The sequence below is a fragment of the Micrasema longulum genome, unplaced genomic scaffold (assembly GCF_059751315.1).
Source record: "Micrasema longulum isolate JH-2025_06_02 unplaced genomic scaffold, ASM5975131v1 h1tg000060l, whole genome shotgun sequence".
Lineage (NCBI taxonomy): Eukaryota > Metazoa > Arthropoda > Insecta > Trichoptera > Brachycentridae > Micrasema > Micrasema longulum.
Window position 1 is genome coordinate 133,529 of NW_028277267.1, and position 72,089 is coordinate 205,617.

Below are 72,089 nucleotides of genomic sequence, written 5' to 3' on the forward strand. Positions count from 1 at the left end.
TTTACGAAGTAATTGAAGACTTGGTTCCAAAAACAATAAGTAAAAACAAAAAGTACCCAACTTGGTACACCCCTTCTCTTATAAATGTAATTAAGGAAAAGAGTAAGATGCACAAAAAATGGAAACAAACAAACTGTATTATGGATTATCAAGAGTTTAAACTTCTTAGGTCTAGACAAAAGAGAATTCAAGGTATTTGCTTTCGAAACTTTTTATTAAAAACAGAGAATGACATAAATAGAGACAGTAAATGTTTTTGGGGATACATTAAAAAAAAAAAAAAGATAACGCTATTCCAAAAGTAATGACTTATGCTGGTGAAACTATTGAAAATTGTTATGACGTATGTGAATCATTCTCTAAATACTTTAATTCTGTTTTTGATAGAGAAACAAGCGTACACAGTTCATTTAATTTAGATTATACTCAACGCAATGTAATTACCGATGATAATCTAAGTAGCATTTGCATTAACAAAGACATTGTTTTAAAATACATTCGAATGCTAGATGCAAACAAAGGCCCTGGTAGTGACCGGATACCTCCAGTATTCATAATTAATTGCGCTCATGAATTGTCTCTTCCTCTTGCTCTTATTTTTAAAAAATCACTATCGGAAGGATTATTTCCTAGCAAATGGAAGGAAGCAAATATTGTACCGATTCATAAAAGTGGGGATAAAAATTGCATTGAAAATTATCGCCCAATTTCCATACTTCCAGTATTTAGTAAAATGTTCGAAAAAATTGTTTATGATCAGGTCTATACTCATTTGTCACGTAACTTTCCCGAACAGCAGCACGGCTTTCTTAGAAAACGATCAACAACAACTAATCTAGCAGTATTCACTCAATACATTTTCTCTCAATTTGAAAATAAAACTCAAGTAGATGCTATATACACTGACTATGCGAAAGCCTTTGATAAAGTAAACCATCTTACCCTTCTATTAAAGATCAAACATCTGGGTATTCACGGAGATCTTTTGCGATGGTTTACTTCTTATTTGACAAATCGCTGTCAATCTGTTGTAATCGGTGGCTTCTGTTCAAACTTTTCTTCTATACCATCAGGAGTGCCCCAAGGTTCACACCTCGGGCCACTCCTTTTCAATGTCTATATTTATGATATCAGTCAATGTTTCAAATTCGCACAATTCAGTCTTTTTGCCGATGATATGAAAGTATATTTACCTATTAATAATGATCAAGACAGTATAAATCTTCAAGAAGACCTTAATAGATTAAACACATATTGCATTAAAAACAGATTGTCTATTAACATTAAAAAGTGTCAGCAAATTTCTTTTTACCGCACTCGTTCTAAAAAAATTAATTATTCGTATAAAATCAACGAGTTAATTATAAATTCTTCTACGGAAGTCCGTGACCTTGGTGTTGTACTTGATAGTAAACTTACATTTAACAAACATATAGAAAATACTGTAGAAAAAGCTTACAAAATGTTAGGGTTTGTCATACGATCAACCAAACCTTTCACAAGAACTGACGCACTAAGAAAACTTTTTTTTTTCATATGTACGTAGTGTCCTCGAGTTTGGTTCGCCGATTTGGAATCCTCAATATAATACGTACAAAAATCGTATTGAACATATTCAAAATTATTTTCTTAGACAATTAGATTTCAGAAATAATGTTTCATTCTCAAGTAGGACTGAGTCAGCTAATTTTCACAAGGTTCAAAATCTCGCAACTCGGCGTACCATGTTGGATATGTGCTTTCTATACAAAATTGTTAATAACGTAATTGATAGCCCAGAAATTGTTAGAGGCATTTCATATCGAGTCCCTGTCCGTAGAACTCGTCAATCTGTACTCTTCGACATTCCTAAGTCAATGACTAATTATTTAAGAAATAGCACTCTACGAAGAATACAGATTACCTATAATGACAGTTTTAGTGACATCGACATACTACATTGTAAATACCATATTTTTATCAGATCAGTTAAAGACATTTTAAATTTATCTCCTGCTTGACTTTTAACTTTTAATTTGATTCTTGATTTTGTCTTTCAATTTTAACTTTTTAATTTTAATTCTTAATTTTAACTTTCAATTTAAACTTTTAACTTAATTTTAATTTAAACTTTTCATTTTAATTTTAACTTTTACTTTTAATTTTAATAATTTGATTTCAACTCTTAATTTATACTTACCTACATCTACTACCTGCATCGAATAATTTTATTGTTACTTGTGATTTTTTTTTTACAATTAAATTGAAATGTTCATGGAAGCAGAGGGAGAGGGAGGAAGGTAGAGTAGCTTTACAATGTCTTCTCCTTTAAATGAACTTTTTATGGAATATTTTTATTTTGACTTTTTAGAATTAAATTATTTTTCCCCTCTCCTCCTGCATTCATTAGTGTGAAATCTGTAATTGGTCTTACTTTTTAAAATTGTTCTTTTGTACCTTGTTGTTTATATAAAGACTGTATGATTTCATTAATAAATAAATAAATAAATAAATAATATAGAAATAATAGAAATTCACAAAAATTGAAATTCTCAGAACAATTTCATTAATAATCACTTATTTAATCACCCCTTGCCTTAATTGACTATGTTCCCTTTGCGACCTCTCTCACTCTACTTACCCACTTAGACCCGCGTCTGTTAAAAATCGACTTATACATGATTTAATTAAATGAAAACACATATTTATTAACCAGTGTTTTAATCCATAGCTTAATACATATGCATTGAACCTATATTATTATATTGTTACTATCAAAAATCGCAGCTAAATTCAGACGTACGCAGAAGCATCCTGTGTACATTTTATTACCATATAATTAGCAACTAACAAAGCAATAGTTGTCTATGTCAGGCTCATAAGCATGAGAGAGACAGAGATTATTTTTTATAATACGTATACCGTGCGATTTCATACCATGAGCTTATTCACAGATACTGCACAATGCGTTTGTGTAAGTATCGCGAACGCGCCAGCTTTGAAAAATCCACCAGTAGGTTCACTAAGCGCAGAGTTTCTCAATCGTTCATCGGTTAAGCAGTAAATATTCGTAATTCTGATGCTTTGGGTGCTAGTCGAAGGTTATTTAAATATTGCTGTAAAAACCATTAATCTTAAAAACATGTTATATTACTCAGATGAGCTATTTTTAAAAACATATTTACAACATAATTAAATATGATACTCCCAAACTCCCAAGGGGTTTTAAGAACAACTCATTCAAGAACAAGCATTTTATGATAATATTTATTTTCATACTTTTTTACGCTTTAACGTTTATGAATTTAATGAAAATATAATTACAAACTTATTTTTAAAAATCAAAAGTATAACGTTCGGCTTTTATAATGCAAAAGAAAATTTCAAGATAGATTTGACTAGTTTTAACGATTACTCGAATTGGAATACCTGGTTGGTGCACTAGAAGTAAAGAATTATTTTTTGTAACAATCGACGAACTGACTTCAAAATGCACTCACCTTTACCCAGGATACACATGTAGACATTAAAATCAATTTGAACAAATATTCGATATTTTCAATACCATTTCTGTTAATGAATTAAAATTTAATCTCACTCGTTATTTTTTAGAAAAGTAATTAATTTATTGAAAATATATTAAGTATTAAATGTTTCCTTGAATAAGTGGTTTTTTATCTTTATTTTAACGCGTTAGACGTAATACAATTTGCACATTGGTGGATTTATTGCAAAATAGCAACTTTTTGCAAAAAATATTTTTTAAAACAATATTATTTACTCAAGGACATGACGAAAAATATTTTTCTAAATTTCCACGTCGCGTTTTTTATTATGATTTTGGTAAACTCAAAATTCTAGCGACAATTAATTAAACGAATGAAGAAGACTCATTACTTGATTTGTATCGTTATCGAAATGCCGGAATCGATATCAGAATCGTTATCTAACATGTTAATATAATTAATAAAAACAAGGTTTCCGTAGTTTTGAAAAGGCACCAACGCCAAAAAGTCATAACAAGAAAAAAAAAGTTTATTGAATGTTATTAATGAATTGCATTCAATAAACTTTTACCCCCTACAAAGTGGATTATGGCGTTGATCGCTCTTATTAATTTTTTGTACAGTTATGATGTATTTTTTTAGCGGTTTTTAAAATCTGATAATATTCATCCGACGTTAGATAAAATATTTTTTTAAAACTGTAACTGGGCGCATGTACGATTATGCATAGTACCTATTTATTTGAATACGATTTTTTTTATAATTTAACATCGTGTTCAGGGAACCAATTGGCCGCAGGTTGAGGGAACATATTTCGAACGCTTATGTTTACTCCAGTTATTTACCTCAATGGTAATAAAATAAAATTAAAACTAATGAATAATTTAAAAATGGGCAACTTAAAATCTGAACTCCAAAAACTATGACTAAGTGATGAAAATAACAAATCATAAAAATTGAAAGAAAAAAATGAGTATCGAAGTTAAACATAATAAAGGTACGCATATTTAATTTAAAAGATTTGTGAAAGAACAGTAAAGCATCTTTACAAAAGTAATAAAATATAAGATCAAGTCCCTATTCACACATACCACGCCAGTCCACCCGGCCCGGTAATTTCACTGCGTTCACCCTACAAAAGGTGACACATTTTGTATGCGTTTGTAGGATGTACCCGGTAAAATTACTAGGTCGGGTGGATTGGCGTGGCATGTGTGAAAGAGCCTAAGGGTGTTAGAAGCATACTTAGAAATCTCACTTAAAAACAGAAAATTAGTTATGGATGCCAAAATAAAGTACCTATACATAAAAATCTACCTACCTAAGTAATAGCGTAATTCAAACCCGTCTCTAAATCTTGCAAAAACAGATTTTAATTATACTACTTGACACCGCAAACTTAGCATTTTTAATTGATGTGAAGCAAATTTAGAAATCATAATTTTTTTTTAAAAGTTTTTTCCGAATATCTCAGTAACTCCTTCAATCGCTAAAGCTAGGGTTTCCTAGGACAGCGGTGCTTGCCGAGAGAGTGGTTTCCAAGGCAAACGGTGCTCATAACATTTATGAATACCGTTTTCCTATGAAACCACTCTCTCGGCACCGTTACGACGGCTGTCCACCGCATCACCGTTCACTACGGCCGTTAAGATACGGGCACCGCTTTTCTAGGAAACCCTAGCATAATACCGTAAATTAATTTGTTTTCGAATATACCATACATGTTATTATGTACCTACACAAAGGTATTATGTTATATGCGTTATCGTAAAGAAATAGAATTTCACATAAATTCGTAATGAATTTTTGGTTCATTGGTTATTGTTGCAATGTCAGTAGTACCTATTTCCTATGTACATCAGAACAAGTATCTTAAACCAATCTAGATAGGAGATATGTTTGTTATATTACTTGTATTCGTGATCCGCTCCCACACGGCCATAAAACTATAGGTATATTTTTATTCAACATGTACAAAATCACAGATTATTTCGTTTTTAATATTTTTATTCAGAACGTTTTGTTTAAGGTGGGTATGTTACTGATAAAAACTATCTAATTACACCTTTGAACTTGTTTATCAGCAAATGCGTAAGTGTTTAGCATAATATAACACAAACGTAACATTACGTAAAACAGATGTTACTAAAGATGTCTTTTTGCTAGTTTATAAAATACGCTGGCACACGAAACCGCGTGCTTTATATTTAGTTTATAAGTGAATTAATTAATTGAATGTTTCAAATTGATTAAGTCTATAAGTGAATAAATTAATTGAGAATAATGGCAAAGTGTAAATTAACATACTTTATTATTAATATTTACAGCATTTACTTTGTGGTCAAACATTTCACTAAATGTTAAATAATATTTGTTTATAACCACTCACTGACGTTTCGACACGTACCAGTTTCTTCGTCAGGACACAGATTAAACTAACACGTAAAACCCACAATACACCTTTGTCATAGTTGTTGCACAAACATATAAAACCAACACTACATGCATTTTAATAATCAACCCTTACATGCAATGATTAAGTTATAAAAATATTTTATGCTGTAGGAGAAATAGTTAAAAAAATAGGGGGGAGATGAAGAGTGATTATATTTTGGTTACATAAAACTTTTAGGTATATTTTTTAACGGAGATACCTTTAAAAAATTTTCTTATCATCTGATTTATGTTTTTTATTTTATTATTACAGCGCGATTAAAGAAAAACATTCGTTTTAGAATGGTAGAATCGTATAATTTCCTAATTTTGCGTTTGTTTTACCAGACTAAAGCCCTTAGTGTGCACATAAATATATTATAGTCTTCATTTATTATTAAACTATGCACTTACATTTTGTAAATTAAAAAAAAAATGCAATGTAACCCGCAGACAAGCTTGGGATTTGCGAGAACAAAAATACAATTAAATATCTTACTTATTTGTTGAAATAAATAAAACTTTAAAAAAATAAAAAAATGTGAGGGACGTAAGTTTTATAGGTATAGGGTGGCCATTACAATCTTACATCGTATAATGAGCTGTATTGAAAGGTGGTTTGATAATTGATCAAAGGAATATTCTTTTTTAAAGCTTTCCTAATGTGAAATATTTCCATATTATTTACTCATAAACCTTTGTTTGTGTTTGTGTATGTAAAATTAAAACTCCAGTATATTTATTAAAGTCATGATTAAAATTGATTGAGTGATTTGCGAATTCGGATAAATTGTTCTTGTGAAGATACCGCAATAAGTAAGATACGGTCAGAAGAAATATTCCTATTTTATTTATAACTAACATTGAAGTTCGAGAACGAACGCAGCAGCCTTCTATCACGAGCGTCTTAAAGATACGACGGTGGACCTGACTTGAACACGAGCTGTGCATGCCTCATTTTTTTCCCTTTCCACACCTAATAGTGCATAGGGCACTGCATTAATTCAATAATTGCAGCGTATCTTGATCATTTTTGTTACATGAAGGTAAGATGATCAATCTTACGCTTCAGGTACCAGGCCAGGGACTATGAAACATTCTAGTGTAAAAACACTCTTTTAAATCAAAATTTCATATCAATCAGGTCAGGAATCGAACCCGAGACCTCTTGCATAGTAAGCAAACGCGCTGACCATTACACCATTACAAGTTGCTTCTGGAAGGCCGTCGATGATGATCTTTAGACTTTATTCGGTGAAACTAAGGAACACTGGATTGAGAGTGCTGGCTGGCGATAGGGTCTTCTGAAGGCAACTGGTGATGTCCACATGCTCCACTTAAGAGCGGATGTGGAAAATCAGAAGAAAAAGACACCTTATATATTCTTTAACACGAATATCAATAATGTGCTTGTTAAAATGCATGTCGAATTGGTTTTATATTTTTGTGAAACAACTATGGTAAAGGTGTATAGTGGGTTTTGCATGTTGGTTTAATTGGCGTCCTGGCGAAGAGACCGGTAAGTCTCGAAATCGGTAGACATAAAAAAGTCGGTAAGTGGTTAAATACAAATATTTAATAACATTTAGTAACATACTTCAACTTTCGGGCGCTTGGAGAACCCATAAGAATGATCCTTACATATGCTAAAATCCCTTATGAAGACTTCCGAATTGATTTTGTGGCCGATTGGCCAACATACAAAACCAGTAAGTGGTAAATTAACAATGTGTTTTTATGTGACCAAATCTTTTTAAACGAGTGTTAAATTAAATTATCCCAATTCATTTTAAATATTAGGTGTAAACATAAGTTGCGTCAGTTTTTTTTATAAATATAAAAATGAGCATCAAAATTATAACAATATGGTAAATCAACAATATTTAGAGTAAGTCAAAATGTTTTTAGACAGACTGGATTTCCTCCCCGGGGAGTTGTTTGGATCTGAAAACAATTTGAGAAGGTAAAGTGGAGGTCTAAGCATTTACAGGGCTTATGACCTGTCATTGACTGAAACCTTCAGAAAATTCAGCTCTTTTTCTTAAGGAAACGCTGCTCTAATTCTTATATGTTCTATAGACCATTTTTTCTTTTATTTACATTATTTTTTTTAAATTTTTTTTTTATTTTATTTATTTCTAATACAAACAGATGTACAGGTTATTTTTTTTTTTTTAAACTGTATAAAATGTATACATAGTAGGGCCTGCCATTCAATTATATGTATTCACTAAATAATAAAGCGACGACGGCTTAAATTTTAAACTATAAAAATAATAAATATACCATATATTAACATAAGATAAATATGGACAGAACAAGGGAAAGTTGAAGTGGAAAGGAAAATAAGAAAATTGATAAGGAGTGGTAAAGGATGATTGAAGGAAAGTAAAGTGGAAAATGGCATTTGATTTACTGATTTAATGAATTATGAATGAATAGCATGAATCAAACCTATTAATTATCTTCTGTACATATTGTATGGAGTGTTAAATATATCAAGACTATTACAATTTTTGTTAAATGTTTCACATATACGAGGGATCGTAGAGTGTTTCCGATGATTAGTTTTGATTTTACAAATATGGAAAATGTTAGAGAGTCTAGTTGGCCTGGAGGGAACACGGTAAGCAAGAAAATGATCGGTTCCGGGGAATCGAATTGATTAATTTATCGAATTTACTTTGCAAGTTTCAAAAAAGGGATTTTTTTTGTATTTAATGCAAGTGGTGATTGGCACTCAAAAAATGCTGAAAATACTACTGAATAACGGTAAAATAATCACTTTTTAGCTACATGAACGCGTAATAAGATACTGAACCTATTGGCATTTATAACTCAATTTTCTAAAAATGGTCTATTGAACATACAAGAACTAGGGCAGCGAAAAGTCAGCAGATAGAAGAGATGAAGAAATGTGGATGGTTAAACATAAACGGAATGATGAATGTTACATAGTGGGTAAAATGGCCACTTAAACCTGCCAGTGACAGGTTATCAGCCCTGTGAATGCCTAGACTTCCATAATTCCTTTTAAAAATTTTTTCGCTCTCTGTTACAACAAATTGAGATCAAAATAGTAAAAGTCAAATTTTCTGCTCTACAGGATATTGTGTTCGCTTTTACGCTACACATAATATTTTATTTGATTACAAGCCTTTAAAGTGGATGGACTAAAGGTGACAAAGTTGCTCGTGATATACGCATGGCGTAAAGTGAAGATGCTCTGAATATTTTTTATTAATTTATTTATACATGTTTATACATACAATTTTATGTTCACTTTGCCCAGCTAACAAGGGTACATACCCCATTCCAAGCTAGGCAATATTATTTTAATACATGATAATAGTTTACAAGTTAATAAAAAGCATAGACCAATAAAATATGAACTTGCTCGTATACACATTTTGATACATATACACATACACACCTATACATATATACTAATTGACTTATCTGTTGTAAAAAAGTGAAGGAGAACACATTATTGACTAATTGGGTGTAATTGTTTTTTGTGTCTTTTTGTTCCCTTTATTAAGAAAAAAATGGACACAACTTTTGTTAACATCCTATACATTTATTTTTCTTCCTTTTCACATTTAATATTTAATCTTTATTTATTTTAAACGTGTATACTTTAATGTTTTTTTTATTTTCTACTGTATTTACCCTAGTACGCCACGATTCATGTCCGTTTTTAGCTTTGATCCAAACCATTTGAATTTTTGTAGAAAATCGTCATGAACCTTGACGTCACAACTATCGATGCCAACAAACATGTCGCGTTTTTCTAGTGACCTTTTATTTTTATTTTTTGAAGTTATACATGAAAAAAATTCTCCTCATATTGATTTTGAAAATACAATTAATTACCCTTAATCCATTTCATATATTTTTATCGGTATTCGTAGAACGTGATATTTCCCTATTGTTTAGGAAAGATCTTTTTGGTACTTATCAACATATTTTTTTGCTACTTATACCTAGATAGTAATCAATCTTTCTTTTAAACTTTTGATTTTATGTACGTATTTTTATTTGTGTTTTTTTCCTTTTTTTTAACAATTAATTACTATTGTATTATTTTTGTTTATTTATCAATTATATAAATACCAATTATTGAAAATACAAATGTACAAGAAACTGAACAAAAAGAACATTAAACTATGTAGCAATGACAAATAAGGGCAATGAAATAATGGTATACAGTTTATTAAAAAACACGATCAACTATAAGACTTTGAGCTAACTCATGCCAATCCATCTTCATCCTACACTATTATATACTTTACACATTTTTTGCATTTGTATCCGTCCGTTTTCTTTAGATTTTACAAATATTGTACTTATGTTTGTGCATCCGTCGACAAATTGCATTAAAAGCGGTATATAGGGATTTAAATACCTTTGTATTTTTTTTGTTAAAAAACTCTGCAAATATGTTTTTTACAATATTAAAAATATTATTGTTAAGAAATTTTAAAAATACGGAAAGATTAGTTAAATCAAAATATTGTAATCATCTTTAAGTATATAATGTTAAACTAAAATACATGACTTAAAGTTATATAATATTTGTATATAACCACTTACCGACTTTTCCATGTCTACCAGTTTCGAGACGTACCAGTATCCTGATCAGGACACTAACATGCGAAACCTATACACCTTCAATATAGTTGTTGCACAAAAATATATAACGAAAACTACTACAACTTTCTAAAACAAGACAAGGACAATCAAGACTAATGAACCAGGGACTGAAATTATATAATAAACTACCAGACAAAACTAAACAAAAGACTCAGACAAACTTTTCAAAAGACGTAAAAAATATTATCTTGAACAACAGAGTATAAATGAAAAATGTATATATTATTTTTTGTAATATGAATGTAATAATCCGTAAGGGTTTATAAATAAATTTTCAAATAAAAAAAAATAAATAAATAAAAAAAAGCTTGTATTTTAACAAGCAACCATTACATGCACTGATTAGAAGCAGAACCAACCTGCTAATGGTTATGCCGGTAGGTAGAGCAATCGTGTTATTCAATCGTATCGCCTCGGATGTCGATATATTTCATGACAGTGGAATTTCTCTTAGGAGGGCAATTTCCCAATTGTAATATGTATGTTTATTTTACGTGACTTTTTTTTTTCTCTTTTCTATTCAATAAATCTGATGTGTACATTTTGTAATATATTGAGAATAAATTGGATACTCTAATGTTTTCAATGTAACTCAAAAAAATAGATCTGAAATTAAAATATTTTACCTTGTGGGAAGTTAATGCTTGAAATATTAATAATAAAATATTTGATTTCAGAGGTCCCCCTGGGACAGGTTCCTCTCATGGAGATAGATGGAATGAGCCTTCATCAGAGTAGAGCCATCTGTAAATATCTAGCCAGCAAATGTGATTTAGGTGGAGAGGGCGCTAAGGAGTTGGTGCAAATAGACATGGCTGCAGACATGATTTATGATTTTAGAATGCGTACGTAAATCACCCATGTTTTGTTTATTGATTAACTGTAAAGCATTTAACATGTTGGTCGAACATGTTTTCAAAATGTTTATAGTTGGTTAATAATAAATCAAATTAATACAATAACGAAGTATGCATAAATACAAAGGTAAAGTTAACATAAAACGAAATCAGTGTAACATTATTTAACAATGGTAATAATCCTAAAAATATTTTAGTCCAACTGTGTATCAAACTATACGTATATTTTCCAAATGATTTAAAAATATATATAAACTTCGAAAAATATATACTTCAAAAATATCACTTCAGTTTGAGGCATTTTACAATCTAAAAAATATGAAAACTTAATACATCAATAAGTTTTAGTAATATATTAATATCAAATGTCTTAAAAATACGCATTTATTTCAATATTTTTCTTTTGTCTAAATGTTTGTAGACAAAAGACTCGATTTCATTTCAGGGAGTCTTGTTGTTGTAATAAAACCTACTGGTCCAAAAAGAAGTTTAAAAATTGGAGAATTGTTTTCAGGCTTTGCCTAATATGTGAAATAATTCGATCAGATGAATCTCTTCTCAACAGTAAAGGTTTCAGCCCTTGACTTAACTAAAATCAACAAATGGAAGAATCGAAGAAAAACGGATGTTCAAACATAGGCAAAAATGCTTCGACTTCCATATACCCTGATCTAAAATGTTATCCATCCCAGTTGTAATTTGTTAACATAGTTATTCGTATTTACAGACTCATTTAGTCCATTTAACAGTAGTAAATACATTTCTTTATAATATATTCAGGTACAAGTGAAATAAAATACAACCAAAGAAAATTAAAGCTAGGACAAAAAAAAAATTGCTACCTTAAGACAAGATCTGGTACTCGTATATGTTAGTGATTATTAAAATCTAGAAAGAATTGCAAAAAAAAATTTTGGTTTTGTCTCGAGTTTTCAATTCGACACAATCGGGACATTGATGCATGAAAGCCATAGTTTGATCAAGGAACAGCAGATTATTATTTCACAACCATCGGATCGTTGCACTGAATTCCACTTGTTCCAGTGACGATGTGTTCAGAAGATTGGTTAGGATATCCGCAGCAGCACGAAGGGGAGTCAACAATATTAAAAACAAATAATTTTTGTTTAAATTTACCATGACCTGATAAAAACTGCGTAGTCCAGTGATCGGGGATAACCCAAGAAGATTCTAAGCGCTGACGGATTGAAGGAAAAAAAAGAAAGGTAACCCTCCCTAAAGAGGAAGATTCCCATCGCGATTGCCAAGCATTAAGAAGAGCATTTAAAGTCATTTTTTTAATATTTGATTGAGACATTCGTTCAGTTGGGAGTAGACGGACGCCACCAATAACAGAGGAACGCCTTCTTTTTAGGTGGAAATTTGCAGAACGTCGCTGAACCTCCAGATCTAAAGGAAACAAGCCCGTTAGAACCGGGAGTGCATCCGTTGAGCATGTCCTATATGCTCTAGAAAGAGCCAGAAGAGGCCTGTGGTCTTGTCTCTTTCCCCTTCTCTATGATTACCGAATGGAGCTTCTCGCTACTATCCGTGGCCCTGTTATAGGTCCTGTCGGATATACAGATCTGGTGGCTTCTAAAAAGAATTTCAAGGCTTTTAAAAAGTTTTGTAATCATTTCGGCGAATTGATCATGTCCAATCAATTTAATCCCAGTCAGTGAAGAATTCACTTCTCTCTCTTCTCAATCCAATGAAGTACATATTATGTACTTCTGGATTACTTTCTTTCAGCACAAAGATGCTAAGGCTACCAGATTTCAGAGAGCTCCTTCGGGCAGCTTTTCTCTTTTGACAACGAGCAAATTTTCCGTGTATGTGGGCACCGCCAAGGAGACTTATGTCCTCAGATGCGGTGTGCGGTATGTGGTGGGTAAGCTGTTCCAGTGACGATGGTACATCAATTAAGCCATTTCAAATAAATATGGTGTCAATGTTATTTCTACGTTTTTGAAGACTCCGTTTCTCCGAAGGTGTAGTCTCCCCTCTCGAGGAGGCCAATCACCCAAGCTATTTCTAAGCAGACGATGTTGCACCAATTCGATATGATTTATTTGGCCTACATAGAAGGGAGACTAGATCACGGAGGCATATTCAAATCTAAGCAATGGAGTGCTTTAACTGTAAACATATTAGTAAAGTCACTAGATATTTTGCTAACAAAACCGAAGAGTTTCAGAGACTTATTAATCATAGTACCAATATATTAATTAAGAGTAAGTTTACGGTCCATGATAACTCCGAATTCCTTATTAGACTTGACTAAATATAGTTTTTGGTTTTATCTTTGTAGATTTACGATCATTAAAATATATAGAAGACTTGAAAATGCAACAAAAGAAATATGATGAGTTCAAGCAATCATATATTCCACTTTTCTTAGACACTCTGGATACAATGGTAAAAAATAATGGCGGATACTTGGCAAATGGAAAGGTATTTAAAACTATTATTTTGACGTCTTTGTTCTTTCAAATCATTTTTATTATTTTTTTTATTTTTTTTTTGTATTTTTTTTTTTTTATTTTCTTTTATTCAGGAAACATACAGTACAGTTACAAAGTTTAATATTGTACACAATTGGACTTAATTCTAATGGACCAGTGAAGTTTCCATATTAAAAAGCAATTAAATCTAATGTTAATTATGAAAGTATAAAAAAGAGAAGGAAAAAGAAAACATAATTGAAAGTTGTTTAAAAATTTAAATTTAAGTGAAAAAAAAAATATATATTAACTCATAAAAGCCTGTGCTCAAAAATTCCTTGGGAAACGATGATGTAACGTCATGTTACATTAAGCAATAGACGGAATATTTTGAATTAAGGTCGGGTTGTGGTCCTGTGGCTAGAGTCTCGGACTCACTGATCAATTGGTCAGTGGTTCGTATACCATTCTTACTCTCGTAAATGTATTTTGGATCTTATTTTAAGTAATGAAAAAAATTACAATATTTGAGTTTGTCCAAATGTTCATAGACAAAAGACTGGATTTCACCCCCTCGGGGGTCATTAGCCAATGACAGGTCATAATCCCTGTAAATGCCTTGACTTCCGTATTCCCTTATTTAAGGTATTCTCCATCCCTGTTGTAATTTGTTAATCTTAATGAAAAAAGTATTAAAAATTTTTAATAGATCAAGTCAAAGAAGGAATCGTGCGCTAGAAATACCACATTGTAAAACGAGGCTAGCACTGACAAGCATATTTATAGGCCCAAAATAGTTTAATTATTTTTTAACTGATAATATTTCAACGATCCCGAAATTTCAAAATTTTCCTTCTTTTAAAAAATACGCACTGTCGTGGATTCAAACTGAAAATATTAACTCTTTTTTTTTCTAGGATTTTTTTTTGCCCTTTAATAATAAGGAATATATTCTTTGTTTTCCATTTACTTTTTTAATTACTATAAAGTAAAAAAGTACCTTAGAATCTTTTACAGAATATTTACTTTTCTCTTTTTTATATTAGGCAAAAATATTAAACCTGTCTAAAATAGATAATTAAAAATACCAATATTTTTTTTCTTCCTAAAACGCCTTTTTATAAATCCAACCATAAGATAACATCTTAACATTTTCAAAATAAACTAAACCATAAGGTTGAAATTCCTGTGAAATATTTTTTTGACATCCTTTTAAGCTTCTAAGTACACTCCCATGAGGGAATATTTACCTTTCAACCGAAACTAGGTGTTAATGCGTTAACGTTACAATTTCAGTTGACATGGGTTGACTTTTACTTCGCCGGAGCAAATGAATATTACAGTTTCCTTGCAAGATTCAACATCCTTAAGGACCATAGAAACCTGAAGGCTCTCGTGGAAAAGGTCCTCACACTTCCTGAACTTAAGGAATACATGGAAAATAGGCCCCAATGCGAGTACTGAAACGCTTGAATAATTTTCAAATTGAGATTTTTTACTATTTAAATAATCATGACAACAAACACTTTCAATATTACCTTTAAATGTTAGTAAATATTTAAAAATAACAATTCACCGACTTTTTTTGTCTACCACTTTTATTTATTTATTTACGGACGTATTCAGTCTATTTAAGGTGATTCTTAGCGAAAATATTAACTAATTATCCATATAAATTATTATGAAAATAAAACTTTTTTATTTGTGTTTACACAATCTTTATTATTTTATAAGAACACTTCTACAGTTTCGGTAAGCACTCCTCCCATCGATGGGTGATATAAAACTAATAGAATAAAAACAGAATATTGTTCACAATTTCTAAGAATTTAAACAAAAAATAAACAAATTAATCAGTGAAACATAGAGCAAGGGGGTTTTTTCCACTTATCTAAGGTGTAAGTATATAAATGGATAGTTATCTAAAGTACAGATATGAAAACATGATCAATGAGGGAAAGAAAAAAAATATATTTCTTAAAATTTAGCGCATAAGTGGAAGTTACAATAATTAAGTCTAAGATTTTATATGTGGGAAGACATCGCTCGGCTAAGAGGGTGTTACAGACGCGGGTCTCAGTAGGTAAGTGGAGTGAGGGAGGTCGCAAAGGGAACATAGTCAATAAAGGCGAGGGTGGTTAAATGTGTGATTATTAATAAGGTTGTTTTCAGAATTATTTTTTTTGTGAAATTCTATTATTTCTAGATTGTTCATATTACTGCCTTTGTTATTTACTTGGTGCAGGAGTTTTAGGGTGTGATTATGAAATGAGTGGTTACTATCTATTATATGATTCGCGAATTCCGAGAAATTATTGTTGGTCAGGCAACGGTGGTGTTCGTTTAGCCCAGTTTCATAGATGGCGCTTTTATCATTTTTTATTGAAAATGCCATTTTTACTTTTTTTTAAATGGAAATTTTACAAAACTTGGTTTGCGGAAACTTTACACTATATGTATTGTAACAAATACCAAAATAATTTTACTAAGGTCCATTTCACAAAATGGTGTACAAAACAAAAACTTACTTATTTTATAAATAACTAATCTTAATCTTAATTGAATTAGTTTTATATTTTCGTTTAGAATCACTCTAACAATGGTTAACTCATTGACATATTACAACACAGATAAAAAACATTTGAGAGAAGGTAATATAGAAGTCTAGGTATTGGTTGGTTTTAGTGGCCTTTTTACACATTGTGCAACTCCACCTGGTCCATGAAAAAGTATAGAAATTGGAAAAATAACATTTTCAGGCGTTGCCTAGTGTGTGGCTGAAATAATTCAATTATATGAATCTCACCCGCATAAATAAAGGTTTCAGCTCTTTAACTTCACAAACATCAACAGATGAAATAATGAAGGAATATTTATGCTTAAATATAAGCAGAATGGTGAATGTTACACAGTGTGTAAAGTGGTCACTTAAACCGGCCAATTACAGGTCGTAGCCCTGAAGATGCCTTGACATCCATATTACCTTCTCTAAAATGTTCTTCATCTCTGTTGTAATATGTTAATATTCTTCAGGGACTTGATTCCAGTCCTTGTTTACAAAAATTTGGACACACTCAAAATATTGTTGACAAATCAACCTGGTCCATGAGGTAGTATAGAAATTTAAAAAATAAGATTTTCAGGCGTTGCCTAGTATGTAGGTGAAATAATTAAATTAGATGAATCTCAACCGCATGAATAAATATTTTCAGCTATTTCACTCCACAAACATCAACAGATGAAAGAATTGAAGGAATAAAGATCTTCAAATATGGGCAGAATGGTGAATGTTACACAGTGTGTAAAGTGGCCACTTAAACCAGCCAATGACAGGTCATAAGCCCTGTAGATGCCTAGACTTCTATATCACCTTTTCTGAAATGTTCTTCATCTCTGTTATAATATGTTGTTGCATTTATGTTTCTTCATGTTACTGTTGTAATTGGCTTAGGCCGTATATATAATAAATAAATAAATAATCTTATTTGAAGGGTTTTCGTCTCATTAGAAATATCTATCAATCATAAATATATGTTTCGGTCCCCAAGATTTGGGGTAGAATAATGAGATCGGGGTCGGTATTAAATAAGAACGCCTTTCTCGAAAACCGCCATGAAAGTTTCATTATAAAACTTTTACCTTAAGTACTTTAGTGATATGTGACCGCGGACCGCGCAAACTCGGCCAAATAATGGAAAATGTTTTATGATATAATTCTGCGTCCATAACTTTGAACCAATGATCATAAAAGAAAGGGCATTGGTAAAATAGTGGAATTTGCTGAGAATTGAGTAAGTACTGCTCAATTTAAACATGTAAATGTATTTGAACTTGTGTATTAGCTAATCAAGTAACACTATATTATCTTCGTGGCATAACTTGGAAAGAGCCAACAAATTAATTTATCTAGGTTCTCTCATCAGCGATGGTGGTGGGTGTGAAGGTGAAATGCGGCAACATATTGAAATTGCCAAAAGTGCTATGAGTCGGCTGATGAAGATTCGGAAGAATTGCAGTATAACCATTAACACCAAAAAGAGACTGGTGAAGGCCTTGAATTTCTCACTATTCATGTACGGCGTGGAGTGTTGGACACAGAGAATCTGAAAAAAAAAAAGTAATCTTTCAAAATATGGTGTTTGGGGCGAATGCTGCGGATTCCGTGGACTACCAGACGTACACATATATCTATACTACAGGAACTAGACATAAGAGAAAGACTAACATCCATGTGTGGAAAAGAAGTCTGCAGTTTTTTGGATATATTTCTAGGGGGAACTCTGATATTTCGGAGAAAACTATCCTCCTGGGAAGTGTCGAAGGGACAAAGTTGCATGGACGTCAACCGACGAGATGGAGTGGTTTGGTCACTAAATTATCATATTATTTGACGATTGCCTACATAAGAGCACAAGACCATTAAAGATGTGGGGAGACTGTCCACCGATGAGCCATGCCTGGAGTCAGGCGTGATCACCATCCTCAGATATGAGGCACGGATTGAAGAGAGAGAGAGTACTGGTATATCTCTAATCTTATAAGATAATGAATTTGATGTTACCTATCGGTATCGGTGCATTTTTGGATTTTTTTAGTAGTTTTGGTTATTTAGAAATATTTTTCTCCAAAGCTTTCACCTGCTATATTGAGGAAAATCACTTCTCCTTTACAAACTTCAATATTATATTTATGATGACCGCTAAGTACTTATTTTCAAAAATTTTGTTGTTTGATTTTAATGTTGGTTTTTCGTTTATTTTTGTAAATATGTCATAAAAACCTTAGTTACCTTGCAATTTCCTAAAAATAGAAATTTGTTGACTATTTTTTTTAATAGTTTAAAAAAAAGGTAAATATGCGATTGGTTTCAAGCTATAAATAAAATGATTCTAAAATAAAAGTTCGAAAACTCTACTAAATCTTTGTTCGGAGATCAAACGTTTAATTCGTGTAGGGTAGGGTGCTCTAAGAAAGCATTTTTTTTTTCATTTTGTGTCTATATATAGTAAAAAAACAACATTTTATTATTTTTTTTACTTTAAATATAAAGTCGTCAATAAACTTTATTAAAATTATTATTGGCAATTCATCCAACGAATGATAATTTCTGCCATCCACGTGAAACGATTTTCAGTTACTGTGCAGCCTAAAAGTATGTGGTCAGGCGTCTCCGTGTCTTGGACTCTGAACTAATTTAAACTTAAAAAAGATACTGTTAGTGCAGCAGTGTCCACTTCTTAATCTACACATGTAAGATACTAATATTACAGATACTTTTGTGGATTTAAACCAGTGTTGAGAAAGGGTATGACTTTGCAAGGAACCCTTCGTTTTGTTGCTTTCAATCCATTAAACATCCCTTATTGAATCATAGCTAAAAAAATATTTTAAAAATCGATAGCTGCCATCTGGTTAAATATTTTCAAACATGTTTCCGAATTCAGCCACTTACTTTACATTGATGTCTAAATAAATCAATAAAGAGTTGATAAAAATATCAACAATTCACGATTCCAGGCTTAAAAAGGTCTACTTTCAAAACTAAACCTTAAAATTAGAATATTGTCAATATGTTCAGTTCGATATGAATGCAATGCAATGCTAGAACTTTCAAAATAGTACGAAATGGTTGCGCTAGGTTTTCTAGTTTTTTTTCTAGTTTTTCTTTTATGTTTGTTCGGCATTTTGCATATGGCTTACTACTACTTTTTTATCTCATATATTAATTTGATAGAAATTACCAAATTATCCCATTAAAATTCCAACCCCTTTCAATTTCCCGTACAATGTCACAGAATCACTTTCTCCTCCCCACATGTTTGAATCCCGAAAATCCAAAGAATATCCCTCGCATTATTTAACACTCGTATAATTGAATTTATGAGTGAGTTTGTGCGGTTTTGAAAGCAAAATCAGATAGAACTTGCCGGCCGCATACGTGACCAGAATTATTTGGGCGGGGAAAAAATGATCGCTAGTATTTTCCTACACTGGTAAGGCAATTTTATTTTTATCACTTGCGAATTACATTTGTACGGCGGGAAATTAAAAAAAAAAGAGTTTTTTTCTTAAAATAAGTGATTTGGCCAAATACCAATTACGGAATATTCGGCCACGCTCTCGGCTAAAGCGCCGAATGTTCGGCAAAAGATGTGTGCATTTCACACGGGATAGGTTACGACTTGTCTCATTGCGGTGCATGCGGGGCAGACAGACGCAGACGGGGCGAACGTATTAGTTTCATTTGCGAGTAGATCATGTTGCGACCCGCGTTATTTGTTCATTATTACGTTGCAATGTGTTACTAATAGTCCTTATTCGTAATTAGTAATTATTTGTTCATTGTTCATTATGGCACCATTTAATAAAAAATCTCCAATTTGGGAATATTATGATATTTGTAGTAAAATAAAAAACTGGCTGTGTAACAAGATCTCGCGAGGTATTATAAGTATTTATGAAGAAAAACGCAATCGTTTGCTACCAACAAATGCTGAAAAAAATGTTTTTATTCATCACAACATATCACTGATAAGTTTTAAGTATTAAACTAATAATATGTGATGATAATAGATACATTTTTTAGTAATAAACATTAAAATCAATAAATTTTGGTATGTTGCATTTGTGGAATTGTTTGGTCAGCTCAATTTTTTTCCTGTATCAAATAAAATTGTTCAAATATCAAAAACAATACACAAGTTTATCTGACATCTTAATCAAAGTAAAATAATAATAATCAGAAATTTTAAGCGGATTATATTTACATATAAGTTATTAATTTAAAAATACTTGGTACACTTCCACTTATTTATTTGACCAATTAGCGTTTTCACCCTCTAATGGGCATCTTCAGAATGGTTAATATTATAAACAGTGTATGGATAATTTATATAAAACCAAATGCTATCTCAAGTGTAGGTTCATTTAAAAATAAGTTGAAGTGAAATACAATACGCAATATTTCAATGGAACAGAGTGAGAAAAATTATAACGTGTTTTAATTATTGAAAATAAGTGGATGTGTACCAGATATTTTTAAATTAATAACTTATATGTAAATATAAGGTATTACATCATTTAAACGAGTAATATAACGAGTAAATACAAAAATCACAACAAGCCACTTTTTGTGGATTTATTTTCAAAAAAATTATGTTACCCAGGCAATATTTTACAGGAGAATTCAATCAGTAAGGAATATACTTTGAGAAGCGAGCTATATCCATACTATTTATTTTACTGATATCAATAAACATTTTCGAAACAAAACTTGGTTCTCAAAGTACGTTCCTTAATAATTATTATAAGAAAAAAGATTTTCCGTAAAATATTTCTGCTGTGAGTTACGATATTTATGCAATCATGGTTCGATTAACATGTATCAACTTAAATCATTCCCCGCCCTTGCTCTCCAATTACAAACCGATTTTCTAAAGCAGAACTGTATCTGTTTCACGAATTATTAATTGTTTGCTCTCAAGTTCCAAGTTTACTAAAACGATTTCGAAACTATATTATTCGTCATAACTATTTCGGATCCAGAAGATTCAATTCTAAAAGTCAATATGAAAACATTAAATATATTGTCATGTAGTGCAAGGCACTCAAAATCATTAATTTCATCAGTCGCTTTCCGCATCTAATGAAACATGGGGCGTTGCATTGGTACACCAATCTCAGTGTACTTTGATCACTTTTATCATATGAATGTAAGACGTCAAGTCTTACACTTCAGTCCAGGGACCACAAAATATTATAGTGTGAAAACACCGGTTTAAATAAATATTTCATATCAACCATGTCTGTAATCGAACCCGAAAACTCTTGCATGGCAGGCTAATGCGCTGACCATTACACCACGAGGCCGACCATTTATTTAGTTAACAATTAATCTTGGCCTCGTGGTGTAATGGTCAGCGCGTTAGCCTGCCATGCAAGAGTTCTCGGGTTCAATTCCCGACATGGTTGATATGAAATATTGATTTAAAAGGGTGTTTTCTCGCTAGAATATTTCATAGTACCTAGCAGGGGCGAATGCTCCTTATAATCGATTACATGCAGCTTACCATATTTTTTTGACATCGGAAGTAATGTTTCATAATACTGTAGTATTATTAGGAAAAAACACATCACCAAAAAAAATATATTACTTTTCTTGGGTAAGTAAAATTATATTTTCCTTTATTCCATACAGCGACCAGTTGCGCCTCTATTGGCCAAAATTATTACTACTGGATTACACGAGATTACTCTGCTGACGAAAAAACACAATTTTAAATACGTCTTAAACTTAAAATTTTGGAATCTTGTTCGAAAAATTACACTTGCGATCACAGTAAAATCTTGCAGCTTTCGTTAATGCAATTTAGTCTTTCAATACTTTTTCATAAAGGCTAGTATTCTTTCAAATAAATCAATTTGACTGACGATGGTATAAAGGAGGTGACAATATACGCACTCGTTATGTGTGAGAAAGAGATAACGAATATATTTTGTATGTCTTAACACGAAAGTTACAATAATAAGTAAGTAATTGACAATTGATCATACTTATGTTTCGGTGGTTTGAAAGTAAATTTGCTTTAAAATAAATTTATATAATATTTTAATCGAAACGAACTGATATTTTAATCCATAATATAGTATAAATCCTTTAGTGGGTTTTAAAAAAACAAAGATTCGCTAATTGTTTTTTGATTGTAATTCGTTTTTTTGCATACGATGACAGTTGAATATTGTAGGTTATTCTTCAACATCCATTTAAACTTTTAAAATTTAATTAGTTATGATAAAAACGTTACTAGTGTATAGTGTTAAGAATAAATATATATGAAGAATTATAATATGTATAACTTATATCGTTTTGTGAATAATAATGTGATATAAAAGTCAATGAAACAATGATTCTTAAAACGTAATTTATGTTTTGTTGGGTGAACTATCGTACTCGGTAAGGAATACTTTAAAATTATTTTATTATTATCATTTATTAAGAAATAGTGTTTTATTTCAAGACAAGTTATAATAGTCTGACTTAACCAAAGATGCACTGATGCGCTAATGAATTAACCAGTTTATTAATTACTTTTTCGACGCTTAGCCCAAAACGCGAAATAGCTGCGCGGTTGGGTCGTTGCTTTCTAATGATGAAGGCGGGGGCTCGAGTCCTCAGGGGATCCATTTTTTTTGCAATTATGTTTTTTTAAATTGTATTTTTTAAATCAAATGTTTAAACTATAAGCCGCTGGAGCCATTTGTTGGGAATTATTTATTAAATATAAAATAGACTTGTTTTTTATATGCCACACTACCGCTATGGACATTTTATCAGAATTTTCATAGCTTACCAATTTAAAAACTCACCGCTCGCTACTGGTACCTAGACTGGTCATCTTACCTTCATGTGACAAAAATGATCAAGATACGCTGCGGTTAGTGTACCAATACAGTGCCCTATGCACCATTAGGTGCGGAAAGGGAACGATGATGATAAATCTCACGAATTAAAAATAACTGTAACAAAACAAAAATCAACACATTTCCAATAATTTATATTGTATGTGGAAACTGTAAAGTTTTAGATGATTAGCTTTCGAGATTTATTTTACTTAGTTACCATTGAATCCATTGAGAGTCGTCATGAAAAAGCTGCGTTTTAAAAAACAAAGCTTTATTCTATGAGTAATTTAATTTAATCATGTTTAACCCGAACGGGTCATGTGACAGTTCTATTACAAACCATTTCAGTGATTACAAAATCCAAAATAAACACCAAAGTTCAGTCTAAATTAATGTTTCACCACGGTCACAGGTACACAGCATTCACTGCAATTAACGTACATTTCTCATGAACAAGTGAGTACATGATGATGTCGGTAGCCAGAAAGTTAATTTGAGATTCACTCTGAAACAAACAGGAATGTATAATAAAAATATTTTTTATTCGTGCTAGAACATGGGTGTGGTTCTGTGGCTAGTGTTTTGGATTCACGGATCAGAGGTCCGAGGTTCGCATTCCGCTCTACCACAGCTGAGTTCCCATTTTCTAATAGTGAGTTATAAATTATAATTCAACAAGCAACTCTCTGGAAATGGGCGCCAAATATTTAAATATATCATAAAAACACAAAAAAAAAAAAAAAAAAATTAATGCGTATTTTGCGCTTCGTGAAAATTAGCAAAAAAAATAAACAATTTAATGAAATTTAACATCAAAATATCAGGAGTTTTTTGTTTAAAGCAGTTGAATTATAAAGGGTAAAGCATTTTGTAGAACGTTAATAATTGATTGAATAAAATAAAAAATAATATTTTTTCTTACCAACTAGTATCGGGAAAACATTGCCTTTTGTTGATAGACGATAGAGAAGATTTTTATTGATTAATATATTTATTTTATTTAGAATGACTATTTATTTTTTAACACCAAAATAACGAACAGATAAGCTATATAAATAATCCATAAATATGCGTATAAATAAATGAGTTAATTTGTTACGACCGCACATTATTTTACAATGGAAAAACATCCCAGATTTTCAAAATAAGAGTAAAAGAATACAATATGAGATATATCTTAAAAATAATCATTCTTCGGAGTTTGCTCAACAGATTCTTAGTAATAATCATTAATTCAATTTTGAAGATGGTATCAAAGTTTTACATACAAACAAAAATTAGATAATTAACACTTTATATACATATACAGTTTATATACATATGAGGGCGGGCATATTACCTTAAGGCAATTTCTTCCTACCTACCCGAACCGTTCAGTTTAATAAAATTACAAGTACATGAACATATTGAATCTTACAATGTTATACAAAAATTAAAAACAAAGATTAAGAAAATAAAAATACATTTAAAAAAATTAACACTATACTATGAAGAGAGGACAGCGGAAGGGGAAGGAAAGAAGTAGGATAAAGGAACAACTTTAAGATTTAGATAGCGACATTTCAATCTTGACTTAAATGTTAATAAAGAAGGGGTGTCTCTAACATTAGTGGGTTTATTATTCCACAATTGGGCGTATATTTTAAAACATATTACGTTCGTTTGTTATTGATTTTGAAAAAGCAGTGTGTTTTTTTATTATATTAATGCGTTTCTCCATTATTTATTTTAATTTTTTTAAATCTGAAACATTTCGATGTTCTGAAAAAAAATCTTGAAAGTCTGTAAAATAAAATAATACAATATAAAGAATGATATAAGAAAAACGGTTTGAATGTCACCGGAGAAAAGGACTACTATTTGGAAACGAGCCACGTATGAAAGACACGTGACAATAAATACATCACACGTGTGACAAGTGTCTGTATGTGACAGAACAAGTAGCAATGTGTCTGTTCATTGCTCACAAATCACGGGGCTTGTATTATTTCTGTACAAAGATAAACATGGCTCGCCATTTCGTGCTTTCAACTATGTACATAATAAAAAAAACTAAATATTAACTGAACATGTTATTACAAAAGAGATAGAGAACATTTTAAAGCAGAGGATATCGAAGTTTAGGTAATAATTAATTTTAGAGAACCCGCTGTGAACACTAGGAGTACTTTATTGTTTCATTGCTCCAGTACTTCTTCCAACCAACAAAACAATTCATTGATACTGAGACTGCATAGGTTAGGTAACACTTATGGAACGGCTGCAGACATTCTGTCCAATTCTCTACTATCTTATAAGTCCACAATATCAAGTTTATTTGTAGCTGCTCGTCAAACTATTGACAATTCAATTCCATAAATTAAAAAAATACTTTTTTATTTTTATTACCTTATACTTGTTTTTTTTATTTTTTACTATTATATCAAATTGCATTATAGTATTGGCAAATACGCATTTCATATATAGATAATTTTTTTTCTTATTTTTTCGTGATAATATATGGTTGCATGTTTATTAATTTCACTTAAATTTGTCTTTCTTGCTTACCGTAACACTTTATTTATTGTTTGCTTTACAGAATTTATATCATAAGCTGATATCTTTGCATTTTTTGTTTATATGCTTACTGTTTTTTCTTGCATACCTTTGTTATTTTCGTTTTTTTTTTTACTTTGTAAAACTTTTTATTATATCCTTTCTAACTAATTTCACATATTTTTTCTGTATATTCTGTGTTTATTATTTAGTATGTTAGCATGTATTTCATTTTCATTTTTCGTAAATGCCTTTTGGGCGTTAATGAACAAAATAAATAAATACAGGGCTCATGACCTATCATGGCTGTCAAGTGGGCTCTTTAGACTGCCTATGTTTGATACACAACATCATCCATACATTACGTGATAATTAATTGTGCAGAATTAGATAGGGATAAAATTCCTTTAATAAGTTATAGACATGTCATAATCCCTGTAAATGCCTAGACTTCCATATTCTCTTCTGAAAAATGGCTCCCCTCTCTGTTACAACAAATTTAGATCTAAATAACTCCCTAGGGAAGAAATCCAGCCAGTCTGCAAACGTTTAGACATACTCAAAATATTGTAGAAGACAAATTTATATTATTTATGTTAAAAGTATTTAACATAATTAAATTTTGGTTTAATATTTAAACTTATTTGAGTTTGTCGAAATGTTTGGACCCAAAAGATTGGATTTCACCCCTTTGGGAGTCATTAAGATTAACAAATTACAACAGGGATGGAGAATACCTTAAATAAGGGAATATGAAAGTCTAGGCATTTATAGGGCTTACAACCTGTCATTGGCTGGTTTAAGTTAGAAGGTAGAAGAAGTTTAAAAAATGGAAAACATTTTTCAGGCGTTGCCTAGTATGTGAAATAATTAGGTCAGATGAATATCTTCGCAACAATAAAGGTTTCAGCTCTTTAACTTCGCTTTAATCAACAGCTGGAGGAATTAAAGAAAAATGGATGTTCAAACATAGGCAAAATGGTGAATGTTACACAATGTGTAAAGTGGCCCCTTAAACCAGCCAATGACAGGTCATAAGCCATGTTAATGTCGAGACTTTCATGTTCCCTTATTTAAGGTACTCTTCACCCCTGTTGTAATTTGTTAATTTAAACTAATATTGGTAAATATTATAAAAGTACACAACCACTCACCGAATTTTTACGTATACCTACCGGTTTCAAAATAAACCTACTCGTCTCTTCGTTGTGACACTGGAGGTGTTTCATATAAAAAAAAGCTTTGAAAAATAATATTCCCCTAATATATAATTAAATATTTTTTCAATATATTTGGGCGAAAGCCCAACTTTTTAATTTTAAATTATCTAAACGTGTTATTTTTAATCTCTTAGCCCCTCTCTTTCTCAAACCTTCATCCCTACCCATTCTCCAACATACAACTAAATATTATTTACCTAATTTTTAGTGTTTATTTGGATGCGGCGCCAATTGCATCTCTTAATAACTCTGCGTCTGATTTATGTATTACTATGTTAACTACGGTGATGGTTATGTTGAAAGTGTATTTTAGTATTTACAAGGTGTGAGTGTCCTGAAGAAAAAACGGGTAAGTCTCGAAACCGGTAGACATCAAAAGTCGTTGAGTTGTTGCGTACTTATATTTACCAACATTAGTTTAAGTAGGAGAAAAGTAAAAAAAGCAGCGTTTCCTCCTACATCATGCATTCCCATAAAGATTACAACGGAAGTCATTATTATGTTAAATTCATTTTTACATCCACTTCCTGTTGAGCGCTCTCCAGTATAAATTGCAGCTTAAAGCTCCCTATTTCTAAGAAAACCTTTATAAAACTTTTGTTTCGCAATGATTCTGCATCGTTAAACTTATATATTGCACGCAAAATTACTTGACGGTGCGTGGTGTCATACCAAAACGCTTGACTAACATACGCACGGGGGTTCCTGGTTCAATCCCCGATGAGGTCTGTATAATCAAAGGGTATTTTAATGGCCTGAATGTTCTTAGCTGTGATTTACAATTTTGATCAATAATATATATTCATCAATATTACTAGTCTTGCTTAAAACCAATTGTTTTTCAATCAAAATATTAGAAAAAAAAATATAAAAGAAGATGGAAGTCATGATTCATGACCTATCATTAGTGACTTTATGCAGCCTTTAACACACTATGTTATCTTGACCATTCTACCTATATTTAAACACACACTTTTAAATAACTAACACCACGGTACATGCATATTTATTTATAAATTTACTACAAAAACATATTACCAGGGAATATATATAACTCCAGAGCAGTTGAACATAAATTTGAAATGTCTTTTAGTTAGGATTGATTGATTCTTGATATCATATTTTATTTTATTTACATTTTTTTTTTACATTTGTAAATCTGAACAAAGTTAGTATTTCCGAACTAAATCCGAGGTCTTTCTTCAAATAAGGTTTCACGAAACAAACAGTACACGTTTTGTAAGCTTCCAGTTACCGTGATTTTTACGGGTATTTTTGGTCTGTGTTCCGCAAATTTAATATAACGTGAACCGGAAACTGAGTCGAGAGCTCGCGACATCCGCCGGAACTAGATTTGTCACGGATCGGAACAGTTAAATCGGTCACGAGGCTAAATAAGAGCCATTTAAAATAACAACCACAAATAAAACTCACCGGTTTTATTTACGGCCTCTACAATCTACCAAAATAATTTTAATTTTTCTTCATTTTATTTTTTTTTTAAATGATCCAACTTGAAAATGAAAAAAAAAACAAAGTTGATTATTAATTATCATTGAAAGCCTTCTCCACTTACCCTGATCCATTACTTTTACTAATACACAATACAAAATTTCATTTTTGCACAATTGTTAATATTCATATCTCGGCTTGCTAGAAAGTTCCGTTTTAAGTCGAGTCTCTTTTATTTATTAAATTAATCCATAGATAGATTAATAAATAAAATGACACATATCAATATAAAAAATAAATAATCAAAATTAATACATATCGAAATAAAATACAGATGGATACTTCAATATGGATGTTCAAATAAAGTCAAAATAGTCAATATTACACAGTGTGTGAAAGTAAAATAAAACCAGCCAATGACGGGTCACAAGCCATTTAAATGCTTGGGCTTCCATATTTCCTTCTCTAAAATGTTGTCTATCTCTGTTGTAATTTTTTAATCTTAATCACTCCCTAGGGGGTGAAATTTAGTCTTTGGCCGACAAAATTTTGAACATACTATTGTATTGTAATAAAACCAACTGGTCCAAGAAGAAGTTTAATTTTTTTCAAATATTTTCAGGCGTTGCCTAGAAGTAAAAAATATGACCAATTGCGAGCGCTTATAACAGCGCAAATTTTCGACAAATGATTTGTCACTGCCGCCAGATAATGACACCCCTTTCTTTATGTTTACGTCTCTGGACACCGTTAAGACGGGCATCTTATTACGCCCACCGCATATTACGGCCGCTAGATAATTGCACCGCTTTTCTAGGAAATCATGTCTTTATGGTATGTCTATTTAAAATTTAAGTAATCAATTTCCATTGATTATTATAGAGTTACAGATCGGAAACCTTTATGTGGTTAGGTAAGTTTTATTTTAATTATTTCACCTACCATGCAATACATGAAAATATTTAAAATTATTTTTTCAGATGAACATAAGATACAAATACAAAATAGTTATTGCATTAACACAAAAAAAAATTAATCTGGGTATGGCCTATGTGCGGGTAAACATTTTATTTTAAATTGAACTAAAGTCTACTGGAAGAATATTATAAATATTTAAAAGTTAAGAAATGAGTGCTAATATTAGAACATAACTTTTTGTCGCTAAAAATGAGAAAGTTATAATAAAAAAATATATATTTTGTTCATTAAAAAATAAAGCTATTTAAATCTATATTTTTTTTTATTCATAATTCCAACAAAAATATAAATCGGCACAAATTCAAATAAGTAATTAATCTCTATCAAATTATTCATATGAAGTGGTATTGTGTATTTCTAATAAGATTTTGATTTAAAGTATGCTTGAATCTTTGTAGACGCGATTTAACTCTATATCACTTTAGCTAATACTGTAGTCTCTTTCCATATCTAGAATCTCTAAATTCCGCCGGATAGTGCCGGCAGGCTTTCGTTTCCCTTCCGCATCTTCAAAATACTTGAAATTGCTGTGTCCGTTCTGTCTTTCGTGATTTATATGAAATCTAAGCACTATATACCTTATATTCTTCTTAAGCATTTTATCTTAAAACTCGGACCGCGATTTGATTCTTATAATGTGGTTCAATAAAGTATAGGAATCATTATTTCTGTATGCGAGAGGAAAACTACGTTAACTCCGAATATGATGAAATTGAGTTATTACTAAATCAAATGTTTCGTCCTCTTTTTCTTCAGTTTTCTGTCCTCCACTGCTGGATCTTGACTTTTTCTATATTCCTTCATTTTTTTGGTCAGCTGCTGCTTGCAACAAATTTTTATTAACCCATAGCGGCTATGCCGTCGGACCATATTTTTTACTCTTCCAACGTCTCTCTTATTCTCTCAAGGTCTCTATCTTAAAATTTAAGGGGTCCATCTTGTGGAGTCTTGTCTTACAATATGTCCTGCCCATTTTCAACGCTACGTCTAGCTACGCGATCCATGATGTCCGCTTTGTAGAATATAATATTAGAATAGCGGAGCCTTTAGAACGTAGGCTTGTCTGCAGGTGAGAAAGAAAGGATATGGAAAGAAGTTGTAAATAATCCACCACAACACCTAGACCAATTGAGAAAAAACCTTTGTAGGATTTTTTTCTTGCAACTTGCGGGAATCAAACCCGCGACCCCAGCTTTACAGTTGGCCGTCAAACCAACTGCGCTACGGCACTTGTCATGCCTTACATTGTAAAAAGCATAACTTATTGATTTGTATTAACAACTAAAATGATTCATTTGTTTTTTTTTGCAACTCCACGCCAAATTAAAGGTGGTAAGTAAGAAAATTTTTAGTTCTCCCAAAGATTTTTAAAGATGTTTTTTAATTTTATTTTTTTATTCAGGAAACATGAAGTACGGTAACATAGTTTTATATTTTACACAGTTAGACTCAACTCTAATGGACCAGTGAAGTTTCCAAATTATATAATGATTATATTATGTTAGGTTATCAATGAAAGTACAAAAAAGGAGAAAAAATTGTATGTTGTTGTAATAAGTATAAACGTATTCTGGAAATCACATTCTCTTTTAAACCTCTCATTGAAAAATACGAGATGTTTGAAGCCTGAAAAATCACTAATTTTTCTCTTCTGAAAAGCTGGGTTTTTGAGATACTGTTTACCTCTCGTATACCAATTTATTTGTCTGTTTCATTTATTTCTTCCCAATTGTGAACCGTAAATGAGCCGCCACTGCTGGGAATCAAACCTTGTGCTGTTATTTAGACATCTGATCCGTATAGAAATTGTAGAACCTTGAGAAAATTTAATTTCGCTTTTTTATTTTCCGCCAAGCGATACAAAGAGAGAGGACAAGGGTAGTTCGTAATTCGCTCACCGAAGTGGTTAGATTTTTGGTGTTATTAAAAAATATTATACAATGTTTTGAGTATGTCCAAATGTTCGCAGGCAGGCTGAAGTTCCTCTCAAGAGAGTTATTTAGATCTAAATTTGTTGCAACAGAGAGGGAAAACAAGGAAACAAAATTTACAGGGCTTACGACCTGCTTTTGGCTTGTTAAACTGACCACTTTACACACGGTGTAACTTTCGGCGACCTCCGTGGTGTAGTGGTCAAGACGTTTGACTCACGCACGGAAGGTTCCGGGTTCGATCCCCGGTGAGAACACAAAAATTAAAAGGTGATTTTTCTCAAGCCTGGGTGCTCTGTGATGTAATTCACCACTATAATTAGGCCTCCTGGCCTGTTGTGGCGTAAAAAAAATGTTAAAAAATGTAAAAATGTAAAATGTAAATTGTCGATTGATGAAATGTTGATAACGAGTATATATTCCAAAATTAAAAACAACTACAGCACAATATCATTAGACTTACAGAGGAATATTTTTGTTTAATGAAATGAACAATGAAGCTAAAAAAATAAAAAAACAAAAAAACAAAAAAAAAAAAAAATAATAATAATAAAATAAAAAAAAATTGGCCATTCCGAATATAATAAACTGCCTGATGAGCTAAGACATGAAAAACTTAATAAAAATCCAGAAGTGTAACAATAAAAAATATTTCTTAAATCTTTTGGATATTGATAATTATTAATGTAGTTTATATAAGATGGTGTTTTATGTTTCTTATACAATAATGTTTTCTTTTTATTTTGGATGCATTAATTTGTATGATATTATGTATTGTAAAAAAATGTTTTTTCTTATGTACGGTCCCAAATGAGTTTCTAATAACTCCTGGGAGTATAATATGTAATTTTTGTATGAAATGTTTTATTTATAATAAAAAAAAATTTAAAAAGAAAAAAAAAATGCATTCAGGAATTCAACATATTTAAAAAAGAAGTGAAAAGTGATGTTTATAATTATTTTTTGTGAAGCACTGATTACAAACACCATTTATTTTTTTTGCAATTTTTATTTTATCCTAAAAATATCTATCCTAATTTATTCTAAGACGTCACTACCCATTTTTTACACAATAATTTTTTACTTTTTTTTAAGTATTGGGAAATGTTTATGTAAAAATATGTTGTATTGAATATATATATAAATTTTTTCTAGTATTAATATTGTATACTAATATTTGTTTATCTGAAAAAAAATAATAATTAATGTTAGAATTTTTATTTTTAGAATTAAGGAATATTTGCGTTCTTATGATTTACCAAACAATTCAATTTTAGGACCTATTTTCAATCAGTTGTAAAAACTCACTATTGAAAAATTTAATCCAGTTGTGGAAGAGTGGGTTTTGAACTACGGACCTCTGATCCATGAATCCCCGACACTTACCACGGAAACACAACCACATTCTTCTTCTGTTTTCAATTAGCTGAATTAGCTTGCAGCAAACAAATGTGTTGTTAAATATTTGTACAAAGATGCAACAGAACTGTATTTACAAACAAATAACACTACATATATGAAAAAAAGACTTAATTTATTACATACATATGGTTTGATTTGTAATTTGGTAGTAATAACACTGTTTAAACGATATACAGGGAGTATTCTTGATACTCCCGTTGGACTTTTATTTCATATATACGAGGTCGCTGTGCACGCGTTTTGTTCTGAGTTCGAGATTTTACAGTTTTCTTTCTCTTCCGAAGACGCGGCATTTTCATAATATCTCACTACATTCTGCTTTTCAATGTTAAATTATTAACGTCCAACTCACGTTGTCAGCTCATAGTAGACATCTCGATCACTAAAATCGACACACTCGTTCCGGATATGCAACTGAACTAAGCGCGCGCCGTGCCCACACAAGCCCAAATTTAGACCCCCACGCGTAGCGCTACAACGTCACCTCGCAACAATTATTGACAAATTATTTCCGGTAGTCGGCAAAACGGGCTATCCAGTCATAGACATTCAGTAATACTTAAAGTGTTACACACGAGGCTCTCGAAAGCAGCACAAATATAGGTTGGTTAAAAATAAAAATAAGTGGTTTAAAAAAATTGTTTTATTTTTCAATATGTTTCTTTTTTGGGTGATACCGTATATGTTAAATTTGTTCCGACGTTTCGTTGTAAACTGGTTTACCCTGAAGATGGCTCCTGCAATGGTAGCAGAAACGCTGGAACAAATCCAACACACATGGTATCGCCCAAAAAAGAAACATATTGATAACAGTCACCGTGAAAATCTTCGCACCTATGTTTTATTTTTATTTAAATTTTCATTACCTTTATGATAAAACATTTTAGTTAATGTAAGTAAATATTTATTTTATTTATTTATACTTTTACAATGTTTGTATTCTTTTTTTATACAGAATAATGTTCCCTCACTGGAGTGTCCCGTGCCGAGGGAAACATTTTATAATAAGTAAAACATGCCTTAAATTAGTTATTTAACATAATAATAATAATGAAATAAAAACGTAATAAATCTAATTAACCTATTTATCATTAGCATAATAAGCAATATAAATTAAAATAATCATCAAAAACATAACCAATTTATTTCCTGTAATTTATTACCAATTTATTAATTTATTGACATAACCAATTATTACCAATTTATTACCAATTTGTTACCTGTAGACCAAATTTCATAAACAGTACATAATTTTTTACATATTTGGCTTGATCCACTCATCGATCCGTGCGCAACCCACCTCTACTATCCATTTCTTAATAGTAATTTTATATTGTGAGTACTTATTAATTGTCCTAATGGATAATGGAAGTAGATTGTACACTTTGACCGAGTAGTAGGCCAATCCTCTTTAAGTATCTAGTAACTATTGTATTTGTGGAAGGAGTTTATGGAAGGTAGAGAATAATATTTGTGTGCGTACAGTAACAGAGCTTTTACATAAAGTTGTTTTACAGATGTTACATTAAGATTTACGAATATACCGAGGATATTTGTACATAACCACTTAAGCTAGGGTTTCCTAGGACAGCGGTGCCCGTATTTTAACGGCCGTTAAGAACGGTGATGCGGTGGATAGCCGTCGTAACGTCGACTAGAGAATGGTTTCTTAGGGAAACGGTGTTAAATGGTGTTGATAACACCGTTTTCCTAGGAAACCACACTCTAGTCACCGTTACGACGGTTATCCACCGCATCACCGTTCACTACGGCCGTTAAAATACGGGCACCGCTGTCCTAAGAAACCCTAGCTTTACTGGATTTTCTTTTTCTACCGGTTTCGAGACGTACCCGCATTTTCGTAAGGTCACTAACATGCGAATCTCACTATACACCTTCAAGATAGTAGTAGTACAAAAAAATACAAACCTTCTGGTCCGAAAAGAAGTGCAAAAATAGAAAAATGTTTTCAAGCGTTGCCTAGTCCGTAAAAAAAAACAGTAATTGAAGAAGTACGGGTGTTCAAACATAGACAAAACGGTTAATTTTATACAGTATTTAAAATGGACACTTAAACTTCTTATGTTACACAAACATATTATAACTGTCAATTTATTATAGAAGCAAAAATTCATTAACAATTTCTTGTATACCCCCGAACAGGCCATGCCTTTGTAGGATTTTTTCGTTTACTACTTTTACTATTAATATGTAATTATCCTTTATTTTTTGAATAATCTGTTATTCCTCTTATGTATATTGTAAAAAAAAACAAAAAATTAAATAAAATAAAAAAAAACATTCAATGATAGGTAAAGCCCTGTAAATTTTACTTTACATACTTTTACCCCTAAACTGCTCCTCATCCCTGATGTTATAACGATAACTTCAACTTCTAACTATGCTTTTTGTGGCGCAACTAACTCTTAGACATGTGGTTTAAAAGGCTATTTTAAATGCGCTAGATGATTCATTGAAACCCCCAGGCGTAGCCGGATGAAAACCTAGTAGTAAATAAATAAAACATTCACGGTTGGGGAATAATTATTTAGTCTGTGGTAATTTATGACGTCACTACCCCCTCCCCGCTACTGATCGGAGGTTCCATGGCGGCAAAATAAATTGTGTTGGCCACTGGTTTTCCTAATAACGTATGGTTTTCCGTTAAACCATTAATCTAGTTTAATAGAGGCGGCCGAGTACTGGCGTAGACGGGCCGTCCAAGCGGCAAATGAGGAGTTGCTACAGTAATGTGTACTCTATTATACCGCGCAATAAGTACTATAATGGCGAGCGGGATACGACAGCCCCCGTCGATACAGCGAAAATTCACTTAATCGAACTGTAATTAGGTAACCGAGTTTAGAAATTATAACTACCACTGCACTTTAGTTCAACATATTACATTAATAATACAATTAAGTACGTTACAAATAAGAAAAAACCAATAAGCTGTTTTAAAATAATTTAACCAGCTAAAAGTAAGGTAAATATAATTAAAATAATACATTATTTATGTTTAAATCATATGTATTTTTGGCAATACTGTATATATATGTATATCACAAGTGCCCAAAAATCTATATTTTTTCGCTACAAAATGAATGACCAGAATCTGATACGAACATCGAATGTTAAGGATCTGGGTGCTAGATTTATGAACATCCTGACATTTCATGAACACATAGAGACAATCAGTGGTAATGTATTGAAGATGCTAGGATTTTTTCTGCGTACTGCCAGGGTTTTCGAAAATACCCGCGTACTGAGAACTCTTTACAACTCCTTGGTGCGAAGTAGACTCGAGAGTGGCTCGATGATTTGGAGGCCACGTGAACTGAAGTACTCTCTTATGAGAAAGAAAATCCAAAATGAGTTTCTGAGATATTTCTACATGTGAGAGTGCGGGTATCATCCTTCTCTCTACCCGACCGAGTTTTTTCAGGGTATGCTTGGCTACAACAGTTTAGAGACTAGAAGGAATGTGTATTTGACTACACATTTTTTCGATAATTCTGAGATTATGATGAGCATTGGTTTGTATGTTCCTGATAATTACCTAAGACAGCGTCAGCATAGATTGTTTCATATTCCGATATACAGGACCAGCCTGCCTATGGTTATGCCTATTGGAAGGGCTACCGCTATTCTGAACAACATCGCTCTGGAATCCGAAGGGGTTTTCCGAAGCAAGATTCTCCTACTACTTTGACATGAGTCTCTCGTGTATTTATTTATTTTTTATAATATGTACGTACTGAAAATATGTTTGTTATGTTTATGTTAAATTTAAATAAATGAATAGAATATATATACTAGGGTGATGAAGAAGGTGGAGATGTATTTTAATATTTTCATCTTATGTCATGTGTAGTGAGTGTCCCGACGAAGAGACGGGTACGTCTTGAAATCCGTAGACTAAGAAAGTCGGTAAGTGGTTATATACTAATATTTACTATCATTAGTTAAAATAATACAATTAATATTATAATTGTAATTATAAAATGAGACACTGATTTGAGTCTACTAAAAACGTTTTTTTGTTCATGTTCTACAAGCATGTGTGCATTATTTTTCAACCTACCTCGTACATAACTATATGTAAAGACCATCTGTTTACTCAATCTTTACAATAGTTTAAAAATGCCCCAAAAGGGTGAAACAGATATCTGATTTTTTGTTTTTGTGTTTAAAAAAAAAAACTGTTTTAGTTGACTCAAATCAGTGTTTGATTTTGGTATTAAAATTATAATATTAACTATATGATTATAATAATATTTATCTTATTTCAAATTTGTCAAATAATTTTTTAAAAGTACTTAGTGTATTTTTGTAACCGACTTAATTGACTCAAATCAGTGTTGTATTTTAATATAATGGAGTTCTAAAAAATGAACACCAAGTAAATGAATCGTTAATATTATTGTATTGTTCTTTCTTGTTTAATTGTAATTAATTCATGTAAAAATTTGAGACTAGTTAAACTGTACTTATCTGCTTTCCTTCTACATGTTATTATGATTTTATTTTTAAAACTAATTTTTTGTATTATTTTTCATTATTATGGCTTAACATGGGCACTAAAGCACACAAGTCTAAAAAGCCAGAAGTTCATGAATATGTAACGAGTGTAGTTTTGAATGAATAAATACATTAAACGAAATTAAAGACGTTGCCAGGGCTCTGATACTGTAGAGGTCGCTATTTTTTCCAGGCTGACAGCTCATATCGAATACTTTTCTGTAAATCCCTAAAGTTCTTTTACATGCTTTTTTCTTACTGTTGTAAAATTAGCGAGAAATCAATAAAAATAGGAAAGTATCATCATCGCGTATCATTTAATAATCATGACCTTTATAATTATAAACAATTTTAATTAACAAATCTTAAATCAGGATTATCTGCCCAATGAGATTATCTCAATAGTGGTAACCCCGACGTGATTCCTATACTCAACTAAAAATATAATTTAATATGTACTTATGACAGTAATGTATTTGACTTTTTAAGATTATGTTGTTTACCACCATATTTATCTGCATATATAGGGGAGACCGAGGCTAGTCGACACACTTTTATTTTTATAGTTTTTAATTTTAATTTTTTTTTTTTTATTTCAAATGTCATGTAACAACAACATTAACCTTACACATGCTATTTGAAAAAACTCATTTGAATCACTGTGTGGTTAAATGGAATCAGAAAATGATCGCCTAATAATCACGGTTTCTTTTCTTTATTTTTTTGTTTGAAATTTGCGCCTGTCAATATGTCATGTTATCCTATGTTATTTTACATTTTATCCATAGTCTCTATGAGCAAAGTAGGTATCAAAAGCTTTTTTAAAATCCAAGATTACTTCTGTGATTACAGTGTCTGCGTCCACGTTTGTTAATATGTAATTGATTAAATTCACAAAAGCGATCCCTGTTCTTTTTTTCCTGAAAGCCGTGTGAGTTGAGTAATAGTATATTAAGACTTTTTATATTTTTTATATTACGGTTATTATTATTTTGTGTATCTTTCTAAGTGATCTAATTAGACTACCAAAATATGTGAGGTATTTTTTTTTTTGCTTACGTGTAAATGTTAACTTGAAGATAACAAAAGCGTGGAAATAATATTTAAAGTGGTTGCCAAAATATTAATTAATTTAGTGCAATTTGAAACACCGTCCTGGTTACATCCCAGAAACAAGCATGTTAAACAGTGTTTCGTACATGTGTTAAAGCCACTAAATGTTTATTGTACAGCGGATTTCAATATGTTATGACCACTTTTAAAATATTCCTCATGTGTCAACTGACCCCACTTCCGGAGCTAGTTGACACATATCGTGGAATTAGTAGACACGGGCAATAAAATAGTGGTAGTTATTGGTTATCGGTATTTTTTATTTTTAATAACTTATAAATTATAATTAATGAGGAAACAAACAAAATTACTGTCTAAAACAGAATTACTGTAGGAAAAATCATCATCGGAATTGCAGTTTACGCAGTCGTAAAAAGCTATGTTAACGTCAATGCAATATTTTTTCTATCAAAGAATTAAAAAAATATATTTTTAGTGCTCCGACGTTTGGGAAGGTCAATTTTCTGACTGAATAAAAAAATGAGTGTAATGTAACCGTCGTTATTTAAAAAGTGTTGACTTTGTTAATTTATTTGAGAAAAAAAATATAATTCCTGCCTTGCATTGAAGAAATCAAAATGATTAAATTTCATTGACGAATTTGAAAGATCTTCCAGTGGCATCTCACTTTTTTTCTTCTAAACCTAATAAATTGAATTGAAGAAATATGGATGTTCAAATATGGGCAGAATGGTGAAGGTTACACAGTGTGTAAAGCTGCCACTTAAACCAGCTATTGACAGTTCATAAGCCCTGTAGATGCCTAGACTGTAGATGCCCCTGTAGATGCCCCTGTAGATGCCCTGTAGATGCCCCTGTAGATACCCCTGTAGATGCCTTGACTTCTATATTACCTTCCCTTAAATGTACTTCATCTCTGTTGTAATATGTTTTTTTACATTTTTTTTTGCACCACAACAGGCCAGGAGGCCTAATTACAGTGGTGAATTACATCACAGAGCACCCAGGCTTGAGAAAAATCACTTTTTTTTTTTTTTAATTTTTGTGTTCTCACCGGGAATCGAACCCGGAACCTTCCGTGCGTGAGTCAAACGTCTTGACCCCTACACCACGGAGGCCGCCAATGTTACCTAATAAAGAGTGTTTAGAAGAATAGACACACCGCACTGAGGTTTTAAAGTCAGTTCTAGCGGGATATCGGGTTATTTATTCACTATTTTGAATTCCAATTATTTCTTACATAATAATATCTTAAAACATAAATAGAGCATCATAAACCAAGTCAATTACTCATATGGCAACAATGTTAACGCGATGCGATGTTGCCAAAGTTGCTAATTAAGGCACCAAACAATTTTCATTGTTTTAATAGCGTTTGCATTCCCAAGTTGACAACACTTTTTTAGCAAAGCGTTAGCATTATTGTTTGATTTTACATTATGGATATTTTGATTAAAGGTATGTTATTAATAATTCACTTTATTATGTTATTTTGCTTTATTATTTCACGGGTTTAAGGGGAAATAACTAAACAGTGAATTATCGGGTTATAAAAGTTTCTAATTTGAGTTTGTGAAGGCCTACAAAAATATCCCCGAGACACCCGATCGATATTTTTTTTTGTTTTATTGAGTGATATATATTTTATAAAATCCATAAGAAGTTAGTTGCCAGAAATTGCCTATTTAGAATGTATGTTACTTTTTATTTCAGATTGCTAAATTTCTCGAAGAATCTGGTTTGACATTTGGCAAAGGGAAAATAATAAAACTAAAGAAAAAAATGTTTTAGCTCATATTTTTCAATAATTTCAATAATGATTTCTAAAGAGATTCCACATATTTCAGAAGAACCATTAATTTCTGGAAATACCAGCAGGAAGAAATCTTTTGGTAATTGTACGAAAAAAACTAAGCAAACAATAGTAAAGCCTATACTTGAGTCGGTGTCTGGTAACGAGTTAATGTGCGCTGCACAAATTAGTTTAAGATTTGCGGGAAGAAGGGATGCTGCAAAAATGATTAAGGAGATTACGTTTTCTCCAAAGAGAACTAGAATAAAAAAAGCATATAGAAACTCTCCTAGGTCGGCTAAAATGTACTCGCCTTAAAAAGCACTAGCTTTATTTGTTGACGCAAAACTTACTAAACGACAGTATATGCTCATTCAATCAAAAAAACTGCTTTCGCAGTTTGGCGGAAATTAAAAAAATTGTTTAGAAGAATGCTTTTGTGAAAAAAATTTCAATAAAAAAAAAATCAGAAGCCAACGCAAGAAATTCACACTTATTTAATAAAACCAGTATTTCATACAATAAAATTGCAGTTTCTGTATTTTTTAATTTTTCAAACCATTAATTACCATTATATTGCATATTTGAGAAAATTTCCCGTCAGAATTGAATTTGGGACCTCTGTGCACCGTGTCAACAAACCCCATACTTGATGTGATGAATAACCACAATCGCCATTTTTATATTTAATAAAACACCATTACAAATACAAATACAACTAACTTAAACAGTGTATAGAATCACAAATAAATTAATGATTCTGATAGTGATATGTATAATATACAAACAATTAATTATTGATTTTATTTAATCGTAAATGCCATACAAAATATTGACTTACATCCTCAAAATATGAAAAATCTTGGGTAAATTCGAAAACCCGACGTTATCCTGAAAATAACGCATGACTTCTGACGCAAGATCTATGTGGACGCATAGAGTGCGAGCACTTAGGTTCGAATAATTTACTTCGTGTCTGCATACCAATAGGGACGAGGTTGTCAATTTTTTTAAAGATCGAGATTAGCAATTAGCAAAAATCGACATATTTGCTTTCCTTTCATACTTTTACTTCTACTTTTACTTGCTTTTTATATATATTGATATTTTAATGTTTTTTCATTGTGTATTTTTGTTTAATTTAATTTAGTTCTTACTCTTACAGGCATATTGTTTATTACTTTCATTTATTACTATTGTATAGAGTGAGTTTCTAGAAACCTTATCTCAATTATCATTTTAATTTTGTTTTCAAATATATGAGGGCATTGGAAGCAAAAATAGCAAACTCCCGTTTTGGTGTTGCAAACGCGCAAACTGCTACACTAATGCCAAAGAGAATCTCTATTTTTGCTGAACTTAAACTTTAAGATACTAATAAATTAGCTTTAATAGAAACACGAATTCAAAAAACTATCTTAATATTTTTAAGGCGCGGCCATTTTGAAAATTTGAACATCAAGCCTGTCATTGATCGAATAAAATAGTTGATGGATGTTGTTGTTTGCTTCCAAACGCTATTTTCAAACTATCAGAAGTATGATTTTAAAATTCGTCTGCAACTCATGACATCATAACCAAAAAAAATTTTTTTTTGGAGGTTACTATCTTTACTTCTAATGCCCTCATATATTCTTGTTCTATTGACTTCAATGACACTATTATTTTTTTATTTTTTTCAATGCTAATGTATTTTACTAATACTTTGTTGATTTTAATGATACTCGTATTTTGTATATTTTAAAATGTATGAATCTTAATTTGTATAATTAATATTTTAATATTTTTTTCTGATTATCTTTTTGGCATTGCATTTCTTGGGTTTTATTATTAATTACGTATACCTTGTTTTTTTCTGGATTGTTATTCGATTGCGTCACATATCATTATATTTATCTAATTAATTTTACTATGTATTTTTTATCGTGGATTATTATGGCTTGATATGGACATAGCCTCAAAAGCCTTAATAAGTTCATCATATTAAACAAGTGTAATTTTGAATGAATAAATAAATAAATACCCCGCGTGTCAAATAACCTCGGTCTCCTTGACAAGGTAGAATACTCCATTACCTCGATGTCCCTTCGGACGCATCCTCTAGAAAGCTGTTCCATCAGTTTTTGAGGAACAATCTACTTATAATCCATTTCACGGCAGACGCTTCTGATCGAAAATTATTTGTACTCTTAGAATAAACCCCGCGGTCCTCAATACTCTATACATTTAACCCTCCGCTGGTCGCTAGTTTAAAAGCACAAAGATGATCGTTATGGATCTGTAAGATTTATTTTACTGAATCAATAAAACGTATTTTAAAGACAATATTTTAGTTTCTCCAAATTTTTGTAGACAAGGACTGAATTCAACTCCCGGGGAGCTGTTAATATTAACCTCTTAGGGCGTTTTCCCGCCCCACATGTGGGGAGGGAAAAATCCTGCTCAAAAGGCGAATAGCCCTGCGGTTTGGACCAAGTACCTACTTATTTCTTTATAAAACCCAGATACTGTTTAAAATTTGATTACTTTTGACATCTATGAACGACTTGACAAAGAAAAATAAATTGTTTTTAAAATAATTATTTTACCGACTGAGTTACAGCCATTTTAAAATCTCAATAATATCTTACTACTGAAGAGGTTAACATATTACAACAGAGATGAAGAACATTTTATAGAAGAGAAAATATAAGTTCTAATAAGCTGGTCCAAGAAAAAATATAAAAATTGAAAAATATTTTCAGGCGTTGCCGAGTATGTGGGTGAAATAATTCAATTAGATGAATCTCACCCGCATCAACAAAGGTTTCAGCTCTTTTACTTCACAAGCGTCAACAGATGGAAGGATCGAGGGAACAAAGATGTTCAAATATGGGCATAATGGTAAATGTCATAAACCCTGTACATGACTAAACTTCTATGTTCTCTTCTCTAAAATATTATTTAAATCTGTTGTAATATTTTAATATAATCAGCTCTCTTGGGAGTTGAATCCAGTCCTTGAGTAAAAAAATTTAACAAACTAAAAACATTGTTTATAGAAAAGTATTAAGAAAAAAATATCCCATGAAAGGCCACGTTGAATCTCTGAGATCCCGTGAAATGTTTTATATGTAAATTCTTAAGTATTTTTTTTTGTATTTAGATTCCACTAATACGACAACTCGTAAACATTTACAAAAGATATAAGCTTTGACAAAATTTACAGAGGGTTAATTAATATAAATATGAGAGGGTTAATTAATATAAATGACAATAACGTTTTTATATGAAAAACAGCTCAAAGAATTTGCAAGAATACATTTATAATGCTTCGCAACAATTTCTATAGAAAATTTTAAAAAATATATTTCCATTCACTGCATTATTTGGTTTACAGATATTTGGCACCGACATTGTCAGACTGTTAGGGCCTGAACAAATTATTAACATGCGAAAGCAGGGGTACTTTTCCTCTAACATAAAATTTGTTTCTCTAGTGAAGATTATACATAAAGTGGAAAAAACTAAATATTGTATATTTGCTGTCATAAACAATAATATTATATGATATGGCTATAATGTATTCCGAACTGTGAAACTCCGTGCCGAGGTACACATTTTACAAGATTAATTTGCTTGTAGAAATGTGATAGCTGTGATTTTGCAGACCTCACATAATATATATTTGTAAATAAATTCAAAGTTCATAGGTATTTTTTCGTTTTATTTTTAAATCCCGAGATTTATGTAGTTTAGTCTTCTCAAGATGAACGGAACAGTAAATTTCAGCGGAACATTTTCGTATGCTTTAAAGATAAGGGTGTCTTGTTGTCTGCTTGGGATAAACCGACCTAGACCGAGATTAGAACCCTGGATTAGTCTTACAAGAACAAGAGTGAATTACTCCACTGGACTTTTTAATCAAAATTCAGGAGGTGCTTTGGCAAACAAAGCAATTTTCGAAAAAATAATTACTTGAAAATACATAATCTTTTTAGGCTTCCTAGTTGGAGCAAATGGTATCCACAAAGACTCTCTAGGTATCTCTATAAGCTGCCAGCTCCTGCGCATCTTATCAGGTCAGGTTTGCGTTCCGTAGTTCTGCCGACGAGCAGTCAGCAGCCGACGTCCAGGAGATCAAAAACCTGATGGCTTGTAAAGTGGGCAAGTGTGGTTAAGGCTTTCAGGAGGCGTCTGCAATATATGGACCAGTCAACCGTATCAAAATTTGCTGCGACCTTATTTCTTCATTTTCCATAAAAGCAATCCATTGCACACCCTGGATTCTTCTAAGACAACCATTTCAAAAATTTAGTACGCGTTAGGTATACAAAAACAGTAAGGATAAAGCATTCAAAATTATAAACAGGCGGCCCTCGACTTTCACACATTCTACTTTCGCACATTTTTTAAAATTACATTTTTTACAAATTTTTGCCGGTACTGCAAACATTGTTTGCTTGTATTTAGTTTTTCCTGCGGTCAAATAGTAATATCTATAGTTAAACTTTATATAATATAATAATAGTAATGGATACCAAGAAAACTGACGGTAAATGTGTTCATGCATTAAGAGAAATTTGCAAGAACTATAATATATTTTACTATGGAATAGAATAAACAATATTGGAGACTCGTGGGCTTAAATCAAAGAGTCAACAATGAAAGGTTCGTAACACGATTGAGAAAGATAAATCATGTTATAGAACTATTCATCAAGAAAAAAATGGTGCTATTTAACAGGCGCGTGCGGTAAATATTATCAGTAGAGATGCTGATAAAAAAAAATCATGTTTTTACATTTAGTATGTGTGATTAGTAGATATAGGTAGATTTCTAATTAAAATAATTATTAAATAATAATTAATAATTATTATATTATAAAATCACTTTTGTAAAGTGCGCTTGAGATTGTATTATTGTACTATGAAAATGATCCTATGTGAGTTTTCCATTATAAAAATAATAATAATTAATTATTTATCATATATAAACTAACGTAGTACATAAGCAGGCGCGTCTAGCGGTGAAGCTGTAAACATTTGGACAGTACATTTGTAAAACTCCAGACTTTCTAAAATTTTGGTTAAATTTCAACAAGCTTAATGCTACTTTACCCTATTTATTTATTTTAAAGAAACAAACAGTCGAAAATGATAAAATAACTTTTTTCTTTAAAACACAGTTTAAAGACAGACCAGCAAAGTTTCTAAATAAAAATCATACATATTATTAAATTGTGTTACAACAAAAGGATGTGTTTATGTGTATTTGTATGAGAGTAAGTGTAGATGTGTGTTTATTTGTATAAGGGTGGGAGTAAGTGTTCAAGAGTGTGCATCATTAAATAATAAGTGGAATCGTATCACATCCAGAAATAATAAGTCTTAATTTATTTTTAAATAAATTAAGGGGTATGTAAAATATATCAATAGATGAAAAAAAAAAACATTATGGTTAGAGCAAGAACGATAGAGGAAAGAGTGTTGTGCATAGTTCGTGCTACAGACTGGCAGATGGAATAAATACGTTATAAGAGTCGTTTTTTCTTTGCATTACTCATGTTGGGTGCTCTTATCTCCGAATCTCGTAGAACAATACGGCTACGTTATGATTTTTAATGCGCTTGCGCGGAAATTCGAACATTTGTAATAAGACTGGACTCAAAATGAAGAGCAGTATGCAGATTCCAGCGTACCAAACAAAATACTCTTAACTCTCAAGGCCAAGGAACCTTGATATATGAAATACGCATACGTATGTATTTAATTAACTCTCCACAAATTTATCAGGAACGTATCTTAAAGCACTTAAAAACGCCTCATTTCCCGATAAATAAATATGTTCAATGAATAATTTTATTTATTTATTTAAATCTTAAAGTAGGGCACACATATCATACATATTGTTATGTGTGTTCTAATAATAACATTGCAAATATATTTACTTTATAAATTGTTTATCACATATGTCTTGACCATTATTTTAAATTTTGATATGTTTTTTTCTTCATAAATATTTTTTTCCATTTCGTAATACTTTTTAATTGCTTTAAATAAAATTGAATTTTGTGACTTTGCCTTTTTCCTAAATGGAAGTCTAATTTTGTTCTTTTCTCTAGTATTGTGATCGTGTTCATGCTGGTTCCGATCAATTTTTTTCCAAAATTCTGTTTTTTTATTAGAGTTTATAATTTTATGAACAAATATCATTGTATTGTAAAATATTCTTTGTTTATATGTTAATAATTTCATTTCATTTACCATCGACTTTACCCTCGTATATCTGTTTTTTTTGATAAATAAATGTTTCAACGTGACGACATACGGACTAGAAACAATGTCTGTGACAAAAAAATTAGGCTGAAAGTAAAATGCACGTCTATTGGTTTGTGTCTAAGAAACAAAAAAAGAAATGAAGAAGTTAAAAGCTGAACCGGAGTCGTAGATAACATGGATCGTGCAGAAAAATTAAAATGGCAGTGGGCAGGACACTCAGCGAGGCAAACTGAGGGCATAAAAAAGATGGCTCAATGACATTCCCAGGATATGCATGATAAAAGCGGGTGGCTGAAAGAAATGGGAACGTTTGGAAGAGGCCTTTATCCAAGAGAACATGGCTGAAGAAGAAGTAGAAAGAGAAGAATAAATATTATTGAATACAATTTTTGATGATTTTTTCAAATCCCTTTCGAACATTCAACATTCGCACACATTTTTAAGAACCCATAGGGATATTTAAGTTTTTTTTGTTTAATTTAGAATTAATAAGGGTCTATGAAATACTTTAGTCGGCCTCGTGGTGTAATGGTCAGCGCATTTGCCTACTTCGCAAGAGGCCTCGGGTTTAATTCCCGACATGGACGATGTGAAATATTATTTATTTATTTCTTTCTTTCTTTATTTTTACACCACAACAGGCCATGAGGCCCAGTTACAGTGGTGAATTACATCACAGAATACCCAGGCTTGAGAATAATCACATTTTAATTTTTGTGTTCTCACCGGGAATCGAACTCGGAACCTTTTGTGTGTCAGTCAAGCGTCTTGACCACTGCACCACGGAGGCCGCCATTTAAAAGGGTGTTTTTACACTAGAATATTTCATTATCCTTAAACTGGTACCTGAAGCTTAAGACCGGTAGGGACCTTCATGTAAGAAAAAATATCAAGACTCGCTGCGATCAGTGTACCAACGCAGTGCCCTATGCACCATTAGGTGCGGAAAGGGAATGATGATGATGAAATACTGTCGAGTAAAGAATTATTGTTTTTACTTATCAGTAACATAAAAATTATTCCTATGTTACTAATAAAAAATATTTTGAATTTATGCCAAAACGGTGTATTACGTTGGCCACGCCCCTTATACATCACTATTCGGTTATATTTTGAACTTTATTTGTAACCATTTAAATTAAAATAGAACTTCTTCACGATTCTTGACATTACAACTATCAAGGCCGTAAAAGGCGCCGTGGCGTAGTTGGTGATACAGCTTACTGTGAAACTAGCGTCGCGGGTTCGATTCCCACCAGTTGCTAGAAAAAAATCCTAGAAAGATTTTTTCTCAATTGGTCTGGGTTTTGTAGTATATTTTTAATAACTTCCTTCCATATCCTATTTCCCACCTGCTGACAAGCCTCTAAAGAAGAGGCTTAGCAAGTTATTCCTTTTTTCAAAAAAAAAAAACCTGTCGCGCTTTTGTAAATACATATTTTGTAACAATTCACATTCAAAATGGTCCATGAAAACATTTCTTTACAATATCCACAGTGATTTTAAAATACAATTAAATTTTCTAAATATATTTCACATATTTTTTATATGTATTCGTAGTACGTGATATTTCCTTATTACGTGCAAAAGTTAAGGGTTTACTGTATTAGTAAAGAAAGGGATAAAACACCGGTTATTCCAAATGCGTTGATTTAGGTATCACCCGCATTTTCTTTCTGTAATAAATTACAATGAATTTCTGCCAAGAACCAAAAATTTTCACCAACGAACTTGGATGTTTTAAATGATAAATTGCCATGGCGTTTGACCAACCTAAATCTAACAACATCTGCGACTACATTGTAATATTACCAACAATATGACCAACAAACCAAGCTTATCTGAGACGATTTAAACAGCCCCACATTAGTGCAAACACGCTGTATGTAGATTGTAGGTTCACCTGTACATAAATTAGCCAGAGTATCTTGCGACACAGGTTGTTTACCGTTTGGTGTATGGACTGTGCCACCACGTCTACTGTAGGTACAGAATATTACGTACGCTAAAACCGAACAATCGTTTTAACTACGTGCAACATTCAAATGTCTGTTTTAGGCGTCATTTATTTATTTATGGCTAGAATCAATTTTACAATCGTTGCAATTGAATGGAACGCATACATAAATTGAATGTACTTATATAGACGAAAGCAGTCCGAAAATTAAAAAAAAAAAATAGATATTGATAGTATCAGATGCAGTAAGGACGATTCTATGTTCTGCTAAAACAACCAGGCCGCTTTTTTACAAAAAAACTGTAAAAATAACTTTCCGAAAATTGTGTTTATCACAATTTTTTTTTTTAAATTAAGAAAATAAATATTAGATGATAACCATTAACTTATAGGGTATATCTGATAAACAATGTAGTAAAAAATGTTATACAACTAAATATAATTACTTTTCCAGCGGCAAATTACGCCTCTTGAAATTTAGACAAAACTTAGGTACATTGGTACTCATAGTATTTAAGTGAAATTTAATTCAATGATTTAAAGATAATAAATTGAACAGAAACGTTATTAGATAATATAACACTGCTCCACAAACTTATAGGTTATGTAACGTTTTTGTTATTTTATTGTGTTTTATAATATAAATAGTACAGGTATACATTCGACATGTTTAAATTTTTATTATTTATATTTTTCTATTATTATTTTGTACATTGTTTTGATTATTTTGTATATTGTTTTAATATGTTAATATCGGTTATCATACGTATTATTATATAACTTTTCTGCATTACATTTTTCGACATGTATACATATTTATTATTTATGTTTTTCTATTATAATTTTTATTATTTATATTTTTCTATTATTATTTTTTATATTATTTTGAATATTTTGTATATTGTTTTAATATGTTAATAAATATTTTGATTTGTATATCGAAGTGTCCAGATAAGTCACTACAAATACACTTCGATATACAAAAGTCCCGATAAGAAAATTTTCTAACAAGTCGGGACATAAAAAACATATAATTGTGTCTATGATAAAATTATGTATTTTGTGCATTCAATAAAATAAATAAAAATAAAACAAAACATAAATAAAATGTTAACATAAATGCGAAGTTTTAAAATCTGTTTTAACAATTTGTAATTTCTCTCTATATATTGAGTCTTCTTTGTATATTCTCACGAGTAAAAAAATACAAAAAAATAATTGTTAAGTGTCCTCGGCACGGGTAACCCCAGTGAAGTCACATAGTTTTTACAGTGTATTATTGTTTATAATGTTTTTAAAAAAATAATAAGTAAACAAATAAAAACTATTAAAAACCTGATTTTTTGAATAACATAAATTTTGTGGTATTTTGCTTTAGTTATGGATGAAATAATGAAAACGCAGTGTATAAGGTGGCCAGTTAAACCAGCCATAAAGCCAGTTAAACCAGCCATAAGGTCAAAGGCCTTAATTAATTAAGTAAATATAATTTAATTTTGATAATTTTAATTGTTAATTTAATTTAAATACGTATTTTATACTTTATATTTTATTATTAATTCGTACAATCTTTGCAATTTTATTTAATTTTTTACAGTAATTTAAATTCAATTTAATAATTTATTTTGCTCATTTTATATAAATATGTATTTAGTCAGTGTTAACATGTAATTGGTGAAAAATAAGTAGTGTCTATTTTTTTTTATTGTTTCAATATTTATGTGTTTTACGTATTATTTTTTCATTGTTTGTAAACCAAATTAATAAATGCCTAGACTTCCATCTTCCCTTCTTAAAAATGTTTTCCCTCTGTTGCAACAAATTGAGACATGAATAATAACCATTTGCAAAAATTTTTATCGTCGAAATAGTTCGAACACTTTTTAGTGAAACGATATTTTTTGTGTTTTACAAAAAAAAAACTATTTTGGTTGTAAATATTTATTTTCTAGAGAGCGTTTTGACGAAAAATTTTAATATTCATATGAATTATTTGACGGCATAACAGTATTGGGTGCAAAAGGTGTACTTATGATAGAGAAAAGAGCTCTTTGTTAAAAAAAAACAAATATTTTTTTTCAAAAAAAAATTGTTCACTCAAAAGACGCTAAAAGTTTGTTAAGTAGAAGACTAATACCCGTATGCAGATACAAAACTTAAGGTGAGGAAAGTAAATTCTGATTTCAAATGCAGAGAATAACCCGAAGGTGAAGACAATAGAATGTACTCTCCTCACATTAAGGTTTGTCTATATACCCGTATGCAGAGACAAAACTTAAGGTGAGGAAAGTACATTCTAATTTCAAATGCAGAGAATAACCCGAAGGTGAAGACAATAGAATGTACTCTCCTCACCTTAAGGTTTGTCTCTGCATACGGGTATAAAACACTCTCTTTTCATTGTGCCGATAATAAGATATGTAATAACAATTTGTAAACATTAGAATTGATCGGTGATATGAAGTTGGCTACCAATCTGTAGAAATATGTAACAATCTTAAAGGCCTAAGGCTCAAAGCCCACAGATCTTTTATTTCCACCAGAAGTGCTTGTTAGAGTCCCAGGCCTCAATTAAAATAAATTTACATAGTTAACTTCAATAATTGTCTTCGAAGTAAAATACATTTTTCTGTACGAAAACGTAAACACGTTCGTACAAAAATTTTGGGTTTCTTCGTCAGTAACCTATAATTGACACATTTTTTTTAGAGAAACATATTTTGAACATATATAATTATGTTTAATCCAAATAATTTTAGTATCATTTCCGGCGTCTAATGAATATTGAATGTTTTGTTATTACTTGCTGGTAAAAAGTTTTAATGTTGATTGTTATGATCTAAAAGCATCAATAAATATAGAATCATTTGACCCCTAATAAACAATTTATGGATTGTTAAATCTGCGCGATCAAGGTCAAATATTATTGTTTTAGTCATTGTTAATCATTTTATTGCTTGATAGTTTATTAAGTCAGCAAAGTCAGCTTTATAAATTGACATATTACAACAGAGATGAAGAACATTTTAGAGACGGTAATATGGAAGTCTAGGTATCTAAAGGACTTATGTCCTGTCATTAGCTGGTTTAAGTGGCCACTTTACACACTGTGTAACCATTTCTTATATATAATAATTTAACATGACATTGGCAAAAGCATCAAATTTTTTATGCAACGCCATTTTATTAAAAAAAAAAAAAAAAACATTTACCATTCCGTCCATTTTTAGACATCTTTATTCGACAATATTTTGAGTTTGTCCAAATTTTTAAAGACAAGGACTGGATTCAACTCTCCGGGGGACTGTTAATATAAACACATTACAACAGAGATGAAGAACATTTTAGAGAAGGTAATATAGAAGTCTAGTCATCTATAGGGTTTATGACCTGTCATTGGCTGATTTAAGTAGCCACTGTACACGCTGTGTAACATTCACCATTCTGCCCATATTTGAACATCTATATTCCTTTAATTCTTTCATATGTTGATGTTTGTGAAGTTAAAAAGCTGAATCCTTTATTTATGCGGGTGGGATTCATCAAATTGAATTATTACACCTTCATACTAGGCAGCGCCTGAAAATTATATTTTTTTCTAATTTCTATACGTTTTCGTGGACCAGGTGAATCTATCAACAATATTTTGAGTTGAATTTGGACAAATTCAATAAGATGAATGATTAAAAAAATTCACTAAATAATTCAATTAGATGAATCTTACTCGCAAAACTAAAGATTTCAGCTATTTAACTTTACAGACATCAACAGATAAAAGAGTTGAAGGAATATAGACGTTCAAATATGGGCAGAATGGTGAATGTTACACAGTTTGTAAAGTGGCAACTTAAACCAGCCAGTGACATGTCATAAGCCCTGTAGATGCCTAGACTTCTATATTTTTTTAAATTTAGTTTTTTTTATTGATAATTTTCATAAAAAGTACATGTTTTTGTAAAATTCTAAACATATCTACTTTTACACATCTAGTAAATGTTATCACTGTAACTCTCCAAAAAAAGAGACTAACTCTTGTGCTTAGAGAGTGACTTAAACTGTATTAGTTGTTTATTTATAGGAGTTCACATAGTTTTAAATACGAGTACATGAAAAAAAAAAAAAAAAATAGGATATATAAAGAAAAAACATAAAACAATAATACATTCATATTAATGAAAATTTAATGTTGTTTTTACACGTGTTCAAAAAATTGCTTTAGATTAACTTTAAATTTATTTATTGATATATATTTTAATAGTTTTTAGTTCATTGGGAAGATTATTATAATTTTTTACACCTTTGAAGACAAAGCTATTTTGACCATGACTTGTATGGAATTTAGAAATTTTAATATTATGTTCGTATCTGAGTGCCTTATTCATGTCTAATTCTTTTAATTTTTCTTCTTTATATTATATTACTATCTCTAAAATGTTCTCCATCTCTGTTGTAATATGTTGATCTTAAATATTAGTTTATGTGTTGAGTTTGACAAACCTTTGTAGATTAATTCTGAACTTTGTATGCTTTAAATGCTGAATACGCATAATAATTAATGGCTCTCCCAGATTGCGAAATAACAAAAATAGTTTTCGTTATTACAGACCGTCTTCTTTTGTCAGAATTAAGTCTCGTGTATAATTAGGGTTTTTAAGATAATTCAATCAACATTGATCCATCAATTACGTCACTATGTTAACAAAATATAAACATGAATGAATTTAGAAGGGAATTACTTATTTTATTCCCGCTGGCTTCATGCTTCTCTAATTCATCTTCGCCCGAGCTAAAACTGATGTGGGAAAACCGGTAGAAGCTCGAATGTGTCGAGTCATGGCCCGTACACAGATGTCTGGAATGGTTGGAAAATTGGTAAAAAGTGGATGAAATGTGGTGAAGGAATCCGTGAGAGAAGTAGCAGAGGGTAAGGGGTGTTAATATTGCGAAGAAATTGGATTAATATCAAGTTTCCTTCGAGTTAACTTCATAATTTTTCTCGATTTTCCCACACACGTATATTTATATAATGTTACTGTTTGTAAATTGATTAATGTTAAGGTGTTAACATGTTACCTAGTAAAAGTAAATGTTTTTTTTTTAAATACTTGTTTTAAGTAGGTATTTATTGACGTAAAATGAATAAGGAAAATTTTGTAACGGGGCATTTAATTTAATAAGTAAAAAAAAACTTTGAATGAAAAATTTGACCAACGTAATTTTAAGGTTCATATTTGAGGCACTAGTTTTACGGTTATTTATTTTTAATTTGAATTAAAGCAAATACAACAATGTTTGAGTATGTTTAAATGCTTACAGATTGTCTGGATTTCCTCCTATAAGGAGTTATTCGTTTTTAAATTTATTTCAACAGAGAGGGAAAACATTTTTGAAAAGGGAATATGGAAGTCTAGGCATTTACAGGGCTTACGACCTGTCATTGGCTGGTTTAAGTGGCCACTTTACACACTGTATAACATTCGCCATTCTGCCCATGTTTGAACATCCACATTTCCTCAACTCTTCCATCTGTTGACTTTTGTGAAGTAAAATAGCTGAAACCTTTATCACGTGGGGTTCAGCCGGATAAATCTCACCCGGGTTGTGTACTTGTGGCTAGTGTCTCGGACTCACTGACCAAAGTTCCGTGGTTTGAATCCAACTTTACCCCAACTTGATTCCATTTTCTAAAAGTGAGTTATTGAAAATGGCCCTCAAAATTAAATATTTGGGTAAATCATAAGAACGCATATATTTCTTTTTTCATTAAAAAAATATTCATTTTCTACTTCTCCCTAAAGCTTACCTACTTAAACAATGAAGACAGATTCTGTCCAATGTTTTTTTTTTCATCTATATTTTACCATCAAAAATAAAATCTGAATTAAACAAATAATAATGTAGGAGATGGTCAAAAAAAAAAAACATTAAATCTAAAATATACTCGAGTATAAAACCGTGGTATGGGCAAATAGTGGAGTTTAGAGATATCGTAGTTCGAAGATTTTTGCTGGAAAAACTGGGTTTTTTTAATGTTTAAAAAATAAATAAACATGTTAATATTTTCAATTATACTCACTTTCGTTTTACACTTTCAAACTTGTGATAAATGTGATTGTTTTTCGTTAAATACTAAAAAATGGAACATTTGTGCCAGGGGCGAATATTTGACATTCGATAATTATGTTTTAGAGTATCCGTGTTTATGGGAAAATAAATAAAATATTTGTTATTTATTATAAATTACCATTATGATTTATATCTTCAAAAAAAAAACATCTATGAAGTGCGCCCAGCGCCCAACCCATTCTTAGTGAACGATAAAACCTAGCGTCAGCTTATTTTTCCATACAAAAAAATATAATTTATTTTGTATAATAGACTGATTTTCCTCATTTTCTCACTTCTCCAACACTGCTCAAATATGGTATGTAGAAACAAAATTTATTCGTGAAACAATATATTGCTTGTGGCATATAAATGTGGCAATATATTATCTATAAAGCTGTAATCCTCATAATTTTTTTAAAAAGTGCTTATTGCTATTTAAAATATTTCAATTTTATTGAGAATATGAAAGAAATACGTAATGTTATCTAGGCTGACATATTATTATCGAGTCATTAATCAAAAAAATACTGAGCAGTACATTTTGCCCTTTTTTTAGCCAAGTCATGAAAATTGGAAAATCGTGTTCAATTTTCTCAGATTTCTCAAGCGATTCTTTTTCTTATGAGAAAATTATTTATCGTATTAATAATGCGAAATTGCATTTTTAAAGTTTTTTTTGCACAAACATTATCATTTTATGATGAATATTTGAAATGTATTATACAATTTTTTAACGATTTAAAAAAAATATATATCAGCCATTTTAAGTTATCACTCTACATATTTTACATATCCTCTTGTTTAAGCATTCGTATTGAAGATACATCATGTGTTAAACATTATTTGTGTGGTTGAAATACTGTACAATTGTTATTTATTAGAATGATTAACAAATTAAAACAGGGATAGAGATTACCTTGAAGAAGGGAATATAGATGTCTGGGCATTTATTTACAGGGCTTATGACCTGTCAATGGTTAGTTTAAGTGGCCATTTTACATGGTGTATAACATTCACCATTTTGCCTATGTTTGAAAATCCATATTTCTTCAATTATTCCGTTTGTTAATTTTGAAAATAATGTATAACACAGAGGCAAAATGGTGAATGTTACACAGTGTGTAAAGCGGCCACTTAAACCAGCCATTGACAGGTCATAAGCTCTGTAAATGCCTAGACTTCTATATTCCCTTCTTTAGGGTATTCTCCATCCCTGTAGTAATTTGTTGCTGTTAATGACTCCCGAGGGGGCGAAATCCAGTCTATTGTCGGCAAACATTTGGACAAACTCAAATACTGTAGTAGAATGATATTTTCAGCAAAACTTTTATAACTAAACATCGCGTTTTAAATACAATTGGAATGACAGATGATTAAATAGTTTTTAAAATATGGAGACATTGATTTTTTATAATTCTCTCATCCGCTCCCAATAGTGCATAGAGCACTCCAATCGCAGAATATCAGCGATCATTATTAATGAATAATATTATGCATGATGTCAAGACTGCAATGAAAACCTTTCCACTAACGTTTTACGCTGACATTGTCGGGAATCGAATTTAGAACTACAGGTAGCACTGACAAAATTCAAAATATGCATATTTAAAAACATCGTCATCATTTTTGCTAATTGCTAATCTCGAACTTTAAAAAAATTGACAACCACTATATTATTTCTCTTTTAATGAAAAAATAAAAATATCCTTAGGTGCATAACACAGCTTCAATAAATTGATTCCCACGGCAATCTCATACAGTAAAGTGACCCATATACAAAAAAGGGGTTTTTAAATAACCGTTTCGAGCAGCGAAAAACCATTTAACTATTATTGCTAAATACCTCGTAAAGTTGAAATATCTGGCTCGAGCTTTAGCAGCCAGGCTATAATAATCAACTGTGAAGAGCGGATGTATTAGGAAGTAGGAGTATTACTCAATCTTCCTCAGATCTATCACGGCGAGGGATGTTTTATTTTTTTACCCCGGCGCAATTAACGGGCCGAATGGAGCCCAGCGGGGGCAAAACCCACCCCTAAAACTTAATTGAAACGCCATTCAAGTAGATAAATGCTCCTAGCAGACAGTAGCGTGCGTCAAACTACACCCGGCGAGGTCGTGGTTACTGGCCATTGGCCGCCAACTGTTTACCATACGAATTTTCGTCCGAGAATTATTCATTCATACCGACGACGAACACGAACATCTTCTTCTTTCTGGCACTGTCTCAATAGGACAATCTCACTTTCTTTTTTCCAATTATAAATTAATTAGGGTCTATGAAATACTGTACGGTAAAAAAGCTTTTTTTTAATCATAATAATAATAGCAACATTAAAAATATTTTAAAATTAAAAAAAATAATTTCCAAGAAACGATTCATTGAATTGGCCACGCCCCGAATGCGTCACGATTCGGTGAAATTTCGACTTTTGTTTGTGACTGTTTAAATTTAAATAGAACGTCGTCTTGAATATCGACGTCAATTGTTAAGGTCAAACATGTCGTTTAAACGAAATGTCTCAACGAAAACGCGACATTGTTAACAATTTTATTTTAAACATTATGAGTTAAAACAGTTTTCCACAGTATCCATGTTGATTTTTAAAACCCAAATACATTTAAAAAATCCGTTTCGCATGTTTTATTCGGTATTTGTAATATGTGATATTTTCTTTTAGCATTCTTCCGCTGTCTCAAAAGAATATAAAAAATAAATGGAAACAAAACAGGCATTTCTACGAACGCAATTTCGGTGTCATTTGGTTCTGTCGAAGTGATTGGTTAAAATGTCCAATATATGTAAGCATATTACATTTATTCAATTCTGAGTCCTTTTTGGAATTTATAATTTTTCAAACAATTTATGTTTTCATTTCTTAGCGCAAAGTAATAATCATAATTTATATTTCAGCTTCGTTGGACTGCAATGCCCATTTAGCCATTAATTTTTAAAAAGTTATGAAAACATGAAATTAATTACGAAGCTAATAAACTTATAAAGTGGATGTATTTCTTTAAGATGATTAGAATCATCATACGTTAAAACTAATAGGATAAGAATCTTTTACAGCCGTAAATTTTGAAAGTTACATTATTAAATTTTGAAAAGGCATTTTTAAAGTTATTCTTAAGGGATCAATAAAAACTCCATCATTAGAAATTTTTGAAATCTTTCATTAGCCTAGATAGATTTGGAGATGAATATCGTCATCTCTAGCTAAGGGAAATTAATATATTATAATGAAGGTATGAAATAATGACTTTGTCAATATTTCTCCCATTAACACAACATTTGGTCGAAAGTGCTAGGATTGTTTTTCTACCAAACCAAAATCAAATTATCAAAAAACGGACTATTCTATTGAGTGGGACTCTTTAATATTGGTGTTTACTTATTATTGTACGCAATGTTTATTATTATACGCAAAAATTTGCCAATTGATGCCGCCCGTCTATTAATAAATGCGTTTGCAGTGTCTAGAGTCGATCATTGTAATGGTATCTACGCAGGTCTACCAATGAATAAAATGACTCGCCTACAGTCTGTATTGAATGCCGCAGCGAGATTTATTTTTAAAATTTCTAAGTTTAGACGTATCACTCCACTATTTTGGGAATTACACTGGCTACGTTTTCCACAGAGGGTAAAATACAAACTCTGTTGGCTTATGTATAAGTCACTGCATAATTTTGCTCCAGAATATCCAAGGGAACTCTGCATTCCAGATGAACTAGCTGACAGATGTCTTACGCTTAGATCAGCTTCATCGGCGGCCTCCGTGGTGTAGTGGTCAAGACGCTTGACTCACGCTCGGAAGGTTCCGGGTTCGATTCCCGGTGAGAACACAAAAATCAAAATGAATTTTTCTCAAGCCTGGGTGTTCTGTGATGTAATTCACCACTGTAATTGGGCCTACTGGCCTGTAGTGGTGCAAAAATAAATGAAAATGAAAAGAAAAGTTATTATGCATTTACGCAAACAGCGCACTAAATTCAGCGAACGCGCATTTGCGGTCGCAGGCCCTACGGCATGGAATGTTCTCTCAGCAGAGGTCCAAAACTGTGAGAGTGAAGTGAAGTTTTGGAAGAAACAACCCACTTGTTCTCTAAATCATTTGAATTCATTCTTAGCATGTGGTGACAAAGTCCATTATTTTCTTAAATTAAATTTATGTATTTATGTAATCACTTTGTAAAGCGACCTTGAGATATTATAGTTATATAAGTTATCCATAATAATAATAATAATTGTGTTTACACTTTATTTCTCTTGTTGTGTTAACGATCGTAAACACCTTCGTTTATAAGTGTTGCATCATGCTAGACCACCTGGATATTTCTTTGGTCAGTAAATGGTACACAGGCTTTGTGTTTTATACTTTACAAAGTGCGTACCTTTAGTAAAATCACTTGGTTTAAGTATCACATTAAATATAGCTTGCTCTTCAAAACTTATTGTGTTTTGATCTAATGTATAGAAGGTTGACTATGCTGACTTAATAAACTATCAAGCAATAAAAATATTAACAATATTTTGAGTTTGTTCAAACTTTATAGACCAGAACGAGATTCAATTCCCTAGGGAGCTGTTGATATTAACATATTACAACAGAGAAGAACATTTTAGAGAAGGTAATATAAAGGTCTAGGCATCTACAGGGCTTATAACCTGTCATTAGCTGGTTTTCATAAAGGTTTCAGCTTTTAAACTTCACAGCAACATATGAAAGAATTGGAGGAATATAGAATTCGAAATACGGGCAGAATAATAAATGTTACACAGTGTGTAAAATGGTCACACAAACCACCCAATGACAGGTCATAAGCCCTGCAGATGCCTAGACTTCTATATTATCATGTCAAAAATGTTCTTCATCTCTGTTGTATATGTTAATATTAACAGTTCCCCGGGGAGTTGAATCCAGTCCTTGTCTTTAAAAATTTGGACAAACTCAAAATATTGTCGAATAAAGATGTCTAAATATGGACAGAATGGTAAATGTTTTTGTTTTTTTTTTTTTTAAAGAAATGGCGTTGCATAAAAAATTTGATGCTTTTGCCAATGTCATGTTAAATTATTTTCTATTAGAAATGGTTACACAGAGTGTAAAGTGGCCACTTAAACCAGCCAATGACAGGACATAAGTCCTTTAGATACCTAGACTTCCATATTACCGTCTCTAAAATGTTCTTCATCTCTGTTGTAATATGTCAATGTATAAAGCTGACTATGCTGACTTAATAAACTATCAAGCAATAAAATGATTAACAATGACTAAAAAAATAATATTTGACCTTGATCGCTCAGATTTAACAATCCATAAATTGTTTATTAGGGGTCAAATGATTCTTTAAATATTGATGCTTTTAGATCATAACAATCAAAATTAAAACTTTTTACCAGCAATTAATAACAAACATTCAATAATCATTAGACGCCGGAAATGATACTAAAATTATTTGAATTAAACATAATTTATTAAAAAGGATTTTCGAAACATGACTAATTTATGAAAGTAGGGACACAAGTGGAAGCTTTTAAGGACTTTCCTAAGATGCGGTTCCAAAGAGGTTTTATTAGGGGAAAAATAAAAATATAAAAGTGGTACTTTTTAAAGCTTTCCCGCTTTATGCTGTAAACGGTAAAGTTTTACACCGAAATAACTAAAATGTTGGCAGTAACGGATTTGTGCACACTTTTATAGCTTCAGTGTATAGACGACATTTTTAATTACCAACGTTTTTAAGTTTTTTATTACGATTTTTAGGTGACTGGCTTATGTAAGCTTTATTAATTTCTTTCTAACTTCTAACAGATTTCAGCAAGGTATACCCAAATATACAAGGTATTTCAAATATACCCAAAATAACCAAAAAATACAAAAAAACAATGCATTCGCATGCAAGAAACAAGACAGGTCGTAAGCTATGTAAATGCTTGGCCTATTTTTCCCTTCTGAGGTTGTTTTTCATCTCTGTTATGTGAATTGAATGTGTTAATTCAAAACAATATTTTCCATTTGTAAAAATTTAACATAATTTAGGGTAAACTAGCAATGAAATCGTTAAGACGAAACATCACGTGATCAAGGACAACGTGAACGTGAAAGGGTATGTAATGATCACCATTACATACCCTTATTTACACCCAATGGTGCATAGAACATCTAAATCATCTGAAATATTTGCGTAAATTACAAGAATTCAAATATTTTTTTTCAGTTTTTTTTTTTAAATGTATGGAACAAAAATAATACCCCTCAATTAACACACGTATTTCTTAGCCGTAAAAAAACTTTATATTCAAAAAGATGCAAAAAGTAAAATATAATAATCAACAATATTTTGAGTATGCCCAAACGTTTGTAGTCAGGATGGATTTCCTCCATAAGGAGTTATTTTGATTTTAATTTGTTGCAAAAAAGAGGGAAAACAATTTTGACTAGGGAACACAGAATGTCAAGCATTTACAGGGCTTACCACATGTCATTACCTGGTTTAAATAGCCACTTTACACACTGTGTAATATTCACTATTCTGCCTTTATTTGAATATCCATTTGTTGACTTTTGTGTAATAAAAGAGATAGAACATTTATCATGTGGGTGATATTATCCGGCTGAACCATTTCACCTATGTGGCAACGCCTAAAAACAATTTTTATGATTTTTCATATACCAGTTACTCGTAGTTTAATCAACAATGATTTTAGTATGTCCTTTACTTCACAAAATCTATTATGAGACATTCGAGCAAAGTGCCTGCCATTTTCCACTCCAACGAACCTATCTTTTCCACTTCATCAGATACTTTGGTTCGATTGAAGATCCAATAGTTTTTTCCCATCTATCGATGATTGAACATCCAACATCCGATCAGCAGGACTGCGACCTACCGGTAGGACGCACATTTTTTCGTTACATGAAATTTTTTAGATCTCTTCATGATCATCATAAACTTGACAGCCCTGGGTGGGGCCTTGGCTGAACCCAGGAGTCTCCTCCACTCTTGCCTGTCTTCAGCTCCTCACTTCCAACGTTTTCACATCCACACGTATACAGTCCATCCATCGTATTTGAGCCTTCCTGGTCTTCGCCATCTTTGTGGCATAGAGAAAATTAGGCGTTTTATGGAGTTTTCGTCGTCCATTCTAATTATATGGCCAGCTCACTTCAAGCGTCTCACCTTGATTGAGTTGATTAAATCGGGCGCTTCGTTAATTTCATTTAGTTCCTTATTGTAGCGACAACGCCAATGGTTGTTTTCTCTCACGGGGCCATAGACAACTTTAATGATTCTTCTTTCGAAATCTTCTATGGTTCTCTCAATATTTTTTGTCATAACTAAGGGCCTAAGCCCTATGAGGCATATCTTTAAGGATTAGTGTGATCAAAGTGTTGTACAGTATTATCTTAGTATTTGAAAAAAAAAATATTATTGATACGCTTTTTGACTATTTTTGCACATAATCCTCATACCGTTCAATGCATGTGGCAAGCCGTGGCACAAACATCTCCATGCTTTCCTCAAAGAACTCTCCCGCCAGCTCCTTCCCCCACTTCCGAACCTCTTTCAACACCTGCCTGTCGGTTAAAATTTGATTCAGGGAGGTGAAAAGATAATAATCTGAATACGCGAAGTCAAGGAAATGCATGGGGTGGTTCTAAACATCTCAACCAAATGAGTCCAAGAGCGCCTTGGTAGCTAAGGCTGTAAGTGGCTAAAATATGTTTTATTGAGGATGCAATTTATTTTCACAATGAAAAAAATTATTATACTTTAGGGCATCTTTAAATATGTTATCATAATAAATATTCTTTGGCGAATGAATTATAATCGAAAACGTTAATATTGAATTCAAAGAAATTGAAAAATATATATCGTGACTCATATTTTGACATGAATTCAGGGGTAAATATTAATATGGTAGTAATAATACATATTATTTATCTTTTGCGACGCGGTGCAGAAAATAAAAAGGAGAAATTAATATTAGAGATAATAATTAATATTACACTGAACGCCGCGTTGGTCATGGACACGTGCAACAAAAAGAGTTTTAAGTAAAAATGGTAAACACATCTTTCAAAATTTTCCATTAAAGTTTTAAACTTTTTGATTTGAAGTTTTGTTTGACTTACTGTTTTTTCAATTTTAGTTTACGGTGATTAAATTATTGGGATAACAATTCACCTCGCATAAGCAGATAAAGGTTGTATTGGAAGAAAATCTACAAAAATTGACTTTTTGCCTTACTCATGTAAACAGAAACGCCAGACGGGCCGCGCCTCTGACTGCAAAAATAATTACGTACATTGATTAGTAAAATAGTATGTAGACTAAAATCATAATTTTTACTTTTAAAACCTGGTCGTGGTGTAATAAAATCGGTTTATCAATGCACGATTAGATACTGACAAAAGAGTAGGTACCTACTGATTAAAAATAACCAAATTGAAAAGATGAGATACAAGGGTGGAACAAAACATTCGAAATAAAAACAAGGATAAATTTTTTATCCGTATTTTTCTGCATATTGTAATTTAAAAGTATTACTGTCAGATTCTGCGGAGCGTATTTCCAAGTAGCGTCTGACATAAGTAGGCACTACGTCTTTTTTCCACAAAATGGCAGCCCTAATTCAAGATGGCGGCGGCTTTTTCCCGCCTTCCGGTACCCGCCAAATCAATTCGCATTAATGTCAAGTTCAGGCTTGCCAACTCAACGGCCGTAAGACAGAAATGTCCGCCACGAAGTTAGTAGCAATACACTGATTCTTTTTTTAAATAGCAGATACTTGGGCTTTCTAACCTAGTAAATTGGGGTCTTGAATTACCAAAATTCTGACTAATTAGTTTGGGATTTTACCAATTCATTGCTTTTATTGACCTTGCTCCTGTGTTAGAATTTCGTTAGTTATTTTCATTTTATTTCTACGCATTTTTTATAATATTTAACAGTATCTGGAAGTTATTGCGAAAGCCATTCTGTGCGTAAAATAGAACCAAAATTTGCTTTTTAATGAAAATTCAGTATCTCACTTAATTCAATAAAAACCTAAGACATTCTACCATTCATAGAAAGTTAAAAAACTAATCATTCCTTTCTATCTACCTTTCTTCAACGTACAGAACCTATAAAACATACCTCACATAACGGTATCCAAATATTTCTTAAAATTGCAACATTATTCATATTACTACAAAAACATATAACCACTCAAATGCCGTTTATATAAGTTACACTAAAATGAAAAAATGCATTCAACTCTCACTATATATCGTTCACCGTCTTCAGATAGAATAATCATTAAAAATGAATTACAAGCATTTCTTAAAGAGACTGTTATTTTTGGACACATTGAGTTTTCATTTATTCTTTCAAGTTTATTTTTTGTTTCTCAAATAAAATTACAGGTAAACGTCGTTTTACGCCGGGATTCTGTTCCGAGAGACACCGGCGTAAAATAAACACAAATATAACGGAAGATTTGAGGCTAGGTGTGTCAAAATTCTAATAACAATTTAACATGTGTATCTAATACATATCCTATATATATACAAAATAAATTTTAAATGCATTTTATAAATACAGTTCAAAATCGTTTACAAAAAAAAATCTTGAAATAAATAATGTTTTTTTTTATAATGAATACTAACTCACCAATTTGTCGGTACTAAATAAAATTCTCACACTTTTTTGAAAAAAGCATCTAATTTCATTTGCTTTGATTGTTGCTTCCTTTCTTGCAGAATCATAGCATAAACTACAAATATTTTAATATTCTTTTAATTTAAATAAAAATAGGGTAATCATACCTTTTTATTTTTTTAAAAAATAAAACAAAACTAACTAGGAAACAATTTCACACACACAATCGGCTGCTCGCGTATACGGTAATAGAAAAAAACAACGTGTAAAAGTGTTTCTGCAATTAGAATCGCGGCGCCTACTGTCGTCTGGTGTCAGCCGAACCGGGAAATTCCACGCCGGCACCATCGGCGTAAATGTAAATCGGCGTAAATCAAACCGGCGAAAAACGACGTTTACCTGTATTTGTATTCTGTATTTTGTATAGTATTTACATATATAGGTATGTGCTGTAACGTAAAACTTTTTTTTTTATTGTTTACAAAATAGGTATAAAATAATAAATGTTTTCTATACACATAATAAATATTAAGGTTTCTACCTCCCGAATAAAGTGGAGACTAGTATTTAGAGAGGGAAGTTTGTTTTACATTCATATTTATTTATATAAATAGTGTATGTATATATATACATATATATATATATGTGTAGATTAAATCATGTATACACCCATGCACAGGCTATGCATATTATGTGTTTTTTTTTCTTATTGTTGTATTTTCTTTTGTGTATGTTTGTATGCTATTTACTGTAAGAAAAAAAAAATTATCAGCCTCTCCCAGGAAATACTCGAATAAGTCTGTCTCGTGGTATGATTTTGTGAATTTGCCTACCTTATCTTTGGTCTAGGTTCAATTCCTAACTAATGAAGCCTTAAATATTTATTTAAAACTAGCCCTTCCAACAGACGTTGTCCTGCCCGAACGTTGGCTTGTCTGTTATTACTTTGGAAAAAGCCTTTTCATTGATAAGTAGGTATCTAGGTACTAGTTTATGGTTGAATTCAAAAACATAAAATAATTTATTTTCAAATGTAGAATTCTTTTTGAAAATTTCAAACTCGGCTCTTCTCACCAACAGGGATGCAATTTATTCATAAATGCGATTTTTAAAAATGTGTTGAATGTCGGTTAGTACTATTTTAGTGTTACCAAAAATTTAGTAATAAAATGGGAAAAAAATGTAAGAAATGTAAGGAAAAAAACCGATTTGGATCCATAAAAGCGAAAGTTTTTTGTAAACATTCAAAAACAAACTTTTTTTAATACAAAAAAACAACATTTTTCCATTTTTGTTGTATTTGCATTCTCGTCAAACGCAACCCTGGTAGGCCGATGGAAAACATATTAAAAATTTCGATTGAATATCTACGAACACGCGCAGCGCAAAGATCTACGTTTTGCTGAAAACTGCACTTAAATCTGTTTAACCATTTAGGAGGAGTTCAGTGACATCACAAGTACAGAAAAATTAAATATATAAAGAGCGAAATTTTTAGTTACCATTTGTTTTATCGTTTTACTTATTAGTTTTCATTGTTTTATTATTAATTATATATAATGTAAGCGTATGTATGTGCATTAGTGTATGCGTATATGTTCATGTGTGTATGTATATATGCATGTTTATGAGTTTATATGTATGTATATATGTGTATGTATGTATGTATATATATATTGATATATGGATGTGTGTGTGAATGTATATTTACGTATATTGTATGTGTACATTTATCTACATTTTTATTTATTTTTTCATTGTTTTATATTTGCTACCTATTTCTTCTTCTTCTTTTCCTTCGCTATTTTCCCTTCCCACTTCCTTTCACCCCTAGCGAACTGTACGTTTTGTTTTTTTATATTTTGTTTCTATATGAAACCCATAATTGGTCTCGTTATTTGTTGTTTTTCTATTATAATAAATGTTTTTTTTTTTAAACAAAGATTTGATTTTTCAATGCTATATTTCATAACTTCCGGACTGGTGCCTGATGTGTAAAACAAATCGTGTTACCTTGATGTTAACTCCGAGTTTTAATTTTAAAGGAAACTTGTAATAAAATTAAATCATATTTTTAAATTCCTTTACAAACTAAATAATGTAAAAATCGTGAGCACTTAATACCGAACTTACGGTTATTTTGGCTTTTAGTAACACCGCGTTATAAGAAACCACATCACGTCCGCAGGGGCACTTTCCCGCCTTTTTATTTTCAAGTGGCGCCAAAACCCCGGAAGTCGATTCTCGGGGGTTGCCATTTTTAATAATAATACTTTATGATTGCGTCTCGCGTATGACAAGAATTTTATTAGGAGCTGCCGGTAGGTGCCATTGTAATTCAATCAAAATTATTAGCTTTTGGACGCTAATGAAGGGTGTTCATTTTTTTGTGTTGTGATACGCCTGCAGATCTGTTTGCGTAATTTAATGTCAAAATTGAAATTGATTTAAAATAGTTTATAAAAACAGTTGTTGCCGGAAAATGGCTACCGTGTATCATCATCTTCAAATGCGTAATCTAATCAAACCACAGAGTAATGAGGTGTATCTATTTATTATTTGTTTATACATATTAAGCATAAATTGAAAAAACAAATTTACATTAAGAAATGTTATTTGCCTAAAAGAACTTATAAAAGTATATTTTGCATTAAGTCAATCAGTTTTGAAATATGGAAACTGACAAATTAAAAGAAATGGATAGTAGAGGTGGGTTGCGTACGTATCGATGAGTGGATCAAGCAAAATTGGTAAAATATGTGTACTGTTTATGAAATTAAGTCTATATAAATTATTTATGTTTTTTATGATTATTTTAGTTTATATTGTTTATTTTATTAATGGTAATTATAATAATTTGATTGATTACGTTTTTAAAATTAATATCATGTTAACTTTGTTAAATAACTAGTTAAAGGCATGTTTCACATTTTGTAAAATGTTTCCCTCGGCACGTAACACAGTGAGGGAACATTATTATGTATAAAAAAAGAATACAAACAATGTCAAAGTATAAATAAATAAAAAAACAATAAATATAGATTCCCTGTTATGAAATATGTGGACTAATTTTATACAATAAATGTTTAAAATAAATCAATAAATAAGGCTCCATCGCTATAGAGCCGTCCAAAGTCACATAACATGTTAAAGTCAAATTAAGTATTATTAGTACATAAATATACTTTATATTTATATAATAATTTTTATTTAATTCTTATATTTTATTAGCTATACATTTATAATAAATGTTTTTTTTTATTTTTTGTGTATTAATATAGAAGTACTTATACTTTAAAACATAAAAATCTCCACCTTAGAACAGGCTGAGCAATGTTCGATGGAGACTATCCTAACCAGGGGATGTTCCGTATTAATTTTCTAATTTACTAGTTTTATAAAAATTCCCTGTTGTAGTTTTAAATGGAAATCAATTTATAAAATAATCCAAATAGGAACATTAATCATTTTAGGATCAATCACGAAGTTAGCGATAATTTACAGCAAAACAATGGGTCGCATGTACTCACGTTACACGCCTGTTGTTAAACCAAAAACCAAAGCAAAAATTTGCAACCCTTTTTTTCTATGGAAAAGACATAGAATAGAATAACACTTTTATATTCATAGGATTAATTCATGGGATTTAAAAAACCCTTTTTTTACATATTTTTTAACATTTATTATTATTTTATTTAAATTATTTATTAAAACTTTTGATGGAATTCGGACCAGTTTGAAGATGCCCATTAGAGCATGAAAGCGCTTATTGGTCAAATAAATAAGTGGAAGTGTTCCAAGTATTTTAAAATTAATAACTTTAATGTAAATATAAGTAATTACATTATGTATTATTAACTTATTTATTTTACAGACTCATTCGGTCAATTACAATTAAGGAGTTCAGTGAGATCGAGATTCAGATTACTCCGAACGTGACGTCACTAGTTCTCTTCGGTGAGTTGTCCTGATTGGAGGATCAGCTTCTCGGAAAACGGAAATCTATCACAACACTCTACCATTGGTTGGTTTAGAAGAACTTGTGACGTCATTTAAACTGGTTTAATTTCGTTTAATTAGTTTTTTTCATACATGTTTGAGAAACTTCGCCGTACAATTAAATACTCCTATTTTTACCTCGTGTAAGAAAACATTTTTAATGTCCAATTTTCCGTAGCACTGAACTTCCGATTTTTTAAAAATGTTTATATGAGGTACTATAAAAATAAAATGCAACTGAAAGAAAAGAAAATTGAAAACATTTTTTTCAACGCTTAGTATGTATTGATAGGTACGGGGCCTTTCTTTTAAATGTCAGGACAACTCACTGATGGAAACAAGTAATGACACGGGCGGAGTAATTTCAAAATTACAAAACTAAAAAAATCATGAGGATGTGAAATAGAAAAATACTTCAAAATATTTTTGACGTAGTTTCATTGTTATTAATAAATAAAAATATTTTTTAAAAAAAGACTTAACTTTCTCATTAGATTAAAGGTGAGATCACGATAATTAAAAGATTTGTTTTAAGCTTGAAATTGTTCCAAGTGGCCTGTGATGGTGCAAAAAATATTACCAAACTATTTTATTTATTTACATACATAAGTTTACTGTAAATTATTTGAGACATAAGTCCCAACTCCATGGGACTAAAAGTCCTGTGTTGAGATGGGACGAGCAATTCGTTGACTCAGACACATGAGTATATGACCACAAATATAGGATCAGAAACACAAAAAATAATTCAAAAAAATATGTACAAGTATATTGCACATCAATATGCTAAACAGTAAACTCAAACATTCGAAAAATCATAAAGGAGTTTCCTTCTATGATATCACGAAATGAGTAAAGTAAAAATCATTTGTAGAATATTTGATAAAGTAATTTCGTGTTTTTGATGATAAAAGTCATAGTAAAATTTATTAATTAAATTGTTACGGAAGGTAACTCTTAGTGTGATAAATTGCATTTGTAAAAGTTAAATTGGACTGTCTACAAAGTGCGAAGTAAGACCAAGCGGGGACTAGAGGTCAGTCGAGGTGATTCCGGACCAAATAAAATTCGAAGAATTCATTTCTTGAATTTACTGAAAATCCTGAAACTTACCTCCCTGAAATTGAAATCCTGAAACCACCCGGTTTTCTCAACAAAAGTTTAGTCAGGAAATGAGATTCAATGATTTTGAAGAGATTGAAAATTCAATTACAAATTTTAGTGCTAGTATATATAAAAAATATTTCGAGTGTATCCAAACGTTTGTAAATACTTACTGCACCTTACCCCCTTAAGCAGTGGCCTGCAAAACGCAGCTTACACAGCCCCACGTTTACTTTTCTATTTATTACGTCAATGAATCTTAATGAATAACTTTAAGTTTTATTGTCACTGATTATTATTATGTGGTGAGGATATTGTTATTAAATGCACAGAGAAACACCATCTTAAACTCGATAAAATTGTGTCAATTACAATAGATGGGCCAAAAAGTACGACCGGGGTGAAAAAAGATTTTATGTTTATTTTGAAGCCAAAAAAAAGATAACAAAATACTTGTCAACACAATAGGAAAATTCCACTTTTTAAAAACATTCTTTAATTATTAAGGGTCTATGCAATACTGCCGAGCAGAAAAATATTTTTTTTTGTACTTATTAGTAATATAAAAATTCTATTAAATTCTAACAAAGGCGTTCATTGCATTGGCCCTGCCCCAAATACGTCACGATTTGGTTAAAATTTTAGCTTTGTTTGTGGCCGTTTAAATTTGAATAGAACATCGTCACAAATCTTGACGTCACAATTGTCAAGGCTAAACATGTTGCGTTTTTGTGGAGACACATTTTTTAACAATTTTATTTTAAAAGTTGAATGAAACATTTCTGAAAGTAATTTTTCTTAATGTGTTTCGCATATTTTTATCGGTATTTAGAATCTATGATATTTCCTCATAGTATCTTGATCTCTTTGTCATAGCCAATTCAAATAATTTTGATTAAAATTTAGAGTGAATACGCCGATCTTTTGTTGTTGGGTTTCTATAGGAAACGTTATAAAACAAAATGAAAATTTGGCTCTCAAAAGAAACCTTAATTTTTGTAATACTGATCTTTTTTTTTTAACTAACAAGTTTTTCGACCCCTGCCCTCGGAGTAATTAGGATTGACATATATTATAAAAGGGGTGGTAAACATGTTTAAAAAGGAAACTATGAATGACCACGCCTTGGTTTCGCAGTGCAATGGTTAGTGCGTTCATCTACCACACTCGTCCTGGGTTTGATTCCCAAGGTAGGAAGTATGTTTATTTTATCATTCTCTTTTCCACATGCAGTGCAATCAAGATCTGATTTCTGGTAGGGACAAGATAAAATATTTGTTTTACACTGTATGGATTACAATCGAAGTTATTTATTAAGAAGATTCACACGAGTTACATCCTTACAATTTTATACAGAAGGAATTTACAATAGCGAACACTGGCGAGGAGCTGGTGGACGGGTGACACAAAATGCCGAGATGAAATGTACACATTCTTTCGCTGCACGACGTTTAATTACTTGTCCGAGCTGACGTTGCGTCGAGTTACGCGTTACGAGCCAGAAGGTTGTTCGGCCTTGCCAACTTTACGGCTTGATGGTGATGACCTCAACAACACCGTAATATTTCACTGTCTCAAGACAGGCACCTGAAGCGTAAGACCGATTACCTTACCTTCATGCAACCGACAATCTCGATATACTATATTTTGATGACCAATGCAGTACCCTATGCACTATCGGGGGCATAAAGTGTGATATGATGATGATTTTTTTCGACGTCATGTTAAAGATATTTTGCCGTGAATTTTGTTATAAAAAATAAAAATATGTAATTACGCTAGAAATAGTAACTAAGTAGTAATGGATCAGAGTTACAGATTTAAAAAAATGCATACTTATTCAATCATTTCAGAGAAAATGTGGAGACAGGGAATTTTGAAGAATAAGTATTTGAACATTGTTATTCTGTCGCTGTCTCGCAGATGCCTTCACGATATTGTGCAATAAAGATATTTTTTTAATTTTTTTTTATTTTAAATATAAATCTTAAAACACTAAGTATTTATAACACTATGTATAAGTATAAAACATTAGAATTACCTTTCCAGAAGTTACGACAACTCAATTCGGGACTTAAAAAATATTAATATTTTAATAAAAAACACATATTGAGAACAACAAAGAAACAGCAAGTTTGGCACCTTTACAACTAAACACAACAATATATCAGCCAAAAATCTTTTCTTACAAAAGCAGAATAAATATATAAAAATGCTTTCAAGAATGAGAGAGGTGGTAAATCTATAACCAAGGGAGATAAGGTCGTTAACATCACATGCCATGCAGACGATGCAGCCATATTGGCAGTGATGATTAAAGCACATCCATATCAGTTAATAAAACATCTGGATGCCTTAGAAATGTTATATGGATTGGATGCAAGATTCGGATATACAAAACGTGTGTCAGACCAAACATAGTATATGCAAGAAAGGAGAGGATAGATAAAGAAAGAAAAACGAAAAACTAAATAACTGATCAGAATGTTAAAGATGAAAGTACTAAGAGCAATTGCAGGAAAAACCCTAAGGGACAGAATCCGGAATCTAGAAGTTAGATGGACTTGCGATACCCAAGGCACATTAAATAGATTATGGAGAGATCTCTTCAATACAATAGAAAGTTGCGGAATCCCCTATACCATGGCCAACGGAATTCCAGCTGTTCGCCGTCTACCACCCGGAAAACCACCAAGGAGAGGGAAGAACAGCTCGAACTTAAAGTCTTAGGAGTAAGCTTCTAGCTGATATCAGATCAAACAATCTCAACCAATATGAAGAAGAAGAAGCTTTCAGAAAAAAACG

The 72,089-nt window shown here is 31.2% G+C and overlaps 1 protein-coding gene across 2 annotated transcripts; it reads left to right on the plus strand.

Annotated features, from left to right (window-relative positions):
- Window positions 1-5,643: 5,643 nt before the first annotated feature.
- Window positions 5,644-15,580, plus strand: LOC148285094 (glutathione S-transferase-like). Of its 2 annotated transcripts, XM_088230285.1 has the most exons (5): window positions 5,644-5,778; window positions 7,508-7,627; window positions 11,252-11,419; window positions 13,743-13,885; window positions 15,172-15,580. In XM_088230285.1, the coding sequence occupies exons 1-5, from the start codon at window positions 5,769-5,771 to the stop codon at window positions 15,337-15,339; spliced, it is 609 nt and encodes a 202-aa protein (XP_088086411.1). In that variant the 5' UTR covers window positions 5,644-5,768; the 3' UTR covers window positions 15,340-15,580. The 2 variants fall into 2 exon arrangements, with proteins under 2 accessions (XP_088086411.1, XP_088086420.1); XM_088230294.1 differs by lacking the exon at window positions 7,508-7,627.
- Window positions 15,581-72,089: the final 56,509 nt, after the last annotated feature.

Coding starts and splice junctions, on each gene's coding strand:
- LOC148285094 (XM_088230285.1), top strand. Junction 7,628..11,251: donor TTGGCCAACATACAAAACCA/GTAAGTGGTAAA, acceptor ATTTGATTTCAG/AGGTCCCCCTGGGACAGGTT. Junction 11,420..13,742: donor GATTTATGATTTTAGAATGC/GTACGTAAATCA, acceptor TTATCTTTGTAG/ATTTACGATCATTAAAATAT.